Source organism: Spinacia oleracea, chromosome 5, assembly GCF_020520425.1.
Source record: "Spinacia oleracea cultivar Varoflay chromosome 5, BTI_SOV_V1, whole genome shotgun sequence".
Lineage (NCBI taxonomy): Eukaryota > Viridiplantae > Streptophyta > Magnoliopsida > Caryophyllales > Amaranthaceae > Spinacia > Spinacia oleracea.
The window spans coordinates 22,853,836-22,919,298 of record NC_079491.1 but is presented as its reverse complement, the minus strand read 5'-3'; the positions used below and the strand labels follow the sequence as shown (position 1 = coordinate 22,919,298).

Below are 65,463 nucleotides of genomic sequence, written 5' to 3'. Positions count from 1 at the left end.
TTTATAAACTTATTACACTATCATTTTTTGTGCTATCTTTTAATTTTAATTGGTCCAATTTTTTCAACTCATTAAATATCTTTGCAATTTCTCAAGTATGTTAAGTTAGCAATTTTTGTGTTTTTTCTTTATTGGTTCATTTTGATAAATAAAACAATCTTATTAGTTGTTGTATTGATTAGTGGATTGAGGTTTTACTTGGGTTTATTTTTTAATAAAAAATCTTTATTATACGTTAATAAACGTACAAAAGTCCAAACGTAACAAACAAAAAGAAACGGAGGGAGTATATTAGTTTTTTCAAGAGCTTTGGGAGCAAAGGAAAGTTCAGTTATATAATTGAATATTAATTATTTATAAAAAATAGATAAATATGGTAAAAATATAAAATTCACTTCATAATATTTTAAGATAAAAAAAATAGATCGAGTTTTAAGAAAAAATAAAATATTGATTTATCAATTTATATAAACTCAATTTTCTTCTTAAAAAAATATACAAATAAACTTGATACTCTCGTCCCATGGCTCTTGTTACTGCGCATACTTCATCATTTCATGTATTTCATTTTTAATTTTAGTCAAGTTATTTTATTCTTTTCCGTTTATTATAGTTTTTATAATTTTATTTATCATCATTAGATTACTCCTAAGCAGTTTGTTTTGATTTTGAAGGTAGTCATAATCTGCATTTTTTTAATTGAATTTTTCGGGTATGATTTGTATGAATTTATTTTTAATAATCATATTAAGTAGAAGAACTATCAAAATAGATTGATTTGAAAATCTAATCTAATCTAATCTATATAATTAAAGCGGACAAATGTGTTGCTCTATTAGAGCGCCACGTAGAAAATCTAATGATTTCTACCAATGAAAAATAAGATTTCTAATTTATTTTATACTTAAAAAAAATATGTGTGTCACATAGATAAATAATCAGGTGACACGTAGATGTTTAATTAATATACAATTCCATCCAAAATCAAACACGCTAATAATTAAAAAAAATGAATCTAAAATAAAAAGTCAATCCAAAATCAAACACTCTAATAATTATGGGCCGTGGGTCTTGCTCGCTCATCGCTGCTGTTGCGCTATTGCTTGCTTCTGCGTGCTCGTGCCCAATGGGCTTGCCTTGCTTGCTCGCGAGCTTGCTGGCTCGTTGGGCCTTGCACGCTTACGTGCTTGGCTCGACGGGCCGGCAACTCCGATGCCCTTCATATTCGCGATTTAATATATTTCCGATATATTATTTATCGTTTCGTATACGATGAATCACCGTCGTACGATACGATTTATTCGTGTCGCCCAGCTTACGAATATTCGCGATACGATATACGATTCCGACAAAGGTCGTATCGTATAATACGTTTCCAACTAATTCCCGAAAAGCTATTAAATGAATTTCCGATTCATTTAATCCGGTGATCTGTTACGTGTCATTGGTGTGACCTTGTAGGTTCAGTCAAGAGTAAGTTGTGAGTTCAATATCCATTAGAACTCACTGATCAGAAGCATTGCTCCAGCTAGCTGTTCCGATCACTTGATCTCACTGAATTAATTGTTCGCAATTAATCTGAACCTTGGTATTAGACTTAATGCACCTTGGGTGAAGGACATATTTCCTTCGGCTTGGGCAATGAACAACCCTAACAAGAACCCCTTTAAACATGTGGAACTTAAATTACGGAGAAAGAGAGAGAGAAGGACGGTAAAATCACGACTTGGTTGAAACAACCTTGTGAGCATAAACTCACAAACAAACTGACCTACCAACGATGATTCGATACTTTCAAGAATGAGTACAATTTTGACCATATATATGAAGACTTAGTAGTTTGATTTCTTGCTTTTTCTCCTCTTTGTTTCGTCTTTAGCTTTGGTTCATTTAATTCCAAGGTTCTTAATTGTTGTTTTGAGAATTATTTTTTACTTTGTGGTTTGTTGTTTGCAATTTGGGATAGATGAGTCATATAGTTCCTTGTGGTTTTTCAAAAGTTGGTTATTGGTTGGATGTGCATGGTGGGTTTGTTCAATGGGGAGGAATGCAGAGGTTGTGGTTTTGGGTTTAGGTGAAACCCTGACTCGTGTAAGTCAACCAACTTTGGATATGATTTTGGTCCTAGTGTTTATCCTACCCTCGAATGTGGTATTTTGGGTCCTATGATGGAGGAAGACGGTTGTAAGAGTTGTTGTGGAAGGAGAATTCGGTTTTGGCCATCTCTCGTTCCAAGCTTTTAGTTGGAGGCATTATTTTCAACTGAAACTTCGTCACGTGTACCCTTTGATGCACTCCCACTAGTCGTTAATCATGGGAGCGACACACAAGAGATACATTTTTCTCCACTTGACTAAATCCTATGGCACTACACAATGTATAGTAGACAAGGGGTAAGTAAGGGGTCGAACTCTGGGGGATCAAGCGTTTTCTACACTAGCAAGGGACATCCACTCACTAGACACTTTGCTTAGACACAACAATAAATGTTGAGTTGTTTGTACAACTTGTCACCAACTGTACAAACAAGGGTGTAAACAATAATAAGGGGATAGGAATAGGAAAGACGGATTCCTCCTAGTATTGTTATGGCTGAAGGAAATAATGCCCTTGGTCCAAGTATGCATTCTATGTTAAGTCTAATAAATGCGGTTCAGTATTAATTAACAAGTTAATAATTCAGTGAGATCAAGTGAGCTGAATGCCTAGCTAGAGGCCGCTTCAGTTCAAGTGGAATTAATGATATTAATCCACAGCTTACTCTTGACTGAACCCGTAGGGTCACACAAATAGTACGTAAACGGATCAAGTATTTAATGGCATTAAATACTCCATCTATGAATATTCGGAACCGACGGATCTTGGTTTCAGTGGGAGCTAAGATCGTCACAGGCAAGAAATGAATACTCCGGAAACGATGATATTGCCGGAAACGGAAATATGGATCGTATCGGAAATATAAATATTATCCAAGTCGTAGATGTTGCCGGAAACGGAAACATGGTACGTATCGGAAAATATTATCGGAAATGGAAATATTGCCAGAATCGGAAATATTGCCGGAAACGGAAATATTGTCAGAATCGGAAATATTACCGGAATCGGAAAATAATTCCGGAAACGGAAATATTAAATATTTGTTCGAAACGGAAATTAATTCCGGAATCGGAAATATTAAATATTGTTCGTATCGGAAATGAATTCCGGAATCGGAAAATTTAATCGGAAGCGCATCGTACGAATAAGCATCGGACGAGGCCTGCCGGACGAGGCCTAGCACGAAGCCAGGCCATCGCCCAGCAAGCCAAGCGCGCCGCACAAACAGCCACGCCAGGCCCAGCGCAAGGCCAGGCCCAGCAGGCTGCACAGCGCGCACAGCGCGCACAGCACGCGCAGCGCACAGCGCGCGCGGGCGCTGCTTGGGCTGCTGCTCGCGCGCACGCATGGGGCCCATCGTGGCAGCCGTGCGTGTGTGTGCAAGTGTTTGTGTTCGTGCACGTTTCCTAAAACATGCAGAGTTCGGTTAATGATTAAATTCCTAATTCTATTTGATAAATTAATTAAATTAGAGTTCTTGTAGGATTCTAGGTTTAATTAATTTGTATCTGAATAGGATTTCGATTCCTTTTCCATACCCCTATAAATATGAGGCTAGGGCTCACAATTTATAAGAAGTTTCAAAGTATTCAAAAGTGAGTTTTTTGAGAGAAAATTAAAACACACATCTTGCTCATAAAAGTGCCGAAATTTTCTAGTACCTTAAGGGCGATTCTAGTTGGTCAATCTTAAGGCGGATCCGGACGTGCTGTGGACTATCTACGGAGGGACGACACTTGGAGTCCTAAAGACTTGTTCTTGTTCGGTTCGGGCGCAGCTAGGGAGGGCACGCAACAAAGTGTATGCATCTAAATTATGCTATATGATTATGTGTAAATAATATGTAATCCTGGGTTAATGGTTGTTTCCGCATGATTTATGTAATATCATATGTATCATAACCTAACAGTGGTATCACGAGCCCCTTATTATTTTCATAATCTAAATTGCATGAACATGGTTAAATATTACAAATTTGCAAGAATTAAAAGGGGTGATTAATTTTCGTAATTGTTAATTAATTGCAAATTGCGTTTATTTAATTATACGTACGCAGTTTTTCGGCAGTTTCTTCGTTACTCATCCGAATTGAGTGATTTTTGTGTCAATTCCGCATGTAAAAGGCATTCTAAAATTTTGACAAAAATAATCTTTTTCTGCCGAACCCAGAATTCTCAAATTCGAAGCCTAACTATGACTTTTCGAAGGTTTTAGTTTTTCGAATGCAAAATTTCGTAAATTTAAGATGTTAAATTAAATATTTGCGATTCTTGTTGATAAATCTTGAATTTTTGATTGACCTACTGCATATGTTTAACAAGTTTGAATGCCTAGTCTTGTTAATTATGCAATCTAATTTGTAATTATGATTAATTTGTTGAAAATTAGAATAATTTAGAATTAATTTGATTTTCATAATTAATTGTAATTTAATTAGAAACCTATGATTAAAAACCACCATAAAAATTGTAAATTTATGATAAATTTTAAATTTTTATGACCTAGACTTGAATCCATAACAATCGGAAATCAATTGGATAATAAATTTTCGATTTATCGCCCTACAATTATGAAATTAATATTATTTATTAATTTGTCATTAATTTTAAATATAAATTTTAAATTTTTATGCGATTCGTTCATAAAACTTGCACGCACGAAGCAATGGACGCTTCGTGTAACCCTTAAGGGGTGTTGTATAATGCGGGCATGCGACGACGAGCAAGGGAGCTCGTCGCCCGTGCGGCACGAATGCAATGAGCAAGGGCGTAGTGCACGAGCACAAGGCAGCAGCCCTGCCTTGTGTCGTGTGCCACGAGCAATGGACGAATGGGCATGGGCGAAGGGCGAGCCAAGGCAGTCGCGTGTGGGCAGCAAGCGAGCTGCGCCACAACGCGCGCTGCCTCGCACAAGAGCGCGCAGCCTCGCGCGCAGCGAGCGCAAGCTCGCGTGCCACGAGCGCTGCGCCCAGCATTGCTCGCGCGCACATCGAGCGAGGACTCGCGCGCACAGCCAGCATTGCTCGCGCGCACAGCGAGCGATGTCGCACGCCCAGCGAGCGATGGCTCGCGCGCCCAGCGAGCGATGTCGCGCGCCCAGCGAGCGATGTCGCGCGCGCACTGCGAGCGATAGCTCGCGTGCGATGAGCGCTGGCGCGCGCAGCAAGCACCAATGCGTGCGGAGGCTTGCGATGGGGATGCAGCAGCTATGCGACGAGCGCATGGGCTGCGCGCACATGGCCAGCAATGGCTGTGTGCGTGCGGCCCATGGGCGTGCAACGCGTAGGGTGTTTGCGTTACGATTAAAGATCGTTTTGAATGTTTAACTTGAAAATTTCAGTTCACGTAATTTTAATTAATTTTAAAATTAATAATTTAAATTATTTTCTTGGATTTTAATTTTGAATATTGTAATTATAATAAATTTTATTTATTCTAATTATTTTACTAAAATTAAAATCATGAATTAATTTAAATACGACTGAAATTAAATTAAACTTTTTGGATTCAATTATAAATTGATATGAGCTTTAAATTTTAATTAAATTTGTATGTTTCCGGTTGGACTAGAAATACATTTTTATGTTTAAAATTAGTAAAGCATATAAATTTATTGGTTTAAGTGGGAGCGCTTTTTAGTCATAAACTCTTGATTAGGTCTACAAATCCTTAAGGTTAAAACAACTTGATTAGAATTAATAAGGACTGAATAATTGGTAGATTATTGGTGCCCTTGATTAATTGCTGCAAATGTTTACGTGATGCATAATGTGTTTTACTAACCAGCTATGTGGGCCATTCATGATAATGAATGGGTGAATGGTATATATTGTATATGTACTGTTTTGCAGGTTATGAAGTGACTAGTATGGCCCAAATAGGATAGAAAATATGGTCTGCGTACCATTAATTTGAATGTAATTGGTCTAAAGTACCAAAGTTATTTTTTCAAATATGGTCTGCGTACCATCAAATAGTTGTAATTAGTTATAACTTATCCTATTTGAAGAAAATGGTGCCTCCCACGGAGATTTTCAAGACGGACTTTGAAGTCAAAGCTTCAAGATGAAGTCGGGCCATACTAGATCACATTTATCTTATGCATGCTTTAAGTTATTTATTGTTTTAAATATGTCTTAAAATGCATGAGATCAAAAGCTTGATTATGTTGCATGATTAAGGATTTTAGTTCACTTAAAATCTAACCAACATAGTAAGAGCCTTAAGTTCCAAACTTAAAAATTGAGTTAAAAGGTGCCATGCCAAAATATACACTTGCTTGGATATCCTTTACATCAATCTAGTAATAGTTTTCGCTCAGCGAGGTGTTACTTATTGGTCCTAAAGGGGCAAGGTACACAAATAATTGTGAGTACAAGTTAGTTTTGGTGAAACTCAACGATATAAGTAAGGAGTCCTTTTATGTCGTGGCAAATTCGATAGGTTTACCTAATAAGTTCTTAGACGTACCTATCAACCAAGAATAGTTTCTAGACTATTAGCAAAAGGCTTTTGCTTACCTAAGATGTTCTAGGATTAAGTCGACAAACTGTGCTTAGTTCTTCAATGATTTTAGGATCTTGGAATCATTTTATTCACACCTGCCGGAACACATAATTTGAATAAAATGCTTAATAAACATTGAATTATGCATGTATGCTAGAATTTAAGTTTATTAAGAGAAACTGTGAATGGTTATTTATTTGTTTATTCTTTTCAATTGTAGTTTTTAATATGGCAAACAACAATTCATTCAACATTCGATCAATTCTCGAAAAGGAGAAGTTGAACGGGAAAAACTTCCTTGACTGGCAAAGGAACTTGCAAATAGTTCTTATGCAGGAAGAAAAGGAGTATGTCCTGGATGAGGCGATGCCCGAAGCTGCAGGCGACGGGGTCACTCAGGCAGCCCTCAATCGTTGGATTGATGCCAACAAGGATGTGAAATGTCTAATGCTCGCCACCATGAGTGCGGATCTGCAGAAAACGTTCATCAACTCAGATGCTTTCACAATCATCAGTGAGTTGAAGAACATGTTCCAAGATCTGGCTCGAGTCGAAAGATTCGAGACTCATAGGCAAATTCTTGAGACCAAGCTTAAGAAAGGCGAGCCCGTAAGTCCACATGTTCTCAAAATGATTGGACTCATTGAGAATATGAGTCGGCTGGATCAGCAATTTTCTCAGGAAATGGCTATAGACACCATCCTACATTCTCTTCATAGCGGGTATGATCAGTTCAAACTGAACTACAGTATGAATAGTCTGGACAAAACGCTCACTGAGCTTCACGGTATGCTGAAGACCGCTGAAAAGACGCTCAAAAGTGATAAGCAGGATGTGCTTATGGTGCGTGGGGGCAAGTTCAAGAAATCTGGAAAGAAGAGGAATGCTAAGAAAGGTGGCAACAAGGCCAGCCCAACTAAGCAAACTGGCGCCAAATCTGCAAAGAGGAAGGTCAGTCAACCCACTTCTGAATCCGAATGCTTCTACTGCAAGAAGAAGGGGCATTGGAAGAGAGATTGCTTGAAGCTAAAGGAAGATCAGAAGAACGGAACAGTCGTTCCATCTTCAGGTATTTTCGTTATAGACTGTATACTTGCTAATTCAACTTCTTGGGTATTAGATACAGGTTGTGGCTCACACTTATGTTCCAATCCACAGGGACTAAGAAGAAGTAGAAAGTTAAGCAAGGGTGAAGTCGACCTACGAGTGGGAAATGGAGCACGGATTGCTGCATTAGCTGTAGGAACTTACTATTTGTCGTTGCCCTCCGGGCTAGTTTTGGAACTGGAAGAATGTTTCCATGTTCCAAGTCTTACTAAAAACATCATTTTAGTTTCTTGCTTAGATGCTAAGGGATTTTCCTTTATAATAAAAGACAATAGTTGTTCGTTTTATTTTAAAGAGATGTTTTATGGATCTGCTAGATTAGTCAATGGACTTTATTTATTAGATCACGACAAACAAGTATATAACATAAATACCAAAAAGGCCAAAAAGGATGATTCAGATCTCACCTATCTGTGGCATTGTCGATTAGGCCATATAAACTTGAAACGCTTAGAAAGACTTCAAAGAGAAGGAATTCTAGAACCATTTGACTTAGAGGATTATGGTAAATGCGAATCATGTTTACTTGGCAAAATGACAAAGCAACCTTTCTCTAAAGTTGGAGAAAGAGCAAATGAACTATTGGGTTTAATCCATACAGATGTATGTGGACCAATGAGTACAAATGCTAGAGGTGGTTTCAGCTACTTTATCACTTTCACTGATGACTTCAGTAGGTATGGTTATGTCTACCTAATGAAGCATAAGTCTGAATCCTTTGACAAATTCAAGGAATTTCAGAGTGAAGTAGAGAATCAATTAGGCAAGAAGATTAAGGCACTGCGGTCTGATAGAGGCGGTGAATATCTGAGCTATGAATTTGATGACCATCTGAAAGAATGTGGAATTCTATCAGAATTGACTCCTCCTGGAACACCACAATGGAACGGTGTGTCAGAACGGAGGAACAGAACCTTGCTAGACATGGTCAGGTCAATGATGGGTCAGGCCGAACTTCCATTAGAATTTTGGGGACATGCACTAAATACAGCTGCACTCACTATAAATAGAGCTCCGTCTAAAGCTGTCGAAAAGACTCCATACGAATTATGGTTTGGAAAGCCTCCAAATGTGTCTTTTCTTAAGATTTGGGGATGTGAAGTATACGTCAAACGATTAATTTCAGACAAACTTCATCCAAAATCTGACAAATGTATCCTTGTGGGCTATCCAAAGGAAACAAAGGGGTATTACTTCTACAATACATCTGAGAACAAAGTGTTTGTTGCTCGAGATGGTGTCTTTTTGGAGAAGGATCACATTTCCAAAATGACAAGTGGGAGAAAAGTAGACCTCGAAGAAATTCGAGTCGAACAACAAACTCTAGAGAATGCTCAAGATGACATTCAGGATGAAACTCAGAGATCTTTAGAAGAATCTGGTGAGAATCATGGTCAATCTAGAAATGTTACCCCGCGTAGATCGCAAAGATATAGATCTCAACCGGAAAGGTACTTAGGTATTTTGACGAACGAGAGCTATGACGTTCTATTACTTGAAAGTGATGAACCTGCGACTTACAAGCAAGCTATGACGAGCCCTAGCTCCAAGCAATGGCAAGAAGCCATGCAATCTGAATTAGACTCCATGTCTGAAAACCAAGTATGGGATTTGGTCGATTTGCCAGATGGCTACCAAGCCATTGGAAGCAAATGGGTTTTCAAACTGAAAAAGGACAAGGATGGGAAACTTGAAGTTTTCAAAGCTAGATTGGTCGCAAAAGGTTACAGGCAAGTCCACGGTGTGGATTACGATGAAACCTTTTCACCAGTTGCAATGCTAAAGTCTATTCGAATAATGTTAGCAATCGCTGCATATTACGATTACGAAATATGGCAGATGGATGTCAAAACTGCTTTCTTAAATGGCGTTTTAACAGAAACTGTGTTTATGACACAGCCTGAAGGTTTTGAGGATCCAAAGAATGCTAAAAAGGTATGCAAGCTAAAGAAGTCAATCTACGGATTGAAGCAGGCATCCAGAAGCTGGAATATACGTTTTGATGAAGCAGTCAATGACTTTGGTTTCATCAAGAACGCAGACGAATCTTGTGTATACAAGAAGGTCAGTGGGAGCAAAATTGCTTTCCTAGTATTATATGTCGACGACATATTGCTTATCGGAAATGACATTCCTATGTTGAACTCTGTCAAGATTTGGCTTGGGAAATGTTTTTCGATGAAGGATCTAGGAGAAGCACAATACATATTGGGCATCAAGATTTACAGAGATAGATCTAAAAAGATGATTGGACTTAGTCAAAGCACTTATATCAATAAGGTGCTTGATAGGTTCAAGATGGCGGACTCCAAGCGAGGCTACCTACCCATATCTCATGGAATGACTCTAAGCAAGACTCAGTGCCCAAAAACACTTGATGAGCGTAGACGAATGAATGGGATTCCATATGCATCATTGATTGGTTCAATAATGTATTCTATGATATGTACACGCCCGGATGTTGCGTACGCACTCAGTGCTACGAGCAGATACCAGTCAGACCCAGGAGAGGCGCATTGGACTGCTGCCAAGAATATTCTGAAGTACCTGAAAAGGCACAAAGATGACTTCCTGGTCTATGGTGGAGATGATGAATTAATTGTTAAAGGCTATACGGACGCAAGTTTCCAAACCGACAAAGATGATTTTAGATCACAGTCTGGGTTTGTCTTCTGCCTCAACGGAGGAGCAGTAAGCTGGAAAAGTGCTAAGCAAAGCACCATTGCGGATTCTACAACTGAAGCGGAGTACATTGCTGCACATGAAGCAGCAAAGGAAGCTATATGGCTAAGGAAGTTCATAGGAGAACTTGGTGTAGTCCCCTCCATTAAAGGACCAATAGCCCTGTATTGTGACAATAACGGAGCTATTGCACAGGCAAAAGAGCCTAGACACCACCAGAGAGTCAAGCATGTACTTCGTAGATTTCACCTTCTACGAGAGTTCGTTGAAAGAAAAGAAGTCGAGATAAGCAAAATTGGAACTGATGACAACATATCAGATCCATTAACTAAACCTCTGCCGCAGGCGAAGCACAACTCGCACACTGCAGCTATGGGAATCAAGCATATTGGAGAATGGCTTTGATGTCTCTATTTAATGTTTTAAAGTTTTAGAGTTTAAATCTTTGTAAAACATTATTGGTTAATCATTCACAATAAATGAAATGAATTCATTTTTCCATTTAATTTGTGGTTTATTAAATGATGAGTCCCTTCAATTTGACGATATATTCAAGATAGACTGTCAGGACCAGTCCTGTGACTAAGAAATGTCTATCAAGTGAACTTGAATGTCAAAGGTTGAAAATGGTCCCTAATCAGAGTTTTCTATAAAATTGGACGCATAGAAAACGTTAGACGATTAGAATGCAAGATGACTAGTAGTTCTGTTTCTTGAACTATGTGGACATGGCAATGTCATAATCATTTGCATAGATACTTACTTTGGGAAGACTAGTATCGGACAAGACCTATGAAACTTTACTGTAAGAGATGAAAATCTGTCATGAGTAAATTTCATTAAATTATTAGACACTAAATCCTCAATACCTGAGTGATTTGAGATTACTTGTTTGAGAACTGGTTGCTTTGACGTTGACCAACCGTCGCACCGTAAAAGGAGGCTATAAAGGCAACGCTCGGGTAATCACCTATCAAACGAAGTCTAATCTCAAGATCGCAAGATTGGGATTGTCCTCCCATAAATCGGGATGAGATGCTTAAAAGTTGTACAAGGCCACTCGGAGAGCTAGAAACTGTGAAATGCATGGCCGTGCTCGGATGAATCATAGGCTATGATTATCTGTTTATTTGATCAGTTGAACTCTGAAACCGAGAAACACCTCTGGACATAATAAGGATGACAACTCTTACCTTATGTTCAAGAGCAAGCATCGAGCGACAAAGGAATTAGGAAATGCACACTTGTCCCTAAGGACAAGTGGGAGACTGAAGGAAATAATGCCCTTGGTCCAAGTATGCATTCTATGTTAAGTCTAATAAATGCGGTTCAGTATTAATTAACAAGTTAATAATTCAGTGAGATCAAGTGAGCTGAATGCCTAGCTAGAGGCCGCTTCAGTTCAAGTGGAATTAATGATATTAATCCACAGCTTACTCTTGACTGAACCCGTAGGGTCACACAAATAGTACGTAAACGGATCAAGTATTTAATGGCATTAAATACTCCATCTATGAATATTCGGAACCGACGGATCTTGGTTTCAGTGGGAGCTAAGATCGTCACAGGCAAGAAATGAATACTCCGGAAACGATGATATTGCCGGAAACGGAAATATGGATCGTATCGGAAATATAAATATTATCCAAGTCGTAGATGTTGCCGGAAACGGAAACATGGTACGTATCGGAAAATATTATCGGAAATGGAAATATTGCCAGAATCGGAAATATTGCCGGAAACGGAAATATTGTCAGAATCGGAAATATTACCGGAATCGGAAAATAATTCCGGAAACGGAAATATTAAATATTTGTTCGAAACGGAAATTAATTCCGGAATCGGAAATATTAAATATTGTTCGTATCGGAAATGAATTCCGGAATCGGAAAATTTAATCGGAAGCGCATCGTACGAATAAGCATCGGACGAGGCCTGCCGGACGAGGCCCAGCACGAAGCCAGGCCATCGCCCAGCAAGCCAAGCGCGCCGCACAAACAGCCACGCCAGGCCCAGCGCAAGGCCAGGCCCAGCAGGCTGCACAGCGCGCACAGCGCGCACAGCACGCGCAGCGCACAGCGCGCGCGGGCGCTGCTTGGGCTGCTGCTCGCGCGCACGCATGGGGCCCATCGTGGCAGCCGTGCGTGTGTGTGCAAGTGTTTGTGTTCGTGCACGTTTCCTAAAACATGCAGAGTTCGGTTAATGATTAAATTCCTAATTCTATTTGATAAATTAATTAAATTAGAGTTCTTGTAGGATTCTAGGTTTAATTAATTTGTATCTGAATAGGATTTCGATTCCTTTTCCATACCCCTATAAATATGAGGCTAGGGCTCACAATTTATAAGAAGTTTCAAAGTATTCAAAAGTGAGTTTTTTGAGAGAAAATTAAAACACACATCTTGCTCATAAAAGTGCCGAAATTTTCTAGTACCTTAAGGGCGATTCTAGTTGGTCAATCTTAAGGCGGATCCGGACGTGCTGTGGACTATCTACGGAGGGACGACACTTGGAGTCCTAAAGACTTGTTCTTGTTCGGTTCGGGCGCAGCTAGGGAGGGCACGCAACAAAGTGTATGCATCTAAATTATGCTATATGATTATGTGTAAATAATATGTAATCCTGGGTTAATGGTTGTTTCCGCATGATTTATGTAATATCATATGTATCATAACCTAACAATGGCAAGTATAGGTCTCTCTACTCTACTAAAGCATGGTAATTTGGCGAATTACAATTTAGTCTAGGGAGCATTATACACTACTATAAACCATTCCGACCCGATGGTCAAGGTGTGGTTCAAGAGTCTAGCGTTGTGTTTCCAATTTTCTACCTAGGTTCCTGATGGTCACGGTGACAAATAGGTAAATATAAATGAGGATCAACACACATCATAATCACGCTCCTAGGGTCGACACGAAGAATGTGCGCTTTCCCGTGTCAATAGGGAGTGTTGTGGTGTCAACGGCTTCGTGCTTAATGCCTATCTAGGAGAACAACTATATCACATGAATCGCTCTTTTCCTTGGGGTTTGGAACAAGGCAATAAACAAGAAAGACATGATCCTAAAGCGTCTATCATGCAAGCTACGAGCAACTTAAGGTATATAGCAAGCAAGGGTCAACCTATATAAGGAACCTAACATGGAATTGCTTCGAAAGTGAATGTTGGCAAGAAAGGAGTTCGGTTGTCTCTTACTTGCGATTTTTTTGCAAAAGAGAACGAGGATTTCAGCACATATTTAGGTTTTCTGACTGTGCGAAACGCGTTTGGAGGTGTGGATCACTTGCGATCCATTCAGAAATCAATAAGAACCTTTCCTTTACCGAGTGGTTTCTCTACTATACACTACAAAAAAAGGGTACATATTTAGATAGAGTATTTGCGACGGTGTAACAAAGAGACGCAAGATATTTTGAGGCGCGAATATAACTTTGCAAATTGCGACGCTGTACAGAGTCGCAATACATTACGACGTACTAAAGCGTCACTATTTACAAATAATTTTTTTTTGGAACCCACGTGTTTGTAACCGCAAAAGGAAATTTCGCCCAAATATTTGGCCAAATATTTCGCCCTAAATATCCCGCCTAATTCTCTTATCCCTGCTCCCACGATTGTCAGATTCCTTACACAACCGACTCAACCTAACACTCCCAAAAATCAACTGCTCGGTGTTCACTGAAACTTCAAAACATAAACCCCTAAATCCCCAAATGCGTTTTCCAGGAGCCAGTGTTCTTCGTTTTCCCTAAAATCCCAAATTCGTTCTCCCTAAAAAATAAATCAATAGATGCTTAGATATTTCGTTGCTCTTGATTCTCTCCCAAATTTCTTCATAGATTATCCTAATTTAGTCGAAAATGATTGAATTTCTCAACTTGTTTATGCTTAGTTCGTAGCCTTGGGGGATTTGTTCGAAAAAAACCCGACTTTTGCTGAGATTTGTTTGAGAGAAGAACGATTTCTGCTGAGATTTGTTCGAGAGGAGACCGATTTCTGCTTACTGGTATCATACTATCATCTACTTTCTCCGATTTCAATTTCAATTTTCTGCAATTTTGAGATGTTAATGGCGGTTTTCTGCAATTTCAATTTCAATTTTCTGCAACTTTTTATTGGTTTACACGCATTAATTGATATTTGTTCTTTCATCTTTGGTCTCCTCTTCTTCGGCTGCTAATGATGAAAAACATAGTAAATTCAATTATTTATCGCATCTTATTTGTGTGCTCCAATTGCTCTTTGTTGATCCTTGAATGGAAAGGGACTATGTGTGGTATTTGTATGGTTTGTTAGGTAATAGGTAGTCTCTTTGCTAGTATAATGTTTTGTTTTTTATTTTTTTCCTAGTTTATCGTTTTTTTGTTGTTTTTGATGATATAAGTTTGACCTTAATGCTTGTTTTTCATTTGATTTTATTGAGATTAGCTGAATTTTGTTGATGGATATTTGATTATGATTTTTTCATAGTATTAGTCTACACTGAAAACCAACATTAGTGCTCAATCAATATAGCCAGAAAATTCCACATCCTCTGAAAAGTCTAAAACGCTCAAGAATATAATATGAAAAGTCTAAAGGGGAAAACACCTTCAGGCTTCAGTGAAGTTTTCTATGATGATGATCTCGTACTTGTTCTATGATCTTAGCTTTAGTATTATGATCGTGAGTCATGACACTGTGTCGACTTGCCTAAACATGCCCTTAGAGCTTTGTTTCTTGAGGCAAGAGAGTGTTAGTAGCTAATAATTTGGTGACATCAAATCTGTTCTTATCCTAATAGATGATTTGTTTTAAGGTAACATGATTTTCCCTTCCCCCATGTGGTTGAGCAAGTATGAAATCAACAGACCCACTTATTTGAATAAATTAATATTCTATAACACTTTTATAGTAGTCTATTCTGAATCCTAGTATATCCAAGTCTATTGTCTAGTAGTTTATATAAAAATTCAATAAGTTCTGATCATTTTGAATTAGGTCTAACCCATTCTGCTTATTAGGGTGATCTTCAGTTTTGGTTGAAAGGTCGAACCCATTCTGCTAGCTAACTATTGTTTCTGCTAACTGCTAACTGCTGCTAATAAGTTACATGTTCATGTGATGTGCAGTGGCCTTTTATATGATTATCTTTTGGGGTTTAAGAACTTTTCTCATCCTCGTCTTGCACATATCTGTCTAAGTGTAAGCTCTAAATTCTGCTTGACCTAAAACAAATTACTCCGAGAGTCTTTAGTTGTAATTGTTTTTGTTTCCCCTTAAATTGTTGTTGCCTCGTGTCTAAATTGCTTACTGCTACTACATTAACTGCTGGTGCTGCTAAGTGCTAACTGCTAACTTCTGTTGATGCTAATGCTACTGCATTAATTGCCGCTAACTGCTAACTTCTGGTGCTGCTAAGTGCTAACTGCTAACTTCTGATGCTGATGGTGCATGGTTCTATTGGATGCAGGTCTTGATGGTCGTTGGAGCTGGACGGGGGCCTCTTGTCAGAGCATCTTTAGAGGTTGGTCCAGATATGTATCTGTGCGAATTCGCTGCCCGCTCGTACTGCTTGTCTTTTCTTGTGTTGCTGGAAGAATGAGCTCTTGGTTAGGTAATATCCTCTTATCCAAAGGCCCGAAAACAAGATAAACCTCTTTGAAAGGGATTCTTTATTTCACTAAAAAATTATGAAAGAAAGGGGATTTGCCACTGCAGGGACATTATAGGTGTTTTCTAGTCTTATGATGGATACATTCACTCGCTTTTCATATCATAAAAGTTTTAGCTTGATCCTTATTTGTAAGTCCAGAGCAATGTTAAACTATGCCTCATTAAAGCCTCGTTTAGTTAATGCTATCTTGTTGAGATAAAATGATCTTCGAACTCCCTCCAATTGTGTCCACTAGTGGAAAAACAGTCATTTGCGTCGGTCATTTAAGCCCATTTACGTCGCACCAATGTGCGACGCAACTGGCTGCGACGCAAATGAAAAAAGTCATTTGCGTCGCACTTTTGGGCGATGTAAATAAGAGTCATTTACGTCGCAGATTAGCTAACCTGCGACGCAAATGACCTTTTTTTAACATGCTGAAAAGTCATTTGCGTCGCAAATTAGCTAAAACTGCGACGCAAATGACTTTTTTTAAAACATGCTGAAAAGTCATTTGCGTCGCAGATTAGCTAAAGTGCGACACAAATGACTTTTCAGCATGTTAAAAAAAAGTCATTTGCGTCGCAGTTTTAGCTAATCTGCGACGCAAATGATATTTCAACATGTTTAAAAAAAAGTCATTTCCGTCGCAGTTTTAGCTAATCTGCGACGCAAATGACTTTGGATATTCTAAAAAAAATGAGCTGCTGGTTTTCTTTAATCCACAAATTAAATAAAATCAGCAGCTTTCAATACTACCAAAACACCAAATGCACACATAGTGATATTCAATTTAAACAAAATTCCAGAATGAAAAAAGTTATACTTCAAATACACAAACTACTAAGTACTAACCAGTATTCCAGTCACAATAAAATAGAATTTCAACTTGTAAACAATCTGAATTTTCTAAAAATATGCATATTTACACACAAATACCAACCATAACACCAAAATCAAAGAAGCAGCTATTAGGTTGCAAATAGTCTGAATTTTCCTCTCAGACACAAGTCACTATACAGAAGTATGAGCCAGCTGGTGACATTACTGCTTTGCTGATTTCTTTCTCTGTAAGCTTCAAAAAAGTTGACACAAAATACACATCAAATGACATACAATTCCAGAAGAAAAAATTGATAATAATCAGATGTTTCTGGTCATAATATCTAGAGATTCAAAATGACAGAAATAAAACCAGGAAGACAAAGATTAAAAAAAAAAAATGTTAGTTCAAGCTTATATAAATCCAGCAGTTCAGTATCGTGCTCCTGGCCTTATGTTTCTAACTTGATGCTATATTTTTCGCTGTAAACTTGCTAGTCATTATCTGCTTGCACACTCTTTACTTCTTTAGATTATTAGAATCTCGCCTGAGAATGACTGATTACATTCCCATTAATTGAATGTAATGAATGAACTTGCAGTTTTGAATTAAGTCACATTTTCTCAACTTGCAGAAGTCATTTATCAAAAAATAACTTGCCGGTTCTGTTGAGCTAGTAACCCCAGGTAATGCTACTAATAACTAGTCATATTTCCATTCTCGTGGATAATTTTTCCTTGAGTTCACCTAGTTAATGATCCAGCTTCTCTTCCCCCCAGTTCCAAAGGTTCATCATTTAGTGTCAAGATGACAACATCTACCCATTTCTATTTAACATCTTCATCTAGTTAATGAAACCAGGGATTCACTAACCAGCAGGCAGGATATACTTCTGTTGTTGACAATCTTTATAGCTGTGGGCCTGTGTGAAGGGTGCTAATCTGCTTATAACCCATTTTAATTCCATTCTAGAAAATCTGTAATTAGGTGGGATATAGTTGTCTGTGTTACTGGTGTAGGCTTCTATGAAGTAACTTAACAAAATTGAATAGAAATAGTAGTATAAGCTTTGCACTGACTTTTAGAAAGTAAGAAACCAAAGCAACTAATCCCCCTGTGAAAGTGAATTGTCGTATAAATTATTTTAACACAACTAATGATAATTTCATTTTAGAATAAGATCAATAAGATCTACAAAAAAATATTGCATAATTCCAATCCATTAGTTCTAACATTGTAGTAAAACCAAACAATTTGGAACCTGACATAGAAAAACCCCTAAAACCCCTAAGTAACCAAATCTAAACCATCATTCACACCTTCCATAGTGCAAAACATTGTCTTTTCTTACAAGAAAGTTCTGATCAGATCAATTCTTATTATTTCTGATCAGATCAGTTCTGATCAGTTCTGCCTAGGTTTGGATTTTGTCTGGGTTTTTTTTTCTGTTCATCTTGAATACCCATCTAAAAGGATACTTTAATTTGTTGACTTAAATTTTATTTTAAAGTTACCGCATTGAAAGGTTATAGGTAAAGGGGGACTATTTTGGGAAGGGGCAATTAATAATTGGTATTATATATTTTGAATAATTATCAGTTATGATTATTTTGAGAATACCACTAGTAGTTTGGATTATTGTTGTTAATTTTCCCTTGATTTTAAAATATGTTCATAAAGCTTTTTATATATATTTGACATATTAAATTTTCTTTGCAGATTATTGACGATTAAGTGGTAATAGTAAATGTAGATCAAGAGATGAACAAGTTATCTTGAAGCTAAGCTAGCATAAAGATAGGTTTACTATAATTAGTTTGTTCGTAGTCAGGAAGTTGTTTTTATTTAGTTTTGGACTATCTTGTAGAAAAAATGATGCTAGTTAGAAAGTTATTTTTGTTTTAAAACTCTGCGAATTAATTTAATGTATAAATTGTTATCATTTTTTCTAAATTAACTATGTTATCGCTAAGTATATATGAATCAAAGTATAGTATGACGTGGTTATATATATATGTTGTTTTATGATAATGTACGTAGTAAGTTAATACTTGTATTTGATTATGATTATCTATGGTCAATATGAATTTTTATAGATAATTCCTGATTTTAGATTAATTGATATATATATACATGAAAAAAATAATATGATGGAAATTGTGACGCTCCAAAGGGTCTAACTTATTTTGGAGGGAATGGGGAGAACTCGTACGAAAGTAAAGATAGGGACTCTAATAAGAGTCTATATATTTCGGGTGCGAAAAGCATCGCTATATGGTGGATAGTGGCGGAGAAATGCGTCTATAAGCGTGCAAATAGTTACGCTTTTTTTAGTCTAAATATTGCGACTACCTATAGAGTTCCTATATCCTAAATAGTGGCTGCGAAATACATCGATATTTTTGCAAATTGTGACGCTCTAAAGCGTCGGTAAATAGCGACTACCTATAGAGTCCTTATATCCAAAATAGTGGCTGCGAAATACATCGATATTTTTGCAAATTGTGACGCTCTAAAGCGTCGGTAAATAGCGGCAATGAAAATTGCGACCCTTTACCAGAGCGTCGCTATGTGAAATAGCGACACTATTTTCCGTCGCAATTTGACCCAAAAAGCGTCACAATGTGCCGCGTTTTTTTGTAGTGATATATCCGAATTTTTCAATGCCAGGATGGGAATAAGAGTGTGAGGGTTATTTGTTTCATTGCAACTCTTTGGGGTCTTTGGTTAGCACGTAATAACCGAGTTTTCAGGACTGAACGCGGTGGGGTTCCCGCGGTGGATATTATTATCAGGGATGCCTTGAAGCAGCAAGAGATCTTTGGCAATCATCCTCTACCTACATTACGTTTCCTACATCCTCCAAAAAGTGATCCGCTTTATCCGTCGGGATTTTTTAGAGCGATACTTGTTGACTCAGGGATGCAAGGAATAATGTCTTTCATTCAGGTTGATGGCTCTTGGAAGAAGAATACTCAAATAGCTGGAATGGGTTGGGTGCTTAGTAACCCTCTGATAATGTCGGATAGGATCTTAGGTGGAGCTTCTGGAGGGACAACGAAGTCAGCTCTTCAAGCGGAGGTCCTCACGTGTTTGTTTGCACTTGGATGGAGAATTGCAGCTACAGTTCGACATGTCACTGTTCTAACAGACTCTCATATGTTGGTTGAAGTGCTTCTCCAACAGAGCACGATTGACATAAACCTGCCTTGGACCATGACTGAGATTCAACGTCTGGGAAGAATGTTTGACTGGTGCAACATCCAAAAAGTATGTCGAGATCAAGTTCAAGGTACACACGACATTGCAACATCTGCAGCATCGACTTCTATTTCTTTTGCTTTCTTTCCTTAATGTTTGTCAAATCGTTCAGATAAGTTTTTTTCACAAAATATTTGTAGTATTACTACGTTACTAATCATAAAATCAAGGCTTGTAATAATAGAAAACATGCTTTAATAATATCATTGCACTTGTAATAATACGTACCTGTAATAGCTATATATGCTTATAATTTTATTTTTTTGCATCAAAGAAATATATGCTTATAATTTGAAATCACACAACTCATATACACAACAATTAATCTCTCTAGCACATAATAACACATAGACATGTCCACAATACTTTTTCTAACGAGACTGGACATTGAAAATTACCTTGAACAAGCGCGTAATTCGAATTAGTAGTCTCCTTGTGTGTTTCCTAAGTAGCCTCTGTCTACAATTATGCAAAACAAATAAACCTAAGTTAGTATACGATAGTCACATAATTAGTCTAGGTATACAAGGTTTAGTACGTAATGACCTCAAGCTAACGGCGACGGAAAACTTTAGTGATTAAACTCACCAAACCAGATTTCTCTTGGTTGAAGATATTAAATCGTAAAGTCAAATTTTGATGAAATAAGAAACTAGTTACTTAGATTATAAAACCAATCAAATTACTCCCTGCAAATTAGCCATTAATCGTCTATAATTTCTAGAGAAACATCATGATTGATTGAAAAAAGAAACTAAGGGATCATACTTCATCATCATAAAACCCATACTCCAGAGAAACAACTCATTAATTACGTTGATATGAAATAAGGGAGAGGATGAGAGGATTGTATGACTTAAAAGAGAAACGCTTAAATTGAAGATGGTGAGAAGGGAATGACGGCAGCAGGGATTTTGCGTGAGATGGAGTTTTTCTTTGGTTTTTCCTCCTTGAGAGTCATGTTGGGAAGTTTTTTTTTTTAAAGGGTTTGAGGGTTTATATATTAGGGTATTAGGGTTTATTGGGAGACTTAATTTCAGAAAATTTATAAAATAAATCTGAAAATATATTTGTAGTTTCTTTTAGTTAAAACTCATTAAAACCTTTATTTTAATTGTAAAATTATCTTAAATTACCAAAATAGTTTATTAGAAAATACCCGAAAATTCGGGGTATTACATCTATTCCCCCTAAAAACAAAGTTCGTCCTCGAACTTAAGGTTAACTCTCACGAGAATGTGCTAAAGGAACGAAACTAGTATGTTAGTATCCTATTTCACCCTCCCTAAAAAGAGTTTCGTCCTTGAAACTTCGCACACCTGCTTAAATAGTTCCAACGCTTTTTCATGTCATCCTCAGCTTCCCAAGTTGCCTCTTCGGAATTCTCATTCGACCATAGCACTTCAACTAGCTTAACTGCCTTAGATTTGGCCTTGTCTCAGTCTTCACCCGTCACCAGTAAGAGAGTGGGGCAAGACCATATCCTTCAACAAAATGATTTAGCCTCGTCTCAGTCTACACCATCCACCTCCACCTCACATAGTATACCGATCCCTCAATCGATGCGTCCTCCTACTCATCATGTTTCTCGGGGGCGTGATTTTCGACCACCACGTGCACGCCCTCCCCCACCTCCTTATCACCCTCCACCACCTCCCCCTCTTCCACCACCTCCTTACCGCCCTCCACCACCTCCTCCTCCTCTCCTCGCGTTGTCTCACCACCTCTACATAGTCCTCCTCCTCCCGCGCGTACTGCATCACCTCTTTCTCATGGCGGCGCATCACAAGTTATATCATCTCCTACCGTGCCCCTTATCACTTACAAGCGACAAATAAATTGTCCTTCTAGTGAGCGTCCCGAGACAATTGCCGAGGTGGATGAGTCATTATTTTCATCATCCGAGTATGGGAAGAAACACCGTAAAACTTAGATTTTGGCTAAATTAGAAACTCAACTGTAATGTTTTGTTCTTTTTGCTCGTAGTGTAACTATTGGAACTTTGTGATTTTGTTTCACGCTTGACGCTACTGTTTTAATGCTAGAAGGTTGAAGGTGAAATTTTGCGTCAATTTTTTGTTTGCAAGTTTCTATTTTGTTGCCCAAGCGTCATGGTTTGGTTGGTTGGTTGGTTGGTTTGATTTTTAGACGTTCTTGGAGTTGATTTGTAGAGTTTGTTGGAGTTGTTTGCAGGTTTATTGTTATTTGGCGGGAGAATTTCAGGCATTTTGTGGCTGCAAACTGAAAACAGGAAGCTGTGAATGGCTAGGCAAAGGGAACCGCCAAAAGAAGCTGTAAATGACAGTTTGGCCTCAAATCAAATCGCCATTTGAACCGAAAAAAATTACTTTTTTCTATGAGTTACTGACGTAGACGATAGAGTAGAAAATAAATTATAATATGGCTTATTTTGGGAATTAAAACATCTTCCTTAATTTATTGATGGACATGGCTCCCAAAGGAATGGAATGGAGGGAAAAATGCGCCGAGGAAGTTGTAGTGTTGTAATCTATTGTCCGCTATGAGCCAGCTTTGACCTCTAGCGTTGAACAAGTTACAAGTATGATTTGAAATATCCATGTAAGTTCTAGCTAAATGCTAACCTTTCCAATTTCCCGATTACTCGATTTGCCCAAAATCTAGGGTTCACTGGAATTTGCAATTTCTAAACCAAATTATGGGGTCTATAACTTCTCCTGACGAAAGCTTACCTTTGGTTGATCAAATTGCTTCCATTAATCACCCAAAATCTCACTCAAAAGATGTTCATGTACTCAGCTTAGCTTTCTTGCTCGTGTTTTCGGCGTATGGGGCTGTTCAGAATTTAGAAAGTACGGTCAACGATGTGAGTTGTGATTTCATTTGGGTGCAATTTTTTAAATTTCAGTATTCAATCGTTTGATTTGTGCACATTTTTGAGTGACTGATCGCTTTTATATATTGTGCACATTTGTAATTATCATTTGAGTAATAGATCATTTGTATTGTGCACAGTTTTTGATTTTTTGAGCTGGATTTCTTGTTTGATTTCAGGAAGGTGATCTGGGGACTATATCTTTGGGGATTTTGTATGTATCATTCATGATATTTTCGTTTTTTGCCTCGTTGACTGTTCGGAAATTGGGGTCAAAAAATGCCCTGCTCCTTGGAACTACTGGGTATTGGTTGTTTACAGCTGCTAATTTGAAGCCCAATTGGTAATACCTACTCATAGATTCAGGATTTCTGATTTACTGTACTCTCTATTGTGATATGGAGCATAGTTGTTTTGTTTTAAAGCTGATTTACTATATTCTCTTTAAGGCATTGGTCATCCATGTTTGTGAATATGAAATACAGGTTGTCTATCAGAAGGACGATTAGATACAATATCATACCCGTTAATTTTATCGGTTAGCGCGTAAGATGCTGTTTAGGGCTTTGGTATTATCAGATTGTTATCCATGTTTGAGAATGTATGGCTGGACTCAAGGTTGTCTATCAAAAGAATGATTAAGGTCCAATAAAATATGATCGAATGCCATGCGATTTGGTTGTTCCTTACGAAAGAAAAAAAAACCCTACAAGAGGAAGGCAGCACGTAGGTACTAGGTAGTATATCTTTTCTTAACCTCCATTTCAAGGCTGATTTTCCATTCTCAGTGTCACACACTAGTACAACAACAACAACAAAGCCTTAGTCCCAAAATGATTTGGGGTCGGCCTTGAATCATTAAAATTATTTGCCTGGAAGTCCTCTTACTACTATGACTTTGGAGAGATTTAGTATACCAACATATGAATTGTCATGCCCCTTTCCAGGCTCTTCTTTGATGGCCTTTTCATATTTTTAGACACTACTTATTATTTTCTTGTGCCTCCTTAATAAGAAATCCAATGCTTTTAGATTGACTCACTTTTCCCTCCTAAGTCTTTGCTTTATCTTGAATATATAAATCACACCTGCCCACACCAAGTGTATTTTTCGTAGTTTAATTGTGCCATCTACTGAAAAAACTGATTTGAATGGCTGCATGGCTAACATAGAAGTGCAGAGGAAGAAACATTTTGGAAATTAGAAAATGTTCATAAAAGTATTGGGATCATTAGGAAGTTTAGTTTCACATGAGATATTGCTTATTTAGTCCCCCCCTGATCAAGGGTCCAACTCCTAGGTATATGCAATTAATGCCACTTGTGGAAAATTGCAGTTTTTTTTTTTTTTTGATAAATTTTTTATAATTTTTTTTTGTGAACTGGCTTATCCAAATAAATTATCCGTAAGCATCCACAAGGAGTTTACGCACCTGCACAATCTTTTAAATGTATCTGGGCTGGAAAAGCATTATAGGCCTTGATGGAACTTGGTGGCTTCTCCTTTTGGCTTGAAGCGGGATCCTTTTGTTGCACAAATCTCATGAGGTGCTCCTATGTTCTGCCAGCTAGATGTGATTTTGCATGTGATAATTTTATCTAATTCACCAGTGGATCAGTATTCAGTACTCATTTTTTTATGGTTTCTGCATCCAATTCTTGACTCGATTGTTCCATTTCTAATACCTTTCAACTTGCATTATGGAATCACAAGTTGGACAGAAGAGACATGCTTGTAAAGCACATTAAAATTGATGTAAAGATTAGAATTCATAGGCTGATGAGTGATGACTCAAATAGAAACTGGTTTGAGTCTTTATATTGTAGATATCTTTTTGTTTGCACAGGCATGTTGCCTGGGTAGTCTTTTTGTTCTTGCTATTGACTTCTGGCCCTTCCTAGAAGGTATTGAATCACAGTATTGAACTTAGGTTGTAAAAACTGGGAATTTTCATATTTACCACCTACAAAGTTTCACTTTTTTGTGTTTACCACCTTATAAGTTAGAATTTTACATTTACCACCTAAATTTTATCAAACGTTTTATAATCACCACCACTTAACGGAATCCATCCTATTTACCATCCACGTGGGTCCCACTCAACTAACTTTAAAGGTGGTAAATACAAAAAAGTGAAACTTTGTAGGTGGTAAATATGAAAAAATCCTAAAAACTGGTTTTGAATATAACAACTATAGTACTATACTCACTTAACCAAAAAAAATAATTATGAACATATTGGCATATGTTCATAGAGAAGTGATGTTTAAGGTAAGTCCTAAAGTAGACTTAAACAGTTAATTATAAGTTTTGGATCAGCATATTTCCTAGATCCCGAAATAGAACTTTTGACTACTTATTCAATGAATTATTTAAGGTAAGTCCTAAAGTGCACTTAAACCAGTTAATCATAAATTTAGGATCAGCTTATGTCCTACACTCCTACATCCCGCAATATTTTTTTGGACTGCTTATTAAATGAAATATTTGTTTGGGGGGTGTGTGTGTGTGTGGGGGGGGGGGGGGGGTGGTGTCAGGTTCTGATCATGCAACCATTTCATCGAATGTTTGCATTTTAGAAAAATGAAGTAACATCTACATATATCATACTTGGATAATGTGATTTTTATTCATATCTTATCTAAAATTTTGAATTCCACGACATATGCAGGTATACAATGGTCCCTGCCTCTGTATATATGGGATTTTGTGCTTCGATAATATGGGTTGGGCAGGTACTCATGCATGTCATGCTAACTATTGTTTCTCGATCTGTTACCCCCATGTCCCAATCCTAATAATCTTCCTACTCCCTTCGTCCCCTTTTATTCTTTACGTTTGGTATCATGTACGCAATTTAACGATTAATTAATGTGGATTGAGATTCCTACTTTTTTTTATTTAAACAATGCAAATTACGTTCATTTATTTATTTTTATATCCAAAATCTGACATTGGGAAAGTGTGAGAGATTTAATATTCCAATGGGAAAGTGTGAGAGATTAAATGCCCCAATGAATTTAATTGACTAAAATAATCATCACTTAGGCACAATTTTTGACAGAATATTAGGGGTATTTATGTTATAATATAAAAGGAAATATTCCCAACATAAAGATTAAAATGGGACACCCAAAACGGAATATGTAATGAATAAAAAGGGACTGAGGAGTATTATGTAAAATTAAGTCCCTCATTTCCTTGTGAAGTTAGGCGGCTTAGGCCCCACTTCTCTTACTACTTTTTCTCACTCCATTGCATCAACCTTTTTTTTCTCTCATTCCACTTTCAACATTTTTATTAACTTTCAACTACTTTTTTAGCCCACCCCTACTAGCATTCTTAATTTGCTTGCCGAAGCCTGGTGGAAAGTAAAATTGGGACAGAGGGAGTATTTATTTAATTATTTGCATTGTTTATTATTTTACATTACTTTGTTGACTGATTGACGACTGTAAATCTTTCAGATTGTTCTCTGATATTATTCTTGGGCTGCCAGGGAACATATTTAACTTCCACTGCACGCAGTCATGCCAGAGATTGCAATTTACATGAGGGAACTGTAATTGGTAACTTCAATGGAGAGTTTTGGGGAATATATGCTACACATCAGGTGATTTTTCTCTTTCAATTTTTTTTCATGTAACCATCAACATGTTATGTTTTATTATTTCGCATAAACAGATATTGTTTTTAATATTATGTTTGCACTGTTTTTCCAGGTCATCGGAAATCTTTTGGCACTCTTTCTCTTGAAAGATGGCAACGTAAGTGTTACGCCCTAGTTCTCTTTTTGGTCTTGTGTTCATAACTTCATGTGCCACTTTAAACAGTTTCCTGTATTTTACTATTTTTATTATTAAAGGGAAAGCAAAGCCTCCATTCCTAGATCAAGGTCTCTTACTAAAAATAATGTCTTTTAAAGTTCTTTTCTGTGAGCATATAAATAACAATTTGTATCACTGCTTCAGTATATGCATATTTGTGGGTGTTTGATTCAAAATGGCACGCGATGCTAGTTCTAATTTCAGACTTCACATATAAATTAGATATTATTATTTGACATAAAATTAAAGGTAGTCTTTGCACTAGGATCTACACTTTCGCCAGCAAACATCTAACTAGAACTATGCTTTTAGGATGCTGGCATCAATTTGAGGGGGGAGGGGGCACTAGGAATTTTTTGGTTCCGTTATTATAAGTTTGTAACTAGTAACGATGAGATTAAGGTGAATGGTTGAGTGGTTAAACCAGGTCCATCTGAAAATAAAACTAGGGTCTAGGGCAGTATGCGTCGTGTAGTGTGACCACACACGTAGTAGATGAATGATGTACTTAAGAGCAAAGGATGTTTAGTGTTAGTACAGCTAGTACACGAGGGTGTTGGAATAAGAGAACATTCATGAAGATTAATCTGGAAAGTTTTTTCACTCTTATCTACTTATCTTCGAGGGAGTAATTAGAGATGTTGCGGCTGAAATTACCTATTTCCCACCAGAAGTGGGCTCAAGTTTAAGGGATGATGTGTACGCAGGACATGTCAAATATGGGGGAAAATTGTCGTTTAACGGAAATTTGATAAGCAGAATTCGCATTGAATAGAAGGACCTTTGTCAGTAATCTTCGCATTTTGACCATATTTTTAGTGCAACTGCTCCTTTCTTTGGACTCTCAAATTACCAAATGCGTGGACTTGGTAAATAGAAGAAATAAACTTCATTTTCATTGTACTTACAGAAGCATATGTTGCATTGAATTAGAATGGCCTTTGTTAGTGATCTTTGAATTTTGCTGTTTTTGTGTGTGTGTGTGTGTGTGTGTGTGTCTGTGTGTTTATGTGTCTGCTTGCTGGTTTGCATTCTCAAATGTGTAATAGACTTTTAATTTGTTGGAAATGATGATATTTTATTAGGTTTCAAACATTGGGATTAATTTGGTATATTTACTTACTTCTAAAGCAAGGTTTATTCATACAACTCACCAGACAACGCAAAATTTCGAAATTTTATGTATTTACAAGTGGTTAAAGCCTTTGTTTGAATTGCTTATTTGGTAGGGCTTAAGCACTAATGGTCAAATGCTAATTTGTAGACATGGCCACATACTTCAGGCACTTCTCTTGGTGTGTGCTGTTGCCTTTTGGGGTGGAAGATAAGGATTTGTCTTTTCATGCAATATCAGAATTATTGTTAAAAAATGGTTTCGCTCGCCTTCGCTCTCGTGAAACCATTTACACTTGTTCTATGCAAGGTTTAGGACTGTTAGGAGGAATAATGAGAGGAAACTGAGTTAGATTTCTGCTTAATTGTCTGTTCTTTGGATTTTGTGGTTTGAAAAAACTGATGGAATCTTAAAGGATAAGCGTTATGAATCAATAGGATTTGTGTGAAAGAGTAATATACATCACGACCCTTTAGAACTACCCTAATGTTGCTTTTGTGGAGATGTTGGTTTACTGATCTAAAGCTGGAGCTGCACACTATTTTTTCCAATTACTTTCTTAAGTTGACTTGTTTTCCTTTACCGTTTTCATGAGCGAGAGGGTGCAAGTCAAGATGTATCGTATGAAATTGGAGCGAAAAAGAGACTTGTACTGAACGTGTTGCTGAACGTAATGTAGTTGAACGGAGAATGGTTGTCAAACATTTAATTTGTATCTATACGACTCTCGTAGGCAGGAGAGTATCTTAAAGAATTGATTCATTTTGTCATCAGAAAAAGACATAAAGAACTATTTTGTTAATGCTTGTCGAGAATAGCACTAGGGAATTTATGAGTTGCACCACTTATTTTGTCAATTTTTATGAGAGACGCTTATTCCTCTACTTTTGTACTAATTATTTCATTTCATTAGTGCAAATTTTGTTACCTAAAAAATATCCATTTGAACTTTTATAAAATGTCAGCGAAGATGGCATGACCACTATCCTAATGAAGTAAAATTATGCTTTAGGCTTATCCCTGATAACCTAATTTTTAATAACTTAAATTCTTTTCTGTTACTCCTGATGCCCCAATATATATAGTCGTGTAATCTTGATGTTTGACATAATCATGGTTGGTTCAAAAATTTTGGTAATCTTGTATCTTTCTGCTTATAGTCATAGAGACGATGAAATGTTTGAAAGAAAATAAATATATTGTTTATCTATTGCAGAAGGGAGATACCAGTGGTGCTACTATGTTGTTCTTTGTGTTCCTTTGCATTTTGACCTTTGGTTGCATATTAATGTGCTTTTTGCATAAAAGAGATGGCACACTTGAAGAGCAACCTAAAGAGTCTTCTATCAGCTGCTCTGGTTTTGTGCTCTCTGTTGCAAAATCAGTTATTAAACCGTTGTTTGATATTCGCATTCTGTTGATAATCCCCCTTTTTGCATATTCTGGTTTACAGCAAGCATTTGTCTGGTAAGTACAATGACACTATAATTTGTTTTCAAACTTGGGGCATTTTGATAATAAATTACTTTCATGTTGAATTTCTCAGGGCTGAGTTCACCAAGAAAATTGTAAAGCCTGCACTTGGAGAGTCTGGTATTGGTGGTTCGATGGCAGTCTATGGGGCTGCAGACGCTATTGTATGTCCTATCAATTTACATTTGTTTTTTTGTTATTTTGTTATTTTGATGCTAATATTAGGCATATATATACTCCGTATATTGTAAACGTGATGCTTGATCTTCACCTCACCTTAGTTTTAAAAAGCGCGAAGCGCACCGAAGGGCACAAGGGCCCTAGAGCCTAGGCGCAAAGTGCACGCTTTTCGTAGGCGAAGCGCACCCGGAAAGAAATAATAAAATTTCAAAAGTTCAGAAAAGATGGAGAAAATGTGGAAAGAAAAGAAAAGATGAGAAAAAAAGAGAAATCGGAAAGATGAAAGAAAAATTCATAATCCGACTGGAGAAATCCGGCGAGAAGGCTAGAGAAATCCGGCGACGGGAGAAAATTGCACTAGGGTTTTCAAACCCCCCCCCCAATATTCGCTTTCTTTTAAAAAAAGAAATCACTTGATACTTTAAAAAAGAAGATCAGAGTCACGTGTCTTTATTTTTTTATAAAAAAGAAGGGTCTGCTGCGCCCAGACTACAGGAAGCGCAAAAGCGCTAGGAAGCGTGCGCTTCCTGTATGTCGCATTGCTTCGGCTGGCAGAAACTTTCTGCTGTGCGCTTCTTCACTTCCATCCCTTTAAGCGCGCTTTTTAAAACTAAGCACCTTACATATAGTTTTATGGAAGCCCCTTTGTGGTTTGGAATTGAACTTTTCTTTTTAAGTTACTTAACATGTCTCCCTTGCTTCTATTCATGACATGACACCAGCATTTTGATGTTCATGGTTGGAAATGGCATTGCCTTTTGGGATTGATATTATTGAGTAGAACATGAACCAACTCCGTATCTGTCAGCCTTGTTTTATTCTCCATTAGTAACATAACAGATTTTGACAGAAAATCTATCTTGTGTCTTTTCTCACGTCTTCGCAGTTGTGAAGTTTTGCAAAATGCTCCTAATTCGTACTTCTTTCCTTACCGAATTCATTCTCTTGTAATTGAAGGTAGTCAAGGTACTTGGAAGGGCGAAGTCTTTTCTTTGAATTTTGGACAAAATAGTGTTGAATAAACCCAGTTTGGAAGATATTGACGGCAAATAATGGCCTCTCTTCTTACATAAGTTATGTGTGTTGGAAATGGTAAACACGTATGTCATTTACTCATACGTTTTGATACAGCTACTATGTTGCTAAATCATCTCTTCTTAGGTATTGGAGGTGGACCGGGCATGTCTCTTTTTATTTTGGAACACTTACAATGCCTACGATGTAGAATGCTCCCAGAGAGTAATATTAGGATTTTTTTTTTCATTTGTTAACTTTTTGACAATAGATCTTTTGGGATTACAGTTTATCACCAGGTTTCTTCATGGGACAGTTGTTTATTTGCTTCACTTTAGGTTAATTTATTTAGGACTTTCTTGGGATTTTCTGTTTTTGTTTGAAGATGTGTTTGCTGTTCTTTATTTCTCTGTTTATAGGGAGATGGAACTGTTTTCTTCCTCTTCCTCTGTCTGTAATTCCTTGTGCGTTGAGGAGTTAAGGCTGTTCTTTTTAGAAAAATGATGAAAAAACATACTTTAGTACTATGTAATCCAAACTTTAGAAATTGCACCCCATTTCTAAACTATTCCAATATTTTATACTGAATATATCATGTTGTCACAATATTTATGGTTTTGAATTTGCGTGTCGATTAAATTAAGGTAACATTTGAAGAAATAGGCCTTAATTTTAAAAAGCGCGCAAGGCACGAGTCTGCCGCCTTAGCCGTGCCAGTCTCAGGCACCTACAAAAGGCGCTCGCCTTATGCTCCTTTTCCTAGGCTCAAGGCACAGTGCCTTATTGTATAAGGCTCCGATTGCTGACATGTCATGATACTTTTTTTAAGAAAAAAGCCAAATCCACGTAACTTTAATGGCTCCCCAACAGCCAGAATTTACTATGATGACAAGAGATGAGAAAAAACCTCAAATTATAAAGTACCTTCTCTCTCCCTTTCTATTTGTCTCTTTCAATCTGACAACGACAACCCCCCCCCCCCCCCCCCCCCCCCTTTTATTTTTTAATTTTTCAATGTAACTGTTTTATGTAAGGTGTACCCCACTTCTAACGAGAATCTAAATAAAGAGTTAGTGACTATACTTGAACCTTGGCTTTTAATTATACCGTAATTACTATTTTACCCTTTTGTGACAGCTAGTAATACTATTTTGATTTCTTACATAAAATAAATACCAAAAAAAAATAAAAATGTGTGCCTTGTGCCTGGGACCCAGGGACTTTTGCGCCTTGGTGCACCTCACACCTTTTAAAACTAAAATATAGGTTATATTACCCTAAATAGCTACTTGACATGTAAATAGAAGCATCTTAACCATTAGTAACACTATAAATTTGTAAAGTTCTCGTATATGTGTATTCATTAGGTTTCTAGTTCTACGGATATTGACCTTAACAAGGAATTATAGTAGCTTATTCGATGGCATAACCATTAATACAATCGTCGCAATTTGATTTTAAACATATGTTATGAAACTACTTTTTGCACTACATCAAATTGACAATCTGTTAATTGCCTTTATGTAACAAACCGGTCATCATTTAAATCCATCTTTTAGAGGTTTAAAGTTTCTAGTTTCAACACTTGCACTTGGTAACAATCTTTTGTATGGCGTTCTTATCATCGCCTTTCTTATTGTTTCTCTCATTTTTTAATCTTATTTGTTTTTGCATTAATCATTTTATTGTGTTGTTGCTGATGCTCTAATATGTAACTATGCATGTTAGCATATTTAGCGTTACAATGTTGTTGCATGGTCATTGTTATTTATTACTTTTATTATCATTAGCAATGTTTTCTTATACTGTTGCTGTAATTATATATTTTATTTTCATTATACATAGTTGCTCTTTCCATATTCTAAAACGGGTTTTCATTAATCTTTATGAAACGTTTTTGTTACTTTTAATTTGTTCATATCATGGAGAATCACTGAGCCACTAAGCTTTTTGTTGAACTTCTATTCAGTGTTCTCTGGTTGCGGGTCGATTTACCTCCAGTGTTTCGTCAGTTACTTGGATAATTGTGGGCGGATCTTCAGCTCATGCTATTGTACTGCTTTGGATTCTGCTTAAATACAGGTATGTCCTACTTGCGTGAAATTTGTGTTCCGTGGAAGATCCATTCTGATTTCCGGTACTTCATGTATACTACAATAGCACAACTAGTGGAGTTCTTGGGATGGTGTACCCACTCTTAATGGCTGCAGCACTGGGCATTGGTGATGGAGTGTTGATGACGCAAATAAATGCTTTATTGGGGATGCTCTTCAAACACGACCTGGTAAATTTTCTATTCTGATGGACGGCATTTTTAGTGCAAATGGCCCCTAGCAATTAGTCTCTCAGATCTCTGTTTTTATTGCCAGTTCATTCTACTATATGTTTTGTCTGGGGTATTGGCTATTTCAGTGGACTATAGGTCATCATATCTGGCATCGTTATCTACTGCTCAGTGCATAATGTTGTGGCAATAGATGGGAAGTTTATTTAATAAGCCAATAAAAGAATTTTTAACTTCATCGGGTGTCACATATTCCCAACAATAATCTGGAATGGAGGGAGTAATATTGATCTGTAGATTACTTTTTTCTTCCGGGGTTTCATCTGTAGACCTGCTGTTGTGGCTCAAACATTACTTCTTCTATTTGGAAACAAGAGGATCATTAATTTCATGTAACTAGGGGTGATAATGATTCATGAGAACTTGCGGACTAGGATCCACTCTGTTAGCTTGGCCAAAATTTACCTCCCAACCAAGCTTCATCCCTTTAGCTTAATTTGAGTCTTTAATGTTGTGTTGAGGTAGCTAAACGTTACTTGAAAGCTTGTACTTTATCTACGTATCAAAAATTACAAATTACTAAATGATATTTATATAGTACACATAAATTTAAAATAAATCATTGAATATATACTTGTATACGAATTAGCTCGAGAATAGATTCGAAATCGACTCAGATCGCTTACTGGAACGAATTGCTCGAGATCGTACTCCGATCGGTCTAAATCGGAATTCGAACGGGGAGGGACCGCATTAGATAACCCTGCGTGTGTCTTGTAACTGTTTAATGTTACTTATAAACTCCGAAACTATTGTCTTGCTCTTTGAGTATTTGAGCATGAATAGCGAAGATAATTAAATCTCTTGCTCTTGATGGGTTAAGGTGAATCTGTTGTTGAGTCTTGAGGCTCTAGGCCAATAATGTGAGTTCCATGTAAGAAAAGAATTGTCTAAGTAGACAAAATTATGTCGCGATAGGTTGTTAGACTATTCATATCAGAAATGACCTTTATATCAGTTAGAATTATCAAACCCAAGCTCATACCCTGGGGATTCAGTGATAACATGAGTATATATTTTCTTCACAAGGAGCTTGTACAGTTCATGGATCAGGACTATATGAGTTTGAGTTTTTTTGCTGATGGTGCTTTGTTCTTTTAATAAGATAAGAATCCACATAAGTTTTCTTTCGGGCAGAATGAATGATACTATTCCGTCCGTTCAACATCGAAGTTTCAAAATAGAATGCAACTAGTCTATGACGATATCCAGGAATCAGGATAGATCTTTTCACTTTCTATAGAGGCCGGATTTCTGGCAAATTTATCCTTTCTGGTTTATGGAGGCTATTTCTTCTTCTATTTATTTATTTTTTTTGGAAGTTAATAGAGGCTACTTCTGAAAGACCCCTTGTTAACAAAAATATTTGAAGGAGGATTGTAGTAGAACTACTGGATAAATAGTACTGGTGCTTAGATATGTGGGAAAGGGTGGTAGCATTATTGATGTAATATAATAGATGAAATGAAGACCCAAAAATTGTCTACAAATTAATAATGCTTATTACTACATCAAGACATTTCGGCAGCACTAATGTGCAAATGTTGAAAATAGTGCTTGTAGCACCTGTAGATATTAAATCATGGAGATGAAGGGTTTTTTTTCCTTTAAAAAAATGATACGAGGGAGGGAGGGAGTTTGAGCCATAAGTGAGTTTTTTGTGATTGACAGTCTGCTTCCAGTCGTCCAGTGTTAATTAAGTAATGACCTAGCGAATTGAAGGAAGGAGAGGGGGGAGGGAAGAATGGGGATTTGTTACTTCTCTTTTTGTGGATGGACTTCTTTCGCCATTGATCTTGTCTTGTATTCTACTCCAAGCCCCATGGAGTTTGTAGAAATGCTATATCATTTTGTAGTTTATTTATTCGTTAAATCTAATTCAATTGATTGCAGGAGGGGGCATTTGCACAGTTGAAGGTTTGGCAGAGCCTTTCCATCGCAGTTATCTTCTTCCTGACGCCTTATATATCGCTGCATATGATGGCTGCGATTATGCTTACCGCACTCTGCATTTCTTTGGCTGCATTTTTCATCCTCACCCTCAAAGTTATAAATGGGTCCTCTTCTAATCTTTCAGCAGCCTGAACAATTTACTGTTGCAATTGTAAATTTAAGTCTCTTGTATAATACATTTCCCATTTGTATTTAATTTGTTAAATATATAGTTCTTTTTTCCATAAAAAGTCAATTATTTTTGTGTGTGTGTATAAGTGTACCATACGAAATGCTGTACTAAATTCGCATAAATTTGCGTCACCTCATCACACAAGAGCTGGAGTTTCTTGTAATAATATTCCTGGTAGGTGAACTCAAATACGAAGTAGATTATACCAAGATTTCTACCTGTTCTTCTTTTGGGTTTTCCATAGCTATTTCAAGGACAATGAAATGGAGAAAGCACAATAATTTCTATAGGGCCTTGAACACATCGTTTATGTGACTATTTGTTCGATCATACAAAGTATAGTGCTTACATATGATCGATGTTTTTAGGTGATGTGGCAAAGACAAGAATAGAACGGATCTTGGTTTTCCATTTTATTAAACTCTATCTATATTTTTTTAATGATGAATCCACATTCCATTTTAATATGTTTTTGGGATGTCAACAAGCCGAGTATTAGTCAATCCGATCTATAAAGGCCATACCGCATAAGTCTGTCTGGAATTAGACAGAAAAATACACAGAGCAGTTGATCTAACATTCCCCCTGTGATCTCTTAGATGAACAAACACGACCCACTAATATTCAATTCCATAACGTAACGTCATCTTCCATTTCAACCAATATTTAGACAACAATACTTACTATTTATATCCTCAAAAACACCATAAACATTGATTCTGTGATGAGTTAGTTAAGCAACTAAACTAAGATTATCAACATAGTTAACACCATAAAACCATATATTTATGCACCTTGATCCTCAATTCTTCAACAATAATTCTTCCTTCTCCAAAAAATAATGACTCTTTCTATCATGATCACCTCCATATTTTCACAATGCTTGAACTCATGGCGGCGTCCGCTGATAATGTATGCAGGTATATGGACAGCTCTGCTGACAGTAACAGTGGCGGTAGCAGCCTTAACACCGGAGACTAGCTTTTTATGGGCGATAACTCCTTCTTCTTCGTTTTCAACTGCGTGTAAATCAGAAAGCAGCTTTAGGGTACCGGTGGACCTTCCATCTGATGTAGTGTGTTTGCCTGCAAAGTTTTTCCAACGTTCTAAGATTGATCTTTTTGTGCCTCCTATATTTGCTGCTCTTGTGGTTGCTAGCTCTGCTTGTGTTGTCAGAAGTTTGGGTCTTTGATGACTTCTGTTTGAGCTTTGAGGACACAATTGCTAACTGAGGCCTGAGGGGCTGCCGGAGCTAGGATTTTTTAATCGGGGTGTTGACATGTTAGTAATTAGTCAGTATTAATTTACTTTTTCTATTAAATACGATATAAAGGTTTTTTATTTATTTTTTTACAAAAAATTGGGTGGTCGGCGACCCACCCTTGACACCCTGTCTACGCCACTGGGGCATGACTTTTTTTTATCATCCATGTGGAAGCCATGTTTAATTGGGTAGTCTTTAGGGGTGATATTAAGGAGTAGGGATCGTATCTCGTGTACATCATTCCCCTTACACAGTTACACGTAGTATTTTGTGGTGTAAAATGTAATTGTCATTGTATTTACTCAATGTGTGATAGTAAAGATTATAAATTTAAGGTGAAAAAAAAAAGCACAGTGGGAGTATTAGAGATTTAGAGAAAAGAACGCGAGTATAGGTTTACACCCACGTGTAGGATGAACATCAAGGGTTCGCTTTGGTTCCCTCAAACACCAATGAATTTATTTGCACAATTGAACACGTCCCCAACTGCACATTTAAACAGAAACTTTCTGATTGACCGATAGCATAAAATGCTGCCTTTTTTTATAAATTAGGAACCCTTTAAATAGACAACACATAGCATAGAATACAAGACATACACTTGTTAGAGCACTACTTGCTCGGTCTTAGTATTAATACACAACAAAGCAACAACAATTTGTATCATTCTAATCTCCGTACCATTGGACAATGTTCTGTTTCATTATAATTAGAGAAGCACGTAAATGAACTAATTAATCTGTTTAAGCTTCGAAGCTGACTTCACTAAATCCTCGCTAAAGTCCCAAAGTTTCTTGGCCAACGCCTCATCTTTAGCAAGTGCAATAGGCTCCAATTCATTGCAGTCTACAAAATACTTGCCTGTTTCACCTTTTAAACTCGGATGGAGAGCTGCATAGCAAGTTGTTGCTGCTCCCTGAATTGAACCACAATGTAACACAAACTAATGAGTGTAAATCACTATGATTATGAATATATATATATATATATATATATATATATTTATTTAAGTTGGTTACAGATAATTTAATGTATATGCAAGGAAGAAACTATTATTGTTTATCAACCTGTGGCACGCTTTTCCATAAGAGCCTTGTCAGAAGATTTATAAATCCTGCAAAGAATTGAATTGAAGGTGCCACTTTCAGTCCTTATTAATCATGTTATGATATTGAATGCCATGTTATAAATTTGAGGGAGAACGAGAAATCATACTTATTAAGAAGTATGAATGCTTCATTAGATTTGTCATGATTAATCCTGGGTGTATAGAGTTGACAGTAACATTTGCGCCCTCTGCCTGAAACATATACAGTACTTAAGATCAGTTAAGGATCTTTTTTGACACAAATGTAAAAATACTCGCAACGTTTGTCACTTTCACGCATGCCAATGTACAATTTAGATCGCTAATATCTTAAATACTTTTCAAGAAAAAATTATAAAAGGTTGATATTTTAAAAATACGTATTATGACGAATCTAACAAGATCCCACATGACTGTTTTATTTGACATATAAATCAGCAACAATAGACAAAGTGGAGTATGTGAATAGTGTAAAAATACCAAACGTTGCGAGTATTTATGAACAGAGGAAGTAAGATTCTAATTATGAAGCTTTAAAGGAGAATAAGAACCTTTAGACGGCGAGACAACTCATTTGCATGTAGTACGTTTGCTAACTTAGATTGTCCATAAGCTCTTTTGTCTGAGTAACTGCAAAACCAGAATCATTTTCCAGGTGCAAAACCTCGTGTTAAATTAAGTTATTCATTTACGCGTATTATATATGCTAGGGATGATTAGAGTAACTTTCAACTAATTAAGGGAATATTAATATTAATATACCTGTTTTCATCATTGATTTTATCAAATATAATTCCTCCAGGATAAGTATGAACATGTGCTATTGATGATAAAATCACTATTCTTCCTTGGATTCCAGTGACTTTAGCTGTTTGCTTCATTTTGTTAAGCAGCAGATTTGTAAACAGAAAATGACCTGGTTATAGAACAATAAAACAGATCAAATTCCATACAGATCAACACAAGTCAAGTAACACTTGAAACGATCAAGCCCAACTTCAGATATGGAGTTACCTAGATGATTTGTGGCGAATTGGAGCTCAACCCCATCTTCAGATAGCTGAAAGGGACAGAACATAATACCAGCATTGTTTCTGCAGCCACATTTTTGTGACATTAGCATAAGCAAGAATTAAGTTCCTTAATAATAATGGAAGGAGTTTTTGAAAAGATGGGAGTTACGTTACATTAAAATGTTAAGAGGCAAGTTTAGAGAAAGGAAATGATGAGCACATTCTGTGACGGATTTGATAGAGCAGAGATCAAGGTTGAGAATGTCGATCCTAGCAGATTTGTTTTGAGCAAGGATAAGCTGTTTGGCTTCATTAGCCGCGCTCATGTTTCTGGCAGCTATGAAGACATGTGCATTCCTAAGTGCCAACACTCTTGCCGTCTCTAGTCCAATCCCACTTGACCCTCCTTCACATTTGCATATAAATACTTTTCACAATTAGTAAAATCATATGTAAATGTATACTTGCACACACTTGAAAAATGTAAATGTTAGAAAACGAGCCAAACATGTAAGAATTGAGTGTATTTTAAAAAATTAAAACCTAAATTATACTTCCTCCATTCTTTTTTAAATGACACAATTATTTAGGCACGTTTGTCAATGCATGATTTCAAATATTAATATCTCTAACTGTGTACCGATACGAATCTAATAAGACCCTACACGACTATGTTTTTTCTTATGTATAAACCACAAAAGGAACTCAAAAGTGTTTGTTTAAATAGTGTCTAAAACTCCATTGTGTTATGTAAATAAGAACAGAGAAAGTATACAATATCCTGGATTTAAAAAGTGGTAAATAAGAATGTTAAGTGTGAGTCTGTCATGTCATATTGTCATGATGACTGATGAAGACGGCTCCGCCGTCTGATGAATTAAATTGAATAGCGACGTGAAAAGTAGTTTTAACTCCCAACCCTCTCTTAATATCTTATTAATGGTATTTCAATTCACCTATTGTCTTTGTCCCTTCCTTATACTATGAAATCGGTTAATCGGGGGAGTAGTACTATTTCATGTTTCACGTTTGAGGGCCACTCATACTCTCATAGGAGAGGGGTTGGTGGGGCCTCCACCGCTACGAATAAATCAAAATAAAAAGTCAACTCATATAAAGTCTAACCTGCCGAGCCGAGTCGAATATTATACTGTTCATGTTCATTTAATTTAGACGAGCTCGAGTCCGAGTCCGAGCTTTCAATTGAGTTCAAATTAAAATTTGTTCAACCTCGGTTCATTTGAGAGATTTTGTGTTCACGAACCGTTAATGAACGTTTCGTTTATTATTCGAGCCTAGTTTATAAACGAGCTTTTTCTTAAACGAGTGTTGCGCTTTAGAGTTTAACCATTTGAAAACTTAAGTTTGAATGTACACCAATTTAGCCATTCAATGTGCACTAGTTTAGCCATTTAAAGTCAAAATATTTTTATTCTGGGATATATTTTTTTGGATTTTAAAATTAAAGTTAAAATATGACTTTTTTCTATAATAAAACAAATATGTTGGGAAAATTTGATTATAAACACAAATTGGCGAGTTTGTTCGTGAGCATAAACAATGAGCATACGCATGTTCATGTTCAAGCTCGTTTATTAAAGGAGCTTTAAAATTTGTTCAAACTCGGCTCATTTATTAAATAAACGAACATGAACAAGCTTTAACCGAGTTCGAATCCGAGTATTTTATTGAAACTTTGAAAGTCTCGACTCATTTACACCCCTAACATCAGTATAATCTTGAACCGAAAACTATTAAATTTTAGCCTGTACTTCCTCCGTCTCTTTTTATTCTTTTTGGGTATTTCAAAATGTTCTTTATATTTCCTTTTATATTATCACATAAATGACTCAGTATTCTATCAAAATTTGTGTCCAATTATTATTTTAACCAATTAAATTCATTGGGTCATTTAATATCTCACACTTTTCCATTGGCACATTAAATTTTTTCTCATTTTTCCAATATCAGAATTTTGATAAAAGTGAAAACATTATAAATAAACGTAATTTATCTTGTTTAAATAAAAAAATTGAGGAATTTTGATGCAAATTAATTAATCGTTAAAACGCGTGAAAAATACCAAACGTAAATTAAAAAAAGAAACGGAGGGAGTAGCTTGTAACTTGTTTCATCTATTTAAGGTTTACACGCATTACAACAAACGGTTTTTCTAATGTGTGCCCATGGGCACACATTAAGAAAACAAATTCCCTAATAATTATTTGATTTTGAGGGATCTTAATTAGTTTTAAAAAGGTAGGTTGAATATTTTGTATGTGTAATAATAAAAGCTTCCTTAATTTTAACTCTTACCAATTTTATATCTTTTTCCTAATTTAATGTTCATTTATTTTGGCCAACTTTTCAATATCAATTAATCCACGGAGTAAAAAAAAAATCAATTTGATATACTATCGTCAAGCTATAACTATGAAGTGCTTTGCTCCAGCTAGCTTCAATTGTACCAATAAATTTGTAATTTTTTTTTGACATGGCAATAAAAGAATTCGTTACTTTATTGGAGTGGAGAAAAAAAGGTGAATCGTATATAACTAGTTAGCCGTAAAATTGGTACATTATCTTCTTTTTCTAAAATATGAAGTAAAACAAAGAGAAGATGAAGTAAATACTCGTAGTGCATATCAAGCAATTATAATCATACGGAGTATAAAATTACTTACGCTAAAGCATATCACCCAAAATACCAATATGTCTTGGCTTAATTAATAGTAAAAATTGAGGGTCCGTGTACGATAGATCTCAGGTTCGAATCTCTCCGCCCTCATTTGCAAGTTATATTGCCCTTGTGATTTTATTCGCACAAAAAAAACATCACCCAAAATAATTATACTAAGAAATTATAATCATACAAAGGAGGGAATAATTAAGGTATTGATCTCTACCCTAAGCAATTTTAATTGAGATGGGAATTATTTACTTTTTACATATGGCACATTAATTAAACAAATTTGGTAAAACTAATTCCATATCTTGGCGCCATGGAGTATGCAGTAGCGTGAATTTCAATTAGCAAAGTGAGCTATAGCTAATTAGGGGAATTGAGGTTGAATTTACGAACATGAAGTACCGTACTAAGTACTATTTTTCAAATGAAATTTTTGTTAGATTGATGTTGAGAAGTTGGCAAAAATAAATCAACATGAAAAATAGGAAAAAAAAATATAAAATGGGTAAGAGTTAAAATTGAGAAAGATTTCATTACTTCACATATCAAATATTTAACCTACCTTTTTAAACTAGTAAATATTCCTCTAAATCAAATATTTAGTAGGGAATTTGTTTCTTAATGTGTGCCCATGGGCACACGTTAGAAAAAATACAGGAGCTGGGGGTTAACTTATTAATAACACCGATGGACGTGTGTTACTTACATTTGAAAACTAATAAAACTCAGTTTTCGGTTTAATAAATTTGAAAATTATGTGATTTTGAGGATTCATGAATAATTATGTTGATTGATTTTGAAAACTAACCACCTAAAAAAAGTACTCCTATTCATCATTTTCAAATATTTGCTAAACGATGGTGAGCTGGGGGCAAGGAATTAGAAACAAAGTTGGTTTTACACTCAAGAAAATAAAAAAGGAAGTGCCAAAGTTGGTTTAGCTACAAAAGTGGCTTTGGCTTCTTTATCCTTTTCTAATTTTCCTTAATTTATTTATTTAAGCTTGTGTCAAAAAAAAAAAAAAATCAACGGGAATAACAGTTGGCTATACGATTCATGAAATTCAGAATAATTGGTAAGTTGATATATGAATGAGAAAGCGATGACGAATATATTCCTGAAGAAAGAGAAGATGGGCGGGTTAGAGACAAACCAGTGACAATAGCAGTGAGGTTAGAGGCATCAATCCCTTGAGTAACCTGTTCAGCAGTTGTACCAGAACCGAACCCGCTTGCACCCGGGTATCCGGTCAGCAATGTGAAAAAGTTAACCATGTTTGCTACTTAATTGTGTGGGTAAATCACTGAGTCGATCGCAAAGAAAGTGAAGATTGATGGAGCTTAATTATAAGCTTAGAAATATGGACAGTTGAATGACAGAGGAGAAGCAGTTTAAAGGAAAGTATGACACACAAAAAAAGGTAATCAATTATCAATGAGGTGGAATAATGTAGGTACTAGGTAGTGCTTATTTAATATTTATACTACTTCCAAGTTCCAACTACCCAACGTAATTACGTAACACTTTTACTTATCAACCTTTTAATTATGCAATTTCTGCAGATTAACGTAGTCTCATATTTCTTACCAGTTTTATTATTTTATTTGTTGGAAAATGTGCGTATTACCCAGGGAATTTAGGCAGCCTTTCGTACCCCTCTACTTTCATGCTTCAATTCCTATACCACATGCTCTGTTATTGTTCTAGAGGATACTGCAATTTCAATTATACATTTGTCATCTTCAACTTTTGCAATTGAGATCATCACTTACGTAGATGAACAAATCCATTGCTATAAATAGCTGTCCAATTAGACTAAAATTTCAACCTCAAACCACCAACAAACAATAAACATTTTAATTTCAATATCAATTTTGAATTTTGATTTTTGATTTTTGATTTCTAATTTACCTCTTTAATTAATTCAAGAACCACCACAACCACCACCGACAACCGCCACCACCACCACCGTGACTACCGCACCTCGATCACCACCCGACGCCACCACATCCACCCAGTACCACCACACACTTCCTTCGCCACCCCCACACCCCTCGCCTTTCTCCTCCTCACTCGCATTCCCCTGCTTTCCTCCCTCACCCGCGCCCAGCTCCTCCTCCGCGCTCAGCCACCGGCGCTGCAGTACTGGCGCTCTTCTTCTTCAGCGCTGCTGCGCCGCGTCGCCGGTCGCAGACTTCCACCAGCCTTCTCCATTTTCTCCTTCCTCCCGTCGTGGTTGTTCCTGCTCACTGCCTTGCTTCCTTCCCTGTTTCACAATTCCAGGAACCCAAATTCTTTAAAGTTTTGGTTTTATTTCCTTAAGTCAACCCATTATCAAAAGCTGGCCCAATATCCTTTTATTTGGATCTTGTAAGTTGTGCACCTATCCTTCTATTTCAAATACTTATTATTTTGATAACAATGTTTATATTTTACGACCACTAATGATTATTTGTTTCAAAAAGAAAATGTATTTAATTATTGAACTTTACTTAAATTGAGTTTATAATATTTATGAAATTATTAGTTCGAGAATATTGATTTTAAAGTATTTATCGTTTTAATATTAATTCAATAACTTAATATTTTGAAAGAAATTGGACTCGGGGCTCAGGAAGAACGAACCAACAAAAAGGCTTAGCAAATCGCGGAATTGAGGTAACGGTTATTGCTAGTACCCGCAATCCCTTCGAAATGTATTTATGAATGATGTTATGAATGATTGATGTTTTATAATGATGTTTTATGATTTGCGGGATTACAAGCATGATTTGATTGAATTATTTTATGGTAATGCAGCTTTATGCAAATTATTGATTTAACGAATTATTATTCCTGAAAGAATGATTTTATGAAATAACGAAATTTAATGGTTTTGTTGAACCACCCTGAATGAATGAGATTTTCCTGATTAATGTTCGATTAAAAGAAATGTAAACATGATAAATAAAAGTGTAAGAACTGGTCAAGTTCCCCTGATATGGAGCCCATGCTCCCCCTGATAAGAAGCACTGGCTTCCCCTGATATGGAACCAAGGTTCCCCCTGATAAGAAGCACTGGCTTCCCCTGATATGGAACCAAGGTTTCCCCTGAAACGAAGCACTGGCTTCCCCTGCTATGGAGCATTGACTCCCCCTGTTATGAAGAACTGGCTTCCCCTGTTCGTAGGAGACGTCCTACCATGTTTTCCTGTAAAGTCCTGACGACCAGAATAATACTGTTAAAAGGAAACAGATTAATGAAATGATATTCCTGAAATGATGTTTCTGAAATGACGTTTCTAAAATTATGTTTCTGAAATGATGATGATTCTGAAATGATGATTTATCAAATGTTTTACTTTATTCTATTCTCCATGTTTATTAAATAAAATGAATTGAAATGATGTTACGATGCTAGGGTAACTCGTTACTGAGTCTTCGGCTCACCGTTTTGTTTTCCGTTTTAGGTACTGCTGGGGACCACGGAAACGAGTAGTGGCGAGGATTTCACTATTGCAAAGTTCACCTAAGTTAATGTTAAGTTGTAACAAGTTTAAGTAAAGATTTTTGATTAAGTTGCGTATTTTTTTTAATGAAGAATTAAAAAGGATTATTATGTTAATTTTGGAGTTTAATAGCTTATGATTGATGGTTGCCTGGTAATTCCCAAGAGGGAGTTACGGCGGGTAATGTCCCGACCGAATTAGGTTAATTCCGCTGCTAATTATGATTAAATAATTGAATTAGAGGTCGGGGCGTTACACACTCATTGAGTACTTGATCAACATGGAGAAAATTTTCAATATACAAGTACAAGTTGACTGTTTTTTTAATCATACTCCCTCCGTCCCGGAATACTCGCACCGGTTTGACTTTTTGCACTATTCACATAATTCACATTGACCCTATTTTATTTATAGTATACGAAAACAAAAGTTAGCATATAATATATTGTTGGCTTCATCTTAACATATATTTTTAAAATATTAATATTTCATAAGTTTTTATAATATGTAGTTAAAGATATTGGTGGTCAAAGTTGTGCATCGTTAATTGTGTCGACTCGAACCGGTGCGAGTATTCTGAGACAGAGGGAGTACGTTCTTTGAATTTGAACAATATGTTTATTTAAAAACATGGTGAACATGGCTCTCGAATACGTACACCATATTTTCTGATAGAGGTTGGACATGGGTGGTTCTCATTGTAGGGGGTAATAAACTAAATATTACTAAGACGTGTGAATTTATGATCTTGACATTTGTAAAACTGTTTAGCTTATTGCTTAGGAGTTGGGACTTAGGAGGGAACAAGGGGGTGGTTCTTTTTTTTGGGGAGAGAGAGTGTGATTGAAGTATTATGTATTTGGGTCATCATTTGTCCGCACCGGAAATTTGTGAACGGGTAACACTCATCTTATAAATAATCATCTTATTTACATCGCATATGTGTATGTCCAAAAATAAATTTAATTTTTTTTTAAAGAAAGGTATAATAAAAGTTAGGATAGTTTTCTCTCAAAACTATATCCTAACTTATCTAAATATTTAAAATAAGAAAATTTACCATCTACCTAAGGATCTATTTCTTGTTGGGTATGTATGCGATGACCTAAGGCGGTAATATAATCTATTGCACGATAGATATCCCTATATATGTGGCGAGAAAAAATACTATCAAAATTATTCAAAAGTTGTTTGACATCTTTCATTAACACTTGTATCTTTTATGGGCAATTACTTTGTCCCTGTAAAATATTTATGATCAATAAATTATCACTTTCAATAAAAACATGTCGTATATTCTTTTCGATGGCTAATAGAAGATCATTACGAACCGCCATTGCTTCGGCAAGAAGTGGAGAGGAGGTTCCTAGATTATAGGTTTGACTAACAATATTGTTTCCTAGGTGGTCCCTATTTACTACACCAGCTGTTCCAGAGTTGCGTTGTTGCGGACTGACCCATCAAAGTTATAATTTTTATAATACCATGGGTCGAAGGCGTCCAAACAACTTTTGTGGTACACGGAGACTTCGAAGGAGCATTATTATTAATGTTAACATCCAATGAATCAGATGTGTACACATATTCTATTATGTAAATATCCTAAAAGCTCTATTCCTATCGATGAGACAAGAGACTGTATGAAAATGTGAGCATTACGTATTTTCCAAATACTCCACAGCCCAAATAGAAGTTGACCGAAAATAGTTGGGATTGATACAGTTCATTTTTTCTTTAGTAATTGCATCGTTACATGCTTGCCATTCTCGACTGGAGCTTCTAAAATCTCCATTAATGGCAATCTCAAGACAATCAACACTTAGTTGGTGGAGAAAATTAAGCAAAAAGGACCTAATCACTGCAGCTATTGGCTTAGCACTCATCCTCTTCTCTTTCTCTTTCCTTTTCAATTCCTCTAAAAAAGCTGATGTCTTTACTCTTAACTCTGATTATGTCCCATTAACTCTCCTTCGCAATGCCAAACAAACAGGAGCATGTTAGTTTCATCTCCCCTTAATCTTCCCTTAATCTTGATCTATTCTCCAATTTAATCTAATGTTTTTGTTCTCTTTGATTATAATTGCAGTTTGCTTGGATGGGAGTTTGCCCGGGTACCATTTTCAGAAGGGATTTGGATCCGGATCCAGCAAATGGGTTCTTCACATTGAGGTGGGATTAATTTTGTCTTATCTTTTGGGTTATTTATCATGTAGCACTGTTAAGTGTTGGTTGATTAATTGATGGGGTTGTGATTTGTAATTTCTACTGAATGATTTTGAGGATTCAATTTGGTTGATTTTCCCTGTGAATGTGGAATTGTGATTGTTTTGAATTTTCGATCGATATCTAGGGAAATAGGTTTTGTAATTGTTTCCTAGACATAGATAGATTCTATCAATGCTCACCATGAACAGAGGTGAAAGAGGACTTTGTAAGGGAAAAGTATATATTAATAACTGTGATTTGTGAATAGTGCAAATAACATGGCATTTTCATAACTAAATCGGTAGGAAAACTAGAAAGAAGCTGGAATAAAAAGAAACGAAAAAAGTGAATTAAATGAATAAAGTTTGAGGTTTAATGAATATAATTTGAAGTTAAATGAATAAAATGTGAGATTAAAAGAACAAAATTTGAAGTGAATGAAGTCTATTTATTTACGATTATGCCATGTGATGTGTACTGTTCTTCAATACCGTTATTGATTTGAAATCACCCCTTTTTTAGAGATGGATTCCCAGGTTTTGTTTATAGCTCTTCAGTACAGAAATGCATTTATCAATAACTGTGATTTGTAAATAGTGCAAGTAACATGACATTTTTCGTAATTAAATCGGTAAGAAAAATTAAATAAAGGTGGAAATAAAAAAAAAACAAAAAAAATGAATTAAATGAATAAAATTTGAGCTTAAATGATAAAATTTGAGTTTAAATGTATATCTTGAACATCTATTTGTTTACTATTCATCAATAATAATTATTGATTTGGAATCACCCGTTCAGTACTGCTTATTCCACGGGTTTGACACGACGTTCACTTCACTAAGTTTTCATATCTCAACGTAGTTGAACATAGTGAGACCCGGAATTTAGCTGGAAAGTGAACCTGGTAACCTTATAAGGTTTTTGCATAGACAATCTGGGGTTATGGTAGATGAGTCATGAGTATGCTGCTCAGGATTGGAGTTGTTTTCTGATGTGAGGGGTAGTAAAGTTTCTGAACGAATGCCTCATGGAATGAAATCAGGAGGGAATTAAGCACTTGAGGTTCATAAATCATGAGTTTATGGAAGAATAATTATAATCTTGATCCTTTGGCTGTGTGTTTGGTGAAGAAGAGTTCAGAATCATCAGTCACAAATGGCCTTGAGGACTAGAGTGGCAATCTAGTGGACAGTGTGGTATTAATCTGGTTCTGCTCTCTAAGGTAGCCTATGGGAGAGTATGACCCTATATTGTTAGAGAGTAAGACCCTATATTAAATAGACCATGTTTGATGGGTTTATTAGGCTCATATCTTGTGTTTCAAGTGATTGGTCGGAGGCATGGAGCATTACTTAATTGGTCGACTACTACAAATAGTCACTTGTGCCACGTTTCTCTAAGCATGGCACATGTGTAAAATTTCAGTTGGTACACTATTTAGCAATGGGCAACCCAGAGACTCCTGTGGGCCTGTGGCACAAGTAATCGTGGCTATGTACTCAGCACAGGAAAAATGAGGTCTTGGCGGAAATTGATAACTTTTCCACGGGAACCCCCGTGTCGTGGCAAGGAAGGAACTCCGGTAGGTAGAATTGCCAACTAGCCACATCCATAGTTGTGGCAAGTAGTGACCATACCACCAGTCATCATTAGTTCATTATCAAGCCAAGTTATATCTGCTGCCAGAAAGATTTGAAATTCTATCAAAATTACAATTTGGATTTGTCAAGGGCCAAATTTATTAATTGAGGTCATCACTGTATGAACTATTAATGAACTTATTAAATCACAACAAATTTTTGTATGATAAAATTGGATTTCCACCTTTAGATTTATATAAACAAGAAAACACTAAGTATTACATAATGTGTTGAAGAGAAAGGTTAAAAGACTACCCAATCTTATATACAGATTAAAACATAATATGTCTTCTTGGTAGAAAGTGGCAGCTAACGGATTTTGTGCTGACTGCAACATAATCACAAGTTGCTCGGAGCGCCAATACTCATTACCAGAAATATATTCAGAGAATGTTTTTTTTTTTTCAGGAGGGAAATATTAATTTGTTAATCAACACTATTTAAAAAAATTACAAACTTGAACGAAACTGCATAGCAAGAGAAGTAAATTAAAGTGGACTGAAATGCCAACCACATGCAGCAAAATTTGGACTAACAGGAAATAAGGACAGCACAAAACAAGCTGAAAACAACCAATGAACATGATTTTCCCAAGATCCTTAACCTATAGCAGCTCACGTTAGACTTGGTCCACCTTCACTTAGATTGCATATCTTATCTAACAAAAAAAAAGCAGCACAAACAATCCTCAATTCAAAATATCATGTTTCATAAACTACATAACTAAGTACTAAACTATTTTGGGCCAATTTGTACAAAAGAACGGTGTAACAGAAAAAACGTTCTAATGTGGTGTGCCTTATGCGCCTTATCGAAGGCTCAAGGATCAACTCCTTATGCGCCTTTTCACAGGTTCAAGACGCAGGTATAAGTCCCCAATTTCTGACAAGTTATAGTTTTTTTTAGGGGAGCCATTTACTATAATGAAAGGAAGAGAGAAAAAACCCCAAAATTTCCCCCTTTTTTTTTTAAGTATATCTTTGGGTCAGACAACCGTCATGTCATGTAAACCCATGCCTTTTATTTATTTTAATGTAATTGTTTTATGTCAGGTGTGGCACACTTCTTGAGAATCTAAATATAGAGTTAATGACTAAAAAGTTATTTGTACCTTCTTAGTCCCCTTAATTAGTCCCCTTTTGCTTTTTGTTTCCTTTTCAAAAAGGCTTTTAATTTTACTATAATTACTATTTTACCCGTTTGTGACAAATAATATTATTTTGATATTTACAGAAAAAAATACTACAATTTTTTTTAAAAATTGTGCGCCTTACCTACGAAAGGCGCGTGCCTTGTGCCTAGGCTCCAGGGACTTTTGCGCCTTGGTTCGCCTTGCACCTTTTGTAACTAAGGTACTTTATCCAACCTCGATGGACTGTATATTGGGCTATTGCTTCATTCTTTTCCTTTACTCTTTTATGGTAGAGGTTGTGGTCATGCCTATTTGTGTTCTTTGATGATTTGACTATTATCCTAATTTTCTTTTCTTTTCTTTTGTTTTTTATTTTCTTTAACTTTTATCTTATAGGGTGGAGGTTGGTGTGATTCAGTAGCAACATGTGCACTTAGGAAAGCAACAGCATTAGGTTCCTCAAACTTCATGGAACAAGTTCAATTTTCTGGAATTTTGAGTCATGACCCAGCAGAGAATCCTGGTATCATGTTTTGAATCTTTCAAACTTTTAATTAATAAAGTATATTGGATCTCCGTTATCTGTTTTTTAAGTGTTGTGATGCATTAAAGGGATGAAATATCCTACTCTTTATGATGTAAGGGGTCGTCCAAACCCTAAAAAGGGGAAGGGAATATCCTACCTTCTCATTGTTAGTGTTTTTGTAACTTTAGTTTGCTGTTATTTCTCTGTCCTTTTTTCACTTCAGATGGACATACCCAATTACGTTAGTTTGATTTCTCTACTCACCCTCCAAGGTTTGGATTAACCTCTAATTGAGTTTTGTTTCTTAACCTGATTAGTCACTCACCACAGCACACTACCACCAATTCACCAAACCAAACCACCAATGATGTCTTGGCCTAGTGGTTAAGACTGAGGGCCTGTGAACAATAGGTCTCAGGTTCGAATTCCCCCGCCCCCACTTGTAATTTATATTGCCCTTGTGGCTCATTCGCACCAAAAAAAAAAACCAATTCACCAAACCACCATCAATTACCACCACCAGCCCTAGCCTTTCCATGAAGTTCACCACCATTGCTGCCCTATGTTACCCATCTCCTCCTCCCAACCACGCCCACCATCTCATTACCAAGAGCAGTCTATCTTCCCACCAAAACCAACCTTGCCCTACTACAGTAGAAGTCTGTCTTCCAACAATCCCAAGCACAAACGACTGAAACCACCACATCCTGGAAAAAGTGGCTGCATCAACTCCATCGTCCACCAAAGTTGCCTGTCAGAATTAACCACAATCACTTTTGAAGTCACTGCCATCTCAATCACCCACTGCACAAGTAGAAAAAGAGAACAAAATTGGATCTGAACTTTCACATATCAGAGGCGAAAAACCTCAGCAGTTTACGTATTGGGTTCTTGAATTCAACTTCCAAGTCTTCAAAAATAGTCTTGGTTGATCAAATTGGACCACCACAGGCCAATTCGGCGTTCTTGGCGAAGAGAGAAAAAAAGATAACTTGACAACAATGATGATGGTATCTCTTCCTTGCGAAAATGGCTGGCCAGAGATGAATTTTGTGATGGTGCCATGACGGGGGTACAATTGTCATTTCCCAAATCAAACCAATAATCACTTTCCCTATCTTTGTTTCCTGTCCCCACAATCTCTTTCTAGGTTTCTTTCCCTTTTTACAAGAATTAGACTTTCCCTTTGTAAGTTGATATTAGATCTCTATGAACTACACCCAGTCACAGTTAGCTCTTTCTTACTCTAGTATCTTTGTGATGTTCATCCAATAATTCCTCGCCAAGAAGTTGAATTTAATAGCTACCCTGAAAAGGAAAAACATTGTCTGATGCAAGTTGTTACAACTACTAATAATGCTTGTGTAACAAACATATATCTTTAACTTTGATTAGCTTTTGAATCTATGAGATCATTTTCTAGTTACCTTTACCAATGAATACTTTTGTTTAGATAAGTTGAACTGATCCAGTTGTGGTTTGGATGAATGGTCATGGCTCCATTTTGATGTTACATGCTGATAACTAAGGGGTTGCAACATTTTAAAGGGGGGATAAATGAGGGAGTAGATGGTACTGGGTAAATTATTTAGAGGATAATTGTTCATTTCTAAGGTTTGGCTCATTACTCAAGTAATCATTACTCCCGTAACAAGACATTAAAAAGCTCACTGCCTCAACCTCTATCTTCAACAACGGATGTTACAAATAAGCACCACCATGCATGGCGGTGAAACCGGCGGCGACCACCACAAAATTAGTGTTTTCGGATGCTAGTGACATTAATAAGCACGAGTTTCGAGTCTAATCTCAATGGTAGAAATTGTTTTCCTAATTTCCTCACAAAATTGTGTACATCTACAAAACTCAATTTGAATGAAAAAACAACGGAGGGTTGTAGGTGGTGATGGAGGTTGTGATTGACAAATCCAATTTATAATTTAGTGAATTGAGGGCCTAAACGAGTGCCCTTGATGATCATGAATTGATGGCAGCGACAATTACAAATTGGTGGTGATGATGGATGTTAAAATGGCGTCGTCAACGGGTGTTGATGACGGCAGTGGCAGGGTGTTGATGACAACGGCGACAAGCTGGCAATTATGACGCGCCGCGGCAGTAGATGATGGCAATGGCGGCAGCGAAAAACTGGTGGAGGTGGTTGTTGTGGAAAAGTTAGATAATGGTGAAGAGAGAAAACGACTGAGATGAGAGAGAGGAGGAGGAAGTATTATCCTAGAAATTATCACCCTAGGGGGGCTAGGGGAATTATTTACCCCCTAAATAAGGGGAAGAATCTCCATGAATTTCTCCCTCAATCCAAACATTAAAAGTGCCAGAATTATTACTCCTTCAATCATTCCCCCTCTTTTACTCTCATTCCAGGTGACCCCTAATTAAAAATCTATAGGTGAAAATCCATCATTTTGTGAATTGTGAAATAATTGCCTGCTATTTTAATTGGCTGCACTGTCAATTTTCTGTCTTTATATTTCATTTTCATTTGTCTGTCACACTTTTTCAGTTTTTTGTGGGTCATCCTAGTGAGTAACCTTATTGTCATATCTAAGTATTTCCATGTGTAGTTCAATGTTATCGTTTTCACCCTGAAGTAACTGTTTTGGGGGATTTCTAGATTTCTTCAACTGGAACAAAGTCAAAATACGTTATTGTGATGGTTCATCTTTTGCGGGGCACTCGGAAAATGAGTTTCATGTAAGTCAAAATGATCTGGTTAAACTGTTTGATGATTGATTGTATTGTTCAATTACAAAATGATTATGTTATTATTTATCACTTACTTTTTAATGGAAACTCTTTAGAATGGAACATATCTTTTCTTCAGAGGTCAGCTCATATGGAAAGCAGTAATGGATGAACTTCTAGCTAAGGGAATGTCAAATGCTGGACAGGTACTCTAGATTTCTTGTAATATGTGAAATATGAGATCTTCGGGCTACACACTTTCACGTCTATTTTGTTTCTTGCCAAATGGTTGAGTAATTGAGTGTAAAGCTATGGAATTCATTTCTTAATTATTCAGTAAATTTTCTTGGTATCAAATGGGACCAAAACACTTGCCTCATTTTTCTATTTATTCATTTTTTTTAACTTTTGGGGGAACTACCAAATGACAAAAGAAAAGAAAAGGGTGGAGAGGACCTTCCAACCATCCTTTATTGTCCAACCTCTCACTGGGTCCCTTGATATTCCTTAAATAGTTAAATGCAATGACCACAGTTCTTTTACTCAGAGAAGCCCTTAGTGAGTTTGCTCACCGATTACTTATCCTCCCAGTCAGTTTTGAGCGCTACAAAGTACAAAGCCATATTCTCAGAGACCAGAGAGCTTCAAAATCAAAATTGAGAAACAATAGTTTCTTACTGTTTCATCTGATAATCTCAAAGGCTCTTCTTTCAGGATGCTCCGCCGGTGGGCTCGCCACTATGATACACTGTGACGACTTTCGTGCTAAGTTGCCGAAGACTGCTACTGTGAAGTGTCTTGCTGATGCAAGTTTTTTCCTGGATGAGTATGATTTTTTCACTACCTCGATTTTGAGAAAACATCTCTTAAGCGTCTCAAGTAAAAAAATACCCATGAAACATTTTGTGGTGTGGGCGAGATGGGTTCGGAGCATGTTTTTTCCTCTTGTTATGCTGGACATCATTATACTGTGTTTTGAGTTTCTCTTATGTTTATATTCTTCCCGTACTGCTGATCATTGAATCCTTGATATCTTCCTATATGGAGGTCAATGTTTATATTTGTCTTTCAACAAAAGCAACCTCTATTCTTTCCGAAGGCCTTGCAAAATTCTTTAGAAGTTTGATTAACCGAGGTTCTTAGTGTTGCAATGTCACACGCATTAAAGATGTTTAAAGAATGTTGAATATCTAGGGTTTGAGTATTAATAAAGATTGTAGGTTGATTTTTAAGCTGCTAGTTGATGAAGACGTAAGGGCTATCATTATTGGAAATATTTGAGTATAGGGTCCTCTCCACTTCTGTTGGTGCTGCACGGTTGCAACTTGCAAGTCACATATAGTAGGGTGCTTGTATTTGTGTTTTTTTTCTCTCTCTTTCTATTTCGGGGTGGGAAGTGAAAGAAGGAACATTGCAAGTTTATCAAATAAAAGGAAGTTGTGTTTTGTCCTCTTGAAAATTCTTTTGTTTTTTGTTCTCTTTCTAGTTTATTTTAAGTTTTGTTATGCTTCAGTACGGGGTTATTGTCACTTTGTGTCTGCGTCTTTGTTTATTCAAGATTTTCCCTGTGTATTTGGGTAGTTTTGGGCCTGCTCATCAAGTTTTCGGTAAGTGTAAACGTGAGCGTTTCAAGTAGAGTTAGTGTTGGTACTTGGTGTGCTTGGATGCTAGTTGTTAGTGGTTTAGCTAAATTACATGAAATGTCCAGCAAATTGCTGTAGTTTTTTCCTTCTAAAATCTAAAATAGTTTGAGGATAGCATGAAATTATAGGAAACAAAAAACTAAAATTACAAGAAAAAATATGAAAGAACAGAAATGAGCGAGACTAAACTTTATTCGGCTTGGGTATGACTTAGTTTCATCCAAGGTCCGATCCGGTTGTGCGTTGAGCAAGATTACATCAGTTTCAACCGTTGTTTGTGAGAAGCACTAATGGGCCGTTTGTTAGGCGGTAGTAAATGAAGGTAATGGTCGTTAACTCTTTTGCAAAGTCCTTAGTAAATCACATATCATTATCCATGGGGATGTTTGTTTGAAAAACATGTGCATTTGTTCATAAATTTTTTGTACCACCTCTAAAGTGGTTATGTAATGGAAATTAACGAAGAATAAGAGATGTCTGGGGTTGTGTAAGACCAACGATATTGGCATGCGACGTTATTTGCAAAACTGTATGGAGTTATAAACCATTACCGTCATCACCATTTGTAGCCGCCTTCCAAACAGGCCGTTAGAGTATGGTGGGTGGTTGTCACGGCCTTCATCAATTTAATTTCAGACCATGCCAGGTGAAAAGGTTCATTCGCTCTGAAAATTGAGGGTGCTCATCAGATTATATGGTCTAGTGTTATACTGTATATTGAAAGTAACAAGGAATCTGTGACGAACCTTCAAGGCTTTTTGTTTGGAAACCTGGTCTTATAAGATTCATGCAAATTTCTTTTTATTTTTTTTAATACACAGATTTTGATCTTCTTGTTTGATCTGTTGCTGCTGCTGCTATTTCAGGAAGGATGTCAATGGAAGGCACACTATGCAATTGTTTTATAAGAATGTGGTTAATCTTCATGTAGGACTTTTCTGTCTTTAATTATATGTGCATATGAGAAAAGTATATTTGTAATTTTGTAAAGTTGTTGAGAAAATTTACTGTATCATTTCTTCTAATATTTTTGGAGCATAATTCAATATGAAAATATATGTTCTTAATCTGCAAAGTTACCAAGTATATATTATGTTAAAAGTCCAAAAGACTGATTATTGATGGATCTTAGTGTTGTTTATCAATTATCAGGGTGCAGCCAAATCTTTGCCTAGAGATTGTGTTGCCAAAATGAGCCCGTCCTTGGTAATCTTCCTTCACCTTTAACAGTTATTTTAACTGATTCGAGGAACTTTTCTGACTTGACTACTACATACAGTACCATCATGTTTCAACAACTGCTTATTATTGTTTGACATTTCAGTGTTTCTTCCCTCAACAAATCGTTGAAAGCATAAAAACTCCATTATTTCTTGTAAATCCAGCATATGATTTTTGGCAGGTAACTTTCTCATTCAAAAATTATCACATGCATATAATTATTCCGTTGTGGTTGATGATGACTTGTTAGACTATTTTCAGATACAGCATGTCTTGGTACCAGCTGCATCAGACCTCCCTGATGAATGGCGAAGATGCAGACTTAATATTCAGAATTGTAGTTCACATCAAATGGACATATTACAAGGTAGTGACAATTTCTATTGAAAGTTGCTGGCCTATGAAACTCTTAAATCTTAATTAATAGCTGGATGATGGTTCTATTCCTAGGAGTTCCATAGTTTTCTTTTCTCTCAAGAGCCCAGTCTTCTGTTAGATACTTGATAAGAGCTTACTTCTAAAGTTCTAAGATTTCCTTCGTATTATTACCTCAAAATCTTACTTGAACCAGCAGTTCCTTTGTTGTTATTCCGCCGTACCATCATGCTTGCTGCAGCAAGCATTTCAAGAGCTCCACATCTTTTCATGTGAAGAACTTCAAGCAATAAAACCTAGCAGGATGCTGGATTTCAAAGATGGGTTGATTGGAAAGGAAACAGAGGGTAGAGAAAGCATTTCTGTTATGTGGTTTATTTTACCAATCAGGCAATTATAATGATCTTGAAGGTTTTCAGTTTTTGTATCAAGTGAATTAAAATTTCTTCTCAGAAACCTTTGCTGCTAATTCCTTCCGTTTTTCCAAAAATTATCTACTAATTTAAACCTAACATAAAAAACTTACCTTTTTCCCTTTCACCCTGATTTCTTCTGCCCCTTTTAATTCCACTATGTTGGTAGTGGATTGACAATATTTTTCTTTGTATACTGCTTTCAGAGATAAACTGTCATATAGATATTGATTTATCACTTTTATCACCTGTTATGTATAAATCAGTATTTAGTACAGAGCATATTTTTTATTTCTGATTTTCATGAATAAACCAACGGTCAAAGTTGGTTCTTAAAAAGAGAAAGTGACTGTTACTTGGGAATGCAGGGTGTATGTCATACTAAGAAAAGGAGAATCCCCACCTAAATTCATGCTAATTTGGAACTGGGGGAAGCATTTGTTACAGCCAGAAACTTGTGAATTTGTTTAATACTTATGTGAATTATGATAATATGTCCATGTTTATGTTATTACGGATTATATTGTAAATGTGCACAGGTTTCCGGAACTCTTTGCTAAATGCACTGGGTGAATTTAAGAAGAAGAAAGAAAGAGGAATGTTCATCAATTCTTGCTTCATTCACTGTCAAACTTGGATGGCAACATGGCATGGGCCCAATTCTCCGAAACTCAACAATAAGGTAACTGAAAATTCATTCATCTACATATTTTTACGAACTGCGTAGTTTACAGCTTAAAATGGGTGTTTGTTTCCAAATAAAATGGAGTAATGTTGGTATTTTTATGTCTGTCACGTTGAAAAGACAATTGCAGAGAATGCAGGTGACTGGTATTTCAACAGGGAACAGACAAAGCAAATTGATTGCCCATTTCCATGTAATCCTTCGTGTCTCAACATGGATTTCACACAAGCTTGATATAGAGATTTCATACTTGGATGGATGATTTACTTGCAAACAGAGTGGTAACAACATTGGTAAACATGACAACAAATGCCGGTTTTGTTTCTCACTTGTATATCAGTTGTAACGAATAGATTATTAGGTCGATCTTCAAAAGGTCTTGCGCGCACATAAATTTGTTGTACACCAAGATAACTTTTACCTATTTTTTTTATAACTTTAACTTGTTTTTGATTAACTTTTATATTAGTATAAAAAAAGTTGATAGATAAACATTTTAAAGGGTTAAATAATGAATTTTATACATTAGTAGTGATCTTGAAGAAATAAGTTTTACTAAAATGAAAAAATTAATCACTAAAAAATAGATAACTTTTACAATATAAGTTTAACTTTTAAGCATTTTGAATTAACTTTTACTCCGGTGTACAAAATTTATTGTACACCCCTTGTAAATAAGAATTTGTGGTCGCTCTTTGGGTATTTCAAACAAGAGATTACAAATTTACTATTTTTTGTGTAGTTTTTAGAGTGCTTGGTACTCTATAACAACGAGTGAGGCTATCATTTTTTTTTTTTTTGTGTACAAAGAGCCATTTAGAGCATCTTCAATGATTGTAGCTAGGATTTGCTTGCAATTTGCAAAAGTTTCAAGCTACTAAGATTAATCATTGGAGTTAAAATAACAAATTAGCTAATTTACTTGACAAAAAGATGGGAAAAAAGAGGAAGTGACAATTAATTTGCGTGATGTACAAATAAGGGAAGAAAAGCACTGATTGGGAGATTTCACAACCAAAATCCAAGAGTATTGTTCTACTCTCCGTCCTTTAATACTCAATCCGGTTTGACTTTTTGCACTATTCACCTAATTCACTCTGAGCCTATTTTATATCTAGTATATGAAAATAAATGTTAGTATATAATATATTGTTGGCTTAATCTTAATATATATTTTTAAAATATTAATATTTTTATAAGTTTTTATAATATGTAGTTAAAGAAGTTGGTGGTCAAAGTTGTGCATTGACAAGCGTGTCCGGTCAAAACAGGTCGAGTATTAAGGGACTGAGGGAGTAGTATTTTTGTGGTCCAAATAACTTAATTCAGAGCTTTTTCGGGTAAAAATGCTTAAAGATGTGAAAATTCTCAATATAATATTAAACCATTTGTTAGTTTATATGGTACCATATTATAAATTTTCATTTCAAACATGATATATTATGTTGCTTGTGGGATTAGTATGCTTCGTCAACAACAATTTTCTATAGTGAGTATAATAAAGAGTTGAGAAGTGGTGGTACTAGCGTCCAATGGAGGTAGATGTTATATGAAAATTAACCTTGCTCCTCCCAAGTGCATATTTATTTCTTGGCTAGACAGTTTAAGTAGATTGAGTACATGTGCCAATTTACTTAAAATTGGATTGCATTGTAACCAACTATGTTGTTTGTGTAATAAGGACAATTAGATTATTTCTCATTTGTTCTTCGTGTGTGAATTTTCTAGTAGGGTATGGAGTAGTATTACGTAAGTGGCTTGGTGTGCAAAGGAGGATGGAGGATCATGCTGAACTTTCAGTAGACTAATTAGAGGTTGGACGTAGATATTGTGAGACAAATTCTAGTTATGATTTACATTAGGTGTTATAGTACGAAGAAACTATTTGTTGTTCTTCCTTGATGGCTTTTTATCGTTGGTGCTTCTTGGCTTCTTTCTGTGCTTTTGTGTATGGTTGCCTGACCTAATCGTCTTTTGTTGTAGTTTGTATATATTTTGGACACTTTTTTCCTTTTGGTAATAAATAAATTTCTACTACTTACCAAAAAAATTAAAAAATTAAACAATTTACACATTAAAAAGATGAGAAGTTAAAAAAAGCTAAGAAGAGGAGAAAAATAGAAAACGGAAGGAAACTAAAACTTAAAACTAATTTTTTGCATGTTCTTTATTAGATTTGAAAAGTGTCATAACCAGAATATAACTAAGATTTCTTATGATTTTTTTATCATCCACAAAATTTCTTAATTTTACCATTGCAGATTTATATGGTAATACTAATATTAATTTTTGAATAAGCGTTCAATCTTCACATAGGTAAGATATTGTAATTTATGTTTCTATGCATATTCTTCATTTCATATTTTGATCTATGTGAGTAAATCTGAGAATAATAATTTAAGTTATCGTTCTGAAATTTAGAATTACATGTTTTAAATATTTTTAGAGGAATGTGTTATTCTAATTATGATAGTAAATTCATGATTATTTATCGCTTACATGAATCGATTAAAATACTATTAATCTATTTATTTTATGAGTTTATCCATTAAATTTTTCATATAAGAATTCTAGACATATCCACATAAGGCGTCATTTCAAGATGATAATATTTTTACGAAAATTTGGATAATAGATCAATCATCTACATTACCTTGTTCTTTACAATTTATGATACTTTACTATATTTTCGATTGTCTATTCATATTATCATGTCTTATTTGTTGATTCGTCTTCAGTATTCTCATAAAGTTCATTTCTTCACATATCTATTTCGAAAATATCTAACCATGCGAAACACTAAAAATTAAGGTATAAAAATTTAATAACATCAAGTAGATCAGTTAAATAACGTTGTTTTTTATCGTGAAATTTGATTGCAAATATAGGTCGCAAAGAAAAGGTAAAGCATTTCTAATATCATGGGGAAACTTACACAAGCAAGACAAATAAATAACATTCACGCTACTGATGACAAAACAAGTACAAACTTCAAACTGGCGCATATGTTTCATGTCCTTGACTACCATCGTTGGCACTATGTCAAGAAAGTCTTGTCCAATAAAAAACATTACGAAGAAAGACATGCTTCAGGTAAATCTTTCCTAATTGATATGTTTTTTTTCCGTTTGAATGATTGGTTTTATTTAATTCATAATTGAACAAAATAACAAGATCATCACTCTTTTTTGAAAAAAATAAACTATTATATTCTAAATTTACGTTTTTATTAGAATATCTATATCTTACATATTAACAAAATTGTGAAATATAGAATTACTTTTAAGGTTGAGCCTTATAAATAATATTAGAATAGATCATAACAATATACTCTGTATAGAGATAAAGAATTTCTAGAAAAGCTATTTAATTTTAATCGTATTAAAGAAATTTGTCTATTACCATATATATTGGAAAGTTTAATATTTGTATGAGTTTTGTTTCTTAGATCATTATATATTTAATCTATAAATTGATGATTTGAGATGCAGGAAGTGACCCAAAAGCTATAGCTAATGAGAATGACCAATGTTACAGTAAAGAGGTAATTGAGAATTCCCAAGTAAGTAGAAGCAAAGTGTTAAGATAAATTATATCACCACTTACTTTACTAAAATGTTTTGATTCTCTTACAGTGAATGAAGTTTATATTTTATATATAAGATGGTCATAAACAATAATAAAAATTACGAAATGCATATGTGTAAAAAATAGAGTAATTGGTTTAATTTAAAAATGTTTCAGTTTGAAGCACATAATACAAGTTGGAGTCTTTTTGGCAAAAACTCATCATTCCACTCAAGTCCACGATCTGAGAGTTCCCCTTCAACGCCATTTAAGCAACCTAAAAGCTCTCGAGCATTAAGGATTAGCAAAATGATCATCAAAGAAGTCACAAAAAGAAAAGGTCGTCACAGAAGAAGTTCAACTTGCCCAACTGGCTCGGAATTAGAGGGAACTACCCTTGCTAACCAACACATGGATATTATAGGTGAAGAAATCGGCCTTGAAACTAAACAAGATATAATTCCAAGCCAAAATATAACTGAAAGTAATGGAAAATGTGATCTTTGTAGCTCCATGAAAATAGAATGTCGGTTAGGAGGGAATACACAACCTGAAAAACAAGTAGATAAACCTCTTGTGTATTATGAGTTGCCATTTAAGGGGAAAATTGATACAAGTGCATCATTTCATCATTCAAAGGAGTTCCTCGATGCTCTATGTGTATTAGGAATGAATAAAGAGTTTTCCTTGAATGTTTTAGATGATCCAGGGTCTTCTCTAAGAAATGGTTTATTAACAAAGCAATTGCAAGCAACAAGATCCATCAAAAGGAAATTCTTAGAAAAATTGGGGACCTTCCCTATTAATGAGTCCTCAGGTATAAAAGACTTTTCTTTCTCTGGTTCATATAAGAGAAGAGATAAGTCAGACATGGTGGAAAATAAACCGCAACAAAACCTAAACAACACAAACACAAATAGTGGTCAGATTGTAGGAAGAAGATTTAAAGATCTTAGGCAAAAAATTAAACATTTGATTAAGGAGAACAGAAAAGAGAGAAGACGAATTGCAATGGATGCGATCCTTCATAAAGTTCCTTATGGACATAAAGTTTACGAACAAAGTATGAAAGAAAGTCCTTGTGTTAGTATATGCGACAGTGATTCTTCAAATAAGGAGCGAAAATCTCATAAAAAAAGATCATCTTCCCTTGACGAGTCTCTAGATAAGTATTGTCAATTATTTGAGGCAACTAGTGTGGGTATTGGTAAAGAGGAGAAAATTAATACTCCTGAAATATCAAGGTTGAGAGTCGTGAATGAAAATTCATCCAAAAGGGTTTTTGGAAGGATGTTTTCATCTCCAGATTTTCATGATACGTCAGATGATTATGAAGATGGAAACATGTCATTTACATTACCAAGTAGGAGAACGATGAGTTTTAGCGAAAGAAAAGGGGATGATGATTTGAGTATTAATATTGCAACTATAACCCAATTCAATCAAAGTAAAGAACCTATATTTAATGATTTAGATGACTATGTTGAAATTAGCAATGTAGAAGGCTTTTCATTGGTTGATATTCATGAAGAAAATACCAAAGCTGACCACGATGGCACATATATTGAAACCACAAATGCTCATGGAGTAGCCATTTGTGATGACAATGGTAGAATCATAGTCACTCCTTGTCCCTCAATAACATCCGTTGAATCTCATCAGCAAATGGACTCCAACGAAAATAAAGAGATACTATTGGAAGGTAACTTGTTTGTTTCATTTTCATCTATTTAGTTTTTAAAATATGACTTATTAAACTTTTTAATTTAATAAAGTAAGTAATTTAAATACCTACAATTTCACAATAGAATGAAAATTTTACTATGTGTATATCACATATATATATATTCCATTTGACACTCTTATCAATCAACATGAAAAATTAAAGAATACATAAAACAAATGATTATTGATATCTATATTCATATTTTACAAGAATAATATTTGCATATTATCATGTTTTCGTGTGTCCATTACTTGATTTTTTTAATATCATTTATACCTTTTCATCTCTACCTCTTTACCTATGATTGTCTTATCTTTCTTATATGTCATATACAATAATTTCATGTCTTTTCTCATCCATTTTAAATTTCTCCATACTCCAAACTCATCATTTTTTGTTGTTTCAAAAAAATTGTATACTCTCTTATATTACATAGACAACATAATAAAAACGAATTGAATTAAATTTAATCGTGTGCACTGCATTTCAAGCTAGATACAAAATAGTTTATATAAATTAAGTTAATTTCTTCAATTATAGATTCTTGCTGTGTTTTTATAGTTTCTTGTAAGGCTAAACTATTATATTATATATACTAAAGTGAACCTTAGATTGTTTTGTTTCTTAAGAAATGATTGATTTCTTCAAATAGCTTTCGTTTAACATATCTAGTATTACACGGTCTACTCATATTTTATGTATTACGACAAATTCGATCTCTTAATATGACTTAAGCAGATTCTGAATTAGCGCAACAAGAGGACTTTTTTATGGATTCACCTTGGGGATCTTATATAAAAGTTGATGAAAATGGAGAAAACATTGTTGAAGATGAAGAAAAGAGGCTTATGCACTTTATACCTCCAAATCATCACCATATACGAGTCAGTGATTATGAAATAGAAGAATTTAAGTATGTTAGAAACATCTTAGAACTTTCGGGTTATTTGGGAACCCAACTTCTTGGAACATGGTACTCTTCTGATCAACCAGTGGACCCTTGTGTGTTTGTTGAATTAGAAAGTTGTTCATTGCTCGATCTAGATTGTTCAAACTTTAAAGATGATAAACAAAGTAGCCACTTACTTTTATTTGATATGATTAATGAGGTACTATTATCCATCTACGAAAGATCAGTATCATATTGGTCATCACCTTTGTCCTCATGCTCTCGAAAGCATCCGATGCCTAAGGGACACTATGTATTAGAGGAGGTTTGGAGTGGTATCAATTGGTATATGTGTTGTTCTAAGCCCGATTTTGATCCCTCTTTAGATAATATTACAACACGAGATCTTGCTAAGTATGATGGATGGATGAATCTTCAATTTGATGCTGAATGTGTTGGACTAGAGGTTGAAGACTTAATCTTTGAAGATCTTTTGAATGAATTTATGCCCTAATCCTCCAAATAATTGCCCACATATTTTCTATTCTGATTTTTTTCTATGCATTTTTTTTTATGTGTCTTTTACAGAATTTTAAAAGAGATTAGTCAGTAACAAGTTCCTTTTTTCCGACAAACACCTCAAACGTACACGTAGTATTTTATAATTTTTATATATAATTAAATAAACTTTTATGCAACAACACTTTTAACACAATATTTTGTTTAAGTTATATTGTTTCTTTGATCCTCTTAACTAATTTTTTTTCTCATAATATAATGTAGATGTCCATATTCCTTTGTGAGCTATAACAATTTATGACCATGTTTTACTCTTTTAGTTAACCATGGTTAGTTTGAATATCATTATTGATAATAAACACTTACAAGAGGCTACCAACGATAATAAGAAAAAATAATTGGCTACTATTGAGAAAATGCAAAGTAGACCAGGCTCGTTTTAAACATTTTACAGGCCATGTGCTACCTAAAATTTAGGGCCACAAATTTATAGACTATCTATAAAATTATTAGTTTTTCTTCGTATAATAATAGTAGTCCATCTTTTCTGGTATATTTTCTACCGAGTAACCAATGAGAAGACTTCCATACTCAAATGACCCCGGCCCATGGATCTTTTCTTAGATTTATTCTCAATCATACTTGAACCTTGATGATTTTGTACTGACTACATTATTCAACAAATTAAGTTTTGGGAAAACTTCTTGTCACAAAATTGGACGGGTTGTCGGTAAGGATCCTTGATGATTTTATATTTTATCCCTAATTGACAACTTGAACAAAACTTGAGACTGGTAACTCTGATTACACTTTCTTTTATTGACAACAATTAATTCAAAGTCATGAACGTTTTTAATTGATGATTGAGATTTGATAGAGTGTTAATGTGAAGTTTGGTTAAAACGGGAAAATTTATGTAAAAGTAAAGTGAATTGGATACGGAAAGTTCGAAGATTGTTCGAATGGAAACAATGCTAAAGACAAGGAAGTAATTAGGAGAAAAATTAGGAGATATTTTTAGCGTTGAAGTTCACTGCTTTGGAGATGAAGAAGCGCACATTTAGTTTTTTACTTTTATCATTAAATCGTGCTGCGAAAATATTGAGTCCTCTAATTTTTGAGACCCTGTGCTATTGAACAGGATGCAAGGGTCCTGTCTCCTGTGCAATTATAATGTTTTCGGTCTCATATTAATCTAGTTACTTATTAAGACAATTTGTTTTATGTTATAAGTTATTTTTTGGTTATTGTAGACACCTAACGAGTGGATTCCTCAATATACATTTCAAGATATGATTACTAATGAGCCCAATTTGATGAGTGGATTGATGATTGTCAGTCATGACATGATTGATTAAAGCCCAATAGGTCATTTTGTCCCAAAGGTGTTCTACTAATTTCAACCAAAACATTTAACTTTGAAATGATTTGTAAAAAATCAAGTTAAGTCATGAAAATCAAATCAAATCAAATCAAATAGTTAAAATCATAATATCCTTGAAAATCTATCATTTAAAGTCGGAAGTGTATCACACAAATCAGGAAGTGGATCGACGGAGTCAAGAACAACAGTTGGAGTTGGAGCGTTGGGCTCAGGCCTGCAATGTTACGCATAAGGAAATATGTCCTT

The 65,463-nt window shown here is 35.6% G+C and overlaps 5 protein-coding genes and 1 long non-coding RNA gene across 13 annotated transcripts; 5 read left to right on the top strand and 1 right to left on the bottom strand.

Moving 5' to 3' along the window:
- Positions 1-13,938: 13,938 nt before the first annotated feature.
- LOC130462046 (uncharacterized) lies at positions 13,939-18,862 on the top strand. 2 transcript variants are annotated; one of them, XR_008922161.1, is made up of 4 exons: positions 13,939-14,401; positions 15,848-16,106; positions 17,491-17,539; positions 18,573-18,862. It is a non-coding gene; the product is annotated as an uncharacterized lncRNA (long non-coding RNA). The 2 variants fall into 2 exon arrangements; XR_008922162.1 differs by lacking the exon at positions 17,491-17,539.
- Positions 18,863-22,539: 3,677 nt separating this feature from the next.
- Positions 22,540-35,268, top strand: LOC110806093 (UNC93-like protein 3). 3 transcript variants are annotated; one of them, XM_056830379.1, is made up of 11 exons: positions 22,540-22,694; positions 22,893-22,959; positions 23,148-23,311; positions 25,640-25,703; positions 26,468-26,581; positions 26,691-26,735; positions 29,126-29,376; positions 29,456-29,546; positions 32,546-32,658; positions 32,737-32,860; positions 34,814-35,268. In XM_056830379.1, the coding sequence occupies exons 3-11, from the start codon at positions 23,196-23,198 to the stop codon at positions 35,003-35,005; spliced, it is 1,110 nt and encodes a 369-aa protein (XP_056686357.1). In that variant the 5' UTR covers positions 22,540-22,694; positions 22,893-22,959; positions 23,148-23,195; the 3' UTR covers positions 35,006-35,268. The 3 variants fall into 3 exon arrangements, with proteins under 3 accessions (XP_056686357.1, XP_021867424.1, XP_056686358.1); XM_022011732.2 differs by having other exon boundaries at positions 22,557-22,959; XM_056830380.1 differs by lacking the exons at positions 22,540-22,694; positions 22,893-22,959; positions 23,148-23,311 and adding an exon at positions 23,379-23,705.
- A 411-nt stretch (positions 35,269-35,679) lies between these two features.
- On the top strand, positions 35,680-36,699 carry LOC110806095 (uncharacterized). The gene has a single exon (XM_022011734.2). The coding sequence runs from the start codon at positions 35,887-35,889 to the stop codon at positions 36,235-36,237; it is 351 nt and encodes a 116-aa protein (XP_021867426.1). The 5' UTR covers positions 35,680-35,886; the 3' UTR covers positions 36,238-36,699.
- Positions 36,700-36,822: 123 nt separating this feature from the next.
- Positions 36,823-42,540, bottom strand: LOC110806094 (short-chain dehydrogenase TIC 32 B, chloroplastic). The gene is made up of 8 exons (XM_022011733.2): positions 42,252-42,540; positions 38,584-38,815; positions 38,411-38,490; positions 38,159-38,312; positions 37,948-38,026; positions 37,525-37,609; positions 37,377-37,423; positions 36,823-37,225 (listed from the first exon to the last, which is right to left on the bottom strand). The coding sequence occupies exons 1-8, from the start codon at positions 42,370-42,372 to the stop codon at positions 37,040-37,042; spliced, it is 984 nt and encodes a 327-aa protein (XP_021867425.2). The 5' UTR covers positions 42,373-42,540; the 3' UTR covers positions 36,823-37,039.
- Positions 42,541-46,170: 3,630 nt separating this feature from the next.
- On the top strand, positions 46,171-57,667 carry LOC110806096 (pectin acetylesterase 5). 4 transcript variants are annotated; one of them, XM_056830382.1, is made up of 13 exons: positions 46,551-46,582; positions 46,673-46,755; positions 49,665-49,783; positions 49,960-50,086; positions 52,725-52,804; positions 52,912-53,001; positions 53,497-53,621; positions 55,305-55,365; positions 55,591-55,644; positions 55,763-55,840; positions 55,921-56,026; positions 56,987-57,129; positions 57,253-57,667. In XM_056830382.1, exons 4-13 carry the CDS (start codon positions 50,032-50,034, stop codon positions 57,364-57,366), a joined length of 906 nt encoding a protein of 301 aa, XP_056686360.1. In that variant the 5' UTR covers positions 46,551-46,582; positions 46,673-46,755; positions 49,665-49,783; positions 49,960-50,031; the 3' UTR covers positions 57,367-57,667. The 4 variants fall into 4 exon arrangements, with proteins under 4 accessions (XP_021867428.1, XP_021867427.1, XP_056686360.1 ...); XM_022011736.2 differs by lacking the exon at positions 49,665-49,783 and having other exon boundaries at positions 46,171-46,582; positions 55,927-56,026; XM_022011735.2 differs by lacking the exon at positions 49,665-49,783 and having other exon boundaries at positions 46,191-46,582.
- Positions 57,668-57,806: 139 nt separating this feature from the next.
- On the top strand, positions 57,807-64,086 carry LOC110806098 (uncharacterized). Of its 2 annotated transcripts, none has more exons than XM_056830378.1 (5): positions 57,807-59,448; positions 60,021-60,225; positions 60,624-60,676; positions 60,877-62,401; positions 63,164-64,086. In XM_056830378.1, exons 2-5 carry the CDS (start codon positions 60,054-60,056, stop codon positions 63,826-63,828), a joined length of 2,415 nt encoding a protein of 804 aa, XP_056686356.1. In that variant the 5' UTR covers positions 57,807-59,448; positions 60,021-60,053; the 3' UTR covers positions 63,829-64,086. The 2 variants fall into 2 exon arrangements, with proteins under 2 accessions (XP_056686356.1, XP_056686355.1); XM_056830377.1 differs by having other exon boundaries at positions 60,624-60,694.
- Positions 64,087-65,463: the final 1,377 nt, after the last annotated feature.

Bases quoted from the DNA above. Each gene is read 5' to 3' on its own strand.
- LOC110806095 (XM_022011734.2), top strand. From the start codon at position 35,887: ATGACTCTTTCTATCATGATCACCTCCATATTTTCACAATGCTTGAAC.
- LOC110806094 (XM_022011733.2), bottom strand. From the start codon at position 42,372: ATGGTTAACTTTTTCACATTGCTGACCGGATACCCGGGTGCAAGCGGG. The intron at 38,816-42,251 runs GTTTGTCTCTAA...GCAAATGTGAAG, and splicing joins CCTCACTGCTATTGTCACTG to GAGGGTCAAGTGGGATTGGA. The intron at 37,610-37,947 runs GTTCTTATTCTC...TATATGTTTCAG, and splicing joins AGTTGTCTCGCCGTCTAAAG to GCAGAGGGCGCAAATGTTAC.
- LOC110806096 (XM_022011735.2), top strand. From the start codon at position 46,381: ATGGCAATCTCAAGACAATCAACACTTAGTTGGTGGAGAAAATTAAGC. The intron at 46,583-46,672 runs GTTAGTTTCATC...TTATAATTGCAG, and splicing joins TGCCAAACAAACAGGAGCAT to TTTGCTTGGATGGGAGTTTG. The intron at 56,027-56,986 runs GTAGTGACAATT...AAATGTGCACAG, and splicing joins TCAAATGGACATATTACAAG to GTTTCCGGAACTCTTTGCTA.
- LOC110806093 (XM_022011732.2), top strand. From the start codon at position 22,792: ATGGGGTCTATAACTTCTCCTGACGAAAGCTTACCTTTGGTTGATCAA. The intron at 23,312-25,639 runs GTAATACCTACT...CGACATATGCAG, and splicing joins GCTAATTTGAAGCCCAATTG to GTATACAATGGTCCCTGCCT. The intron at 32,861-34,813 runs GTAAATTTTCTA...AATTGATTGCAG, and splicing joins TGCTCTTCAAACACGACCTG to GAGGGGGCATTTGCACAGTT.
- LOC110806098 (XM_056830377.1), top strand. From the start codon at position 60,054: ATGGGGAAACTTACACAAGCAAGACAAATAAATAACATTCACGCTACT. The intron at 60,226-60,623 runs GTAAATCTTTCC...TTTGAGATGCAG, and splicing joins CGAAGAAAGACATGCTTCAG to GAAGTGACCCAAAAGCTATA. The intron at 60,695-60,876 runs GTAAGTAGAAGC...AAAATGTTTCAG, and splicing joins AGGTAATTGAGAATTCCCAA to TTTGAAGCACATAATACAAG.